At 43.6% G+C, this 72,089-nt stretch overlaps 1 protein-coding gene and 2 long non-coding RNA genes across 3 annotated transcripts; 2 read left to right on the forward strand and 1 right to left on the reverse strand.

The window, feature by feature from the left end:
* Positions 1–19,646: 19,646 nt before the first annotated feature.
* Positions 19,647–20,609, reverse strand: LOC136529898 (uncharacterized). Its single transcript, XR_010777464.1, has 4 exons — positions 20,426–20,609; positions 20,154–20,311; positions 19,927–20,008; positions 19,647–19,749 (listed from the first exon to the last, which is right to left on the reverse strand). It is a non-coding gene; the product is annotated as an uncharacterized lncRNA (long non-coding RNA).
* Positions 20,610–24,036: 3,427 nt separating this feature from the next.
* LOC136527004 (rhamnogalacturonan I rhamnosyltransferase 1-like) lies at positions 24,037–28,699 on the forward strand. Its single transcript, XM_066519597.1, has 8 exons — positions 24,037–24,983; positions 25,960–26,027; positions 26,163–26,251; positions 26,348–26,513; positions 26,599–26,888; positions 26,994–27,198; positions 27,304–27,461; positions 27,970–28,699. Exons 1-8 carry the CDS (start codon positions 24,683–24,685, stop codon positions 28,211–28,213), a joined length of 1,521 nt encoding a protein of 506 aa, XP_066375694.1. The 5' UTR covers positions 24,037–24,682; the 3' UTR covers positions 28,214–28,699.
* A 2,980-nt stretch (positions 28,700–31,679) lies between these two features.
* LOC136525277 (uncharacterized) lies at positions 31,680–51,068 on the forward strand. Its single transcript, XR_010776473.1, has 4 exons — positions 31,680–31,878; positions 31,973–32,093; positions 49,590–49,764; positions 50,881–51,068. It is a non-coding gene; the product is annotated as an uncharacterized lncRNA (long non-coding RNA).
* The last annotated feature ends 21,021 nt before the right edge of the window (positions 51,069–72,089 follow it).

Consider the following 72,089-nt stretch of genomic DNA (forward strand, 5'->3'; position numbering starts at 1 on the left):
TTGAATGCAAAGTGTATGAAGTTATGATGTGGGTCAATGTAGAGCGAAGCATAGAACTGCCGAATCCAAGATGGTACATACACTCCTGTTCGGCCAATCAAATCTGTCAGCCCCGGCAAATATGATAAGTAGGGGCGGATATGCTCTCCGGCTACTGCCACAATAGCCTCAATACTGTAGACTCTCTGAGATCGGAAGACTGCCCCACTGTTCAGATATGCGTTGTAGAAGTCTTCCTGGAGCAGTGTATAGAAACCCTCTGCTGCTCTCTTATCCCTCCTCGAAGGAAACCACACCTCAAACTCTATAAATCTCAGCTGCCGAACCTGCCTAGCCGTGGCGGCCCTCAAGTCAAGATGTACCACTAGAGGCAGACCCTGTGGTCTAGGCGGTGGGCGTGAACCCCTGCACTGTGTAGCTGGCCTCGGTGGAACTGTAACACTGGTACGACCAGAGCGGCGTAGCTGGGGTGCCTGCTCAATCTCCTCGGCCTGTTGGCCCTCCTGAGTCTCCTGAGCTGGCTGAGTCTCTGCTGGTGGGGGCTGCTGCTGTGGCTCCTGCTGGGACTCCCCCTGAGGCTGAGGCTCCTCAATAGCTAGACGACGTCCTACCATCATGACAGTCCTAGGTGGACCACCATGACGACGCTTAGCCTCCTCAACTGCTGCCCTCTGTGCTGATGTAAGCTGTTGATCTACAATGACCACACCACTGCTGCTGCTCTCTTAGATGTAACCTGCTTTGTCGCCTTGCCTTTGGTTCCTGCGGGCAAGTGAGGCGGGGGCCTCCGATCGTCATCTCCTGGACCACCCCCAATATTCTTCGTGCGAGCCATCTGATCTAACAAGAAAAACTACCGCTGACAAGATCAACTGTCCACTGACACTCTTGAGGCTTGGCCTCGATCCGTACTCGCGAGCTTGGCTCCGAGTTGACTGTCACCTGTCACAGACACCTCAACGGCACTGACTCGCTGCATGATAGAATAGATGGATATACAGATAAATATGATATATCTAGTAGATGTGAAACCCTTGGAAGCAAGCAATGTAGGTACGAAATTGAAGCGACGAGCATGCTACCTGACGATCGGTGATCTGAGAATAGAAGAGACGTCACGTGGGGAACCTCAGAACCGGCTAGGGTTAGGGTTTTGAGCGGTGAATGAATTGATAGCCCAAAAACACAGTCGACCAAAGGAGAGTAATGGCTCGGGGAGATGCTGATAGCCATCGGAGAGGACGGGAGCATGCACTAGCACTAGAAGAGGCAGTGGCACAGGAGCTCATGGAGGCACGGCGACACGGCAAGGTGGAGCGGATGCGGCTGCAAGGTCGAGCGCTCGACACAACGCGGGAGGAGGCGTGGGACACTGACGGTGGAGATGGCGGCGTGGGCAGAGGCGAGCACGGCAAGCTCTTCGACAATTTGGGACTTGCGGCGGCTAGGGTTAAGGAAGTCGACGGGATGGATCTAGAGCAACACGGTGATTCGGTTAAAAAGGTTCCCCAACGCAACAGATAAGGAAATGTGAGAAGAGATCTGATACCGCATGAGATCCACTGACTGGACGCTCCAGTGGTAGCGACCGGGCACAACCACCCAGCGTCCGGTCGATTCTAGAGAGGTCCAAATCCTCTAGAATCACGACCGGACACATCCGGTGGTCCATGACCAGATGCAGGCAGGGTCCGGTCAGTTGCCTTGAACTCCATGTAGATCGACCGGACGCTAGATCCCTTCCTGACCGGACGCACAAACACAGCGTCCGGTCACTCCTTCAGCTTCTGTTCACCTCCTGTGAACTGACCAGACGCTGACTGCAGTGTCTGGTGCAGCATTTGGTCACTCTTTTCCAGCAAATCTTCAATATTCCTCCGCGCTGCCTGTTCCCAATTAAGTCCCAACATGAATAAGATCCAAATAAACACCAATTGGGACTGATGTGAGTGACCTCTCTCAAATCCTCATATTTTTCAAAATATTTTGCCTTAGGCTATAATTCTTTTTAAGAAAATAGTCAATAAGAGGGCAAATGGAACAAAATGACAAAACAACATCCATGCATATGTAGTACTTTGTAAGTAAATCTAGTTGCTTGTCAAGTTTGATCCAAGGTTAAGCTTCTTCACACGCTTTTCGGCGGTTATCTTAACCATGTTAGACAAGCCCTATATGCATTACCATAAATTAAACATGTTGTATAATACAATGAATGCAATGGACAACACAAGCTTAATTTTTAGTGAAGTTACTAAAATCAAGTACATTGAGCTCATTCTGCAATCTACAAAATGTAGCCTCATCTAGCGGTTTAGTGAAGATATCCGCTAATTGATTTTCGGTTCTTACACCTTCTAGTAATATATCATTTTTAGCAACATGATCTCTTAGAAAGTGATGGCGGATATCTATGTGCTTGGTGCGAGAGTGTTGAACCAGATTATTTGTAAGTTTTACCACACTTTCATTGTCGCACAAAAGAGGTACCTTTTCTAGAACTACACCATAGTCTAGCAAGGTTTGTTTCATATATAATATTTGTGCACAACAAGCACCTGCGGCAATGTATTTCACTTCGGTGGTGGACAAAGCCACACTATTTTGTTTCTTGGAGGACCAAGACACAAGTGATCCACCAAGCAAATGGCACCCTCCGGATGTACTTTTTCTATCAACTTTGCAACCGGCATAATCTGAATCGGAATAGCCAACTAATTCAAATCTAGCTCTTTTGGGATACCAAAGGCCAATGCTTGGTGTGTGCTTAAGGTACCTAAGGATTCTTTTTACGGCAATTAAATGTGTTTCCTTAGGACTAGCTTGAAATCTAGCACACATACACATACTAAACATGATGTTGGGCCTAGATGCAGTCAAATATAACAAGCTACCAATCATGGAATGATAGAGAGTTTGATCAATTAGGTTACCTCCCTCATCTAGGTTGAGATGTCCATTGGTAGGCATTAGTGTCTTGATTGGCTTACATTCATTCATCTTGAATCTCTTGAGAAGATCTTTTGTGTATTTCTCTTGAGAGATGAAGATGCCTTCTTTCATTTGCTTGACTTGAAAACCAAGAAAGAATGTAAGCTCACCAATCATGGACATCTCAAACTCCTTCGACATCAATTCACCAAATTCTTTGCATGAGTCTTCATTTGATGATCCAAAGATGATATCATCAACATATACTTGACAAATGAAGATATGCCCATCAAGCTTCTTGGTGAATAGTGTGGTGTCAACCTTCCCAATGGTGAAACCCTTCTCAATGAGGAAGTCCTGAAGGCGCTCATACTAAGCTCTTAGGGCTTGCTTAAGCCCATATAGTGCCTTGGACAACCTATAGACATGATTAGGATATCTAGGGTCTTCAAACCCGGGAGGTTGATCAACATAGACTAGTTCATTAATAAAGCCATTTAAAAATGCACTTTTCACATCCATTTGATATAGTTTCATTTCATGATGTGATGCATATGCAAGAAGGATACGGATGGCTTCTAATCTTGCAACCGATGCAAAGGTCTCTCCAAAATCCAAACCTTCAACTTGAGAGAATCCCTTTGCAACTAGTATTGCCTTGTTCCTCACAACAACACCTTGATCATCTTGCTTGTTGCGGAACACCCACTTTGTTCCAATGACTCTTGCGCCTTTTGGTCGCTCTTCAAGAGTCCAAACTTCATTGCGAGTGAAGTTGTTCAACTCTTCATGCATGGCATTGATACAATCCGGATCTTTAAGAGCTTCTTCTACCTTGGTAGGCTCATAGCAAGAGACAAAAGAGTGATGAGCAATAAATGAAGTAAGTTTTTTGCGATCGAGTCATTACACCCTTTGATGGACTCCCTATGATGAGATCTTGTGGATGATCTTGTAGGAGAGGTGTATTTCTTCTATTGACCACTTGAGGAGGAGGTTGTGGAGCATCAACATCTTGTGCTTGTACCACCATGTGCTCATGGGAGATATGAGTATCTTCATTTTCTACTCTCCCATCTTTTTCACCATCTTGTGGCACACTTGATGAAGAAGGTTGATCAATGACTTGTACATCATCTTCATCATCTTTTGGCTTGATGTCTCCCACCAGAATATTTTTCATAGCCTCCTTCAATGGTTCATCACCTACATCATCAAGATTCTCATGTGCTCCTTGGGAGCCGTTAGATTCATCAAATTCCACATCATATGTTTCTTCAACTAAGCCAGTGGCATGATTAAATACTCTATATGCTTTGGACTTTGATGAGTAACCAATAAGAAAACCAATATCACAACGTCTTTGGAACTTCCCTAGGTGTTGCCGCTTCTTGTAGATGTAGCATTTGCAACCAAACACCCTAAAGAAGGAGACATCCAGCTTCTTTCCCTTGAGCAACTCATAAGGTGTCTTGCTAAGGAACTTTTGAAGGAATAGGCAGTTTGATGCATAGCATGCGGTGTTGATTGTTTCTGCCCATAGAGCTTCGGAGGTGTTGTACTCATCTAGCATTGTCCTTGCAAGAGTGATCAAAGTCCGGTTCTTCCTCTCAACTACACCATTTTGTTGAGGAGTATAAATTGCGGAGACTTCATGTTTGATTCCAACTTCATCACAATAGGCTTCAATGTTTGTGTTGTCAAATTCTTTCCCATTGTCACTTCTAATCTTTTTTAGCTTCACTTTAAATTCATTTTGAGCTCTCTTGGCAAACTTCTTGAAGCAAGATGCAACTTCGGATTTGTCATGAAGAAAGAATACCCATGTATACCTTGAATAGTCATCAACGATCACAAGACAATAAAGGTTCCTTCCCAAACTCTTGTATGTTGTTGGTCCAAATAAATCCATATGAAGGAGTTCTAGCACTCTTGTGGTTGACATGAAAGCTTTGGTTGGATGAGTATTTGCAACTTGCTTGCTGGCTTGACATGCACTACAAAGCTTGTCCTTTTCAAACTTCACATCCTTCAACCCTCTCACCAAATCATTCTTCATAAGCTTCTTGAGTAAGCTCATCCCAATATGAGCAAGTCTTCTATGCCATAGCCACCCAAGTGTTGTTTTGGTGAATAGGCAAGTCTTTAAATTTGCATCTTCGAAGGTGAAATCCACTAGATATAAGTTGTTGTATCTAAATCCATTGAATATCACTTGATTATCATCTACCTTGGATACAACAACCTCCTTCTCGGTGAACAAGCATTGGAAGCCAAGATCACACAATTGTCCAACGGATAACAAGTTGAAGCTCAATAAAGCAACATATAGCACATTTGAGATGGAATGATCATTTGATATTGCCACTTTGCCCAATCCTTTAACCTTGCCCTTTGAATTATCTCCAAATGTTATTTTCTCTTGTCCATCTACCTCTTCATCTAGTGAGGTGAACATACGAGGATCACCGGTCATATGTTGAGTGCAACCACTATCAATAACCCAATGACTTCCACCGGTCTTGTAGTTCACCTACACACAAGAGATTCAAGCTTTAGGAATCCAAACTTGTTGAGGGCCCTTCACCTTCTCAACAAGTGACTTAGCCACCTAAATCTTCTTAGGCCTATTCTTGTTAGGGGGTCCTAAGAACATGACTTTCATCTTTCCACTAGAATCTTTCCTAAGCATGTAGTGAGCATTGAAAGCAAATGGTCTAGCATGCTTGGGCAAGGGTAGTGGCGGTGGAGTTTGGCACTCATGAGCAAAGTGGCCTTCATGTCCATACTCAAAACATCTCTTTGGCTTTGGCTTTGGCTTTGATTGTTGTTGTTGAACTTGAGCCTTCTTCTTCTCTATACTTGCCACATATCCAATGCCACTTCTATCCATCTTCATAACGGTGTTCATGAGTAGCTCACTTTAAAGGTGCTTGCCTCTAGCAAACTTGCTCAACCCAATCTTGAGATGCTCTTTCTCCAACTTGAGCTTCTTATTTTCTTACTTTAGAGCATCATCTTTCTTCTCTTCCTTGAGCTTCTTGTTTTCTTCTTTGAGCTTCTCATTCTCAAGGATCAACTCTTCATCATGATCAAGAGTTTCTAGCACAATGGCGTTGTGGCTTTTGATCTCTTCAAGATCTTTCTTAAGCTTCTCATTGTCACTCTTGAGCTTGACATACTCATCATAGTCATTGCACTCAACCACTTGCTTGCCTTTGCTACTAGATCCTTGCTCAATGCTCTCATCAATTAAATCATCACATAAAGTAGCTATATCAATATTAACAATATGGTTAGTAGCATCATGTGGCTCATTTGGTAAAAATTCTTGAGCAATAATAAGAGTATCATGATTGATCTTAAGAGTAGTGTATTCATCTTTTAGCTTGTTGTGGCTAGTGATGAGCTCATTGTGCACCTACTCAAGTTTATCATGTTTATCTTTAAGCTCTTTCTTAGAAGATTTGAGCTCCTTGAGTTTGGATGATATAGCATCATTTGTTTCTTTAAGCTCATCATTAGTCTTTTCCAATGTATCACATTTTGCTAAGAGTGAATCATTTTTAGCATCAAGCTTTTCATTTTTAGCTCTACTCTTTCTAATGATCTTAGTGTATTTTCTTAGTATTTTGATAAGATCATCGTATGAAGGTGAATCATCACTATCGCTATCATTCTTGGTGAATAGTGTGGTGTCAACCTTCCCAATGGTGAAACCCTTCTCAATGAGGAAGTCCTGAAGGCGCTCATACTAAGCTCTTAGGGCTTGCTTAAGCCCATATAGTGCCTTGGACAACCTATAGACATGATTAGGATATCTAGGGTCTTCAAACCCGGGAGGTTGATCAACATAGACTAGTTCATTAATAAAGCCATTTAAAAATGCACTTTTCACATCCATTTGATATAGTTTCATTTCATGATGTGATGCATATGCAAGAAGGATACGGATGGCTTCTAATCTTGCAACCGATGCAAAGGTCTCTCCAAAATCCAAACCTTCAACTTGAGAGAATCCCTTTGCAACTAGTATTGCCTTGTTCCTCACAACAACACCTTGATCATCTTGCTTGTTGCGGAACACCCACTTTGTTCCAATGACTCTTGCGCCTTTTGGTCGCTCTTCAAGAGTCCAAACTTCATTGCGAGTGAAGTTGTTCAACTCTTCATGCATGGCATTGATACAATCCGGATCTTTAAGAGCTTCTTCTACCTTGGTAGGCTCATAGCAAGAGACAAAAGAGTGATGAGCAATAAATGAAGTAAGTTTTTTGCGATCGAGTCATTACACCCTTTGATGGACTCCCTATGATGAGATCTTGTGGATGATCTTGTAGGAGAGGTGTATTTCTTCTATTGACCACTTGAGGAGGAGGTTGTGGAGCATCAACATCTTGTGCTTGTACCACCATGTGCTCATGGGAGATATGAGTATCTTCATTTTCTACTCTCCCATCTTTTTCACCATCTTGTGGCACACTTGATGAAGAAGGTTGATCAATGACTTGTACATCATCTTCATCATCTTTTGGCTTGATGTCTCCCACCAGAATATTTTTCATAGCCTCCTTCAATGGTTCATCACCTACATCATCAAGATTCTCATGTGCTCCTTGGGAGCCGTTAGATTCATCAAATTCCACATCATATGTTTCTTCAACTAAGCCAGTGGCATGATTAAATACTCTATATGCTTTGGACTTTGATGAGTAACCAATAAGAAAACCAATATCACAACGTCTTTGGAACTTCCCTAGGTGTTGCCGCTTCTTGTAGATGTAGCATTTGCAACCAAACACCCTAAAGAAGGAGACATCCAGCTTCTTTCCCTTGAGCAACTCATAAGGTGTCTTGCTAAGGAACTTTTGAAGGAATAGGCAGTTTGATGCATAGCATGCGGTGTTGATTGTTTCTGCCCATAGAGCTTCGGAGGTGTTGTACTCATCTAGCATTGTCCTTGCAAGAGTGATCAAAGTCCGGTTCTTCCTCTCAACTACACCATTTTGTTGAGGAGTATAAATTGCGGAGACTTCATGTTTGATTCCAACTTCATCACAATAGGCTTCAATGTTTGTGTTGTCAAATTCTTTCCCATTGTCACTTCTAATCTTTTTTAGCTTCACTTTAAATTCATTTTGAGCTCTCTTGGCAAACTTCTTGAAGCAAGATGCAACTTCGGATTTGTCATGAAGAAAGAATACCCATGTATACCTTGAATAGTCATCAACGATCACAAGACAATAAAGGTTCCTTCCCAAACTCTTGTATGTTGTTGGTCCAAATAAATCCATATGAAGGAGTTCTAGCACTCTTGTGGTTGACATGAAAGCTTTGGTTGGATGAGTATTTGCAACTTGCTTGCTGGCTTGACATGCACTACAAAGCTTGTCCTTTTCAAACTTCACATCCTTCAACCCTCTCACCAAATCATTCTTCATAAGCTTCTTGAGTAAGCTCATCCCAATATGAGCAAGTCTTCTATGCCATAGCCACCCAAGTGTTGTTTTGGTGAATAGGCAAGTCTTTAAATTTGCATCTTCGAAGGTGAAATCCACTAGATATAAGTTGTTGTATCTAAATCCATTGAATATCACTTGATTATCATCTACCTTGGATACAACAACCTCCTTCTCGGTGAACAAGCATTGGAAGCCAAGATCACACAATTGTCCAACGGATAACAAGTTGAAGCTCAATAAAGCAACATATAGCACATTTGAGATGGAATGATCATTTGATATTGCCACTTTGCCCAATCCTTTAACCTTGCCCTTTGAATTATCTCCAAATGTTATTTTCTCTTGTCCATCTACCTCTTCATCTAGTGAGGTGAACATACGAGGATCACCGGTCATATGTTGAGTGCAACCACTATCAATAACCCAATGACTTCCACCGGTCTTGTAGTTCACCTACACACAAGAGATTCAAGCTTTAGGAATCCAAACTTGTTGAGGGCCCTTCACCTTCTCAACAAGTGACTTAGCCACCTAAATCTTCTTAGGCCTATTCTTGTTAGGGGGTCCTAAGAACATGACTTTCATCTTTCCACTAGAATCTTTCCTAAGCATGTAGTGAGCATTGAAAGCAAATGGTCTAGCATGCTTGGGCAAGGGTAGTGGCGGTGGAGTTTGGCACTCATGAGCAAAGTGGCCTTCATGTCCATACTCAAAACATCTCTTTGGCTTTGGCTTTGGCTTTGATTGTTGTTGTTGAACTTGAGCCTTCTTCTTCTCTATACTTGCCACATATCCAATGCCACTTCTATCCATCTTCATAACGGTGTTCATGAGTAGCTCACTTTAAAGGTGCTTGCCTCTAGCAAACTTGCTCAACCCAATCTTGAGATGCTCTTTCTCCAACTTGAGCTTCTTATTTTCTTACTTTAGAGCATCATCTTTCTTCTCTTCCTTGAGCTTCTTGTTTTCTTCTTTGAGCTTCTCATTCTCAAGGATCAACTCTTCATCATGATCAAGAGTTTCTAGCACAATGGCGTTGTGGCTTTTGATCTCTTCAAGATCTTTCTTAAGCTTCTCATTGTCACTCTTGAGCTTGACATACTCATCATAGTCATTGCACTCAACCACTTGCTTGCCTTTGCTACTAGATCCTTGCTCAATGCTCTCATCAATTAAATCATCACATAAAGTAGCTATATCAATATTAACAATATGGTTAGTAGCATCATGTGGCTCATTTGGTAAAAATTCTTGAGCAATAATAAGAGTATCATGATTGATCTTAAGAGTAGTGTATTCATCTTTTAGCTTGTTGTGGCTAGTGATGAGCTCATTGTGCACCTACTCAAGTTTATCATGTTTATCTTTAAGCTCTTTCTTAGAAGATTTGAGCTCCTTGAGTTTGGATGATATAGCATCATTTGTTTCTTTAAGCTCATCATTAGTCTTTTCCAATGTATCACATTTTGCTAAGAGTGAATCATTTTTAGCATCAAGCTTTTCATTTTTAGCTCTACTCTTTCTAATGATCTTAGTGTATTTTCTTAGTATTTTGATAAGATCATCGTATGAAGGTGAATCATCACTATCGCTATCACCATCACTAGCGTGCTCATCATCACTACTATCATCATTATTAGTTACCTTGCATTCACCCTTGGCCATAAGACATAGGTGTGTAGAGGATGATGGCGATGGTGGCGGTGAAGATGGAAGATCAATAGCAAGGGCGGCCACCTTCTCATTATCACTATCATTATCGGATGATCCACTAGATGAATCAATGTCCGTGAGCCAATCATCGACGATGTAGGCCATTCCACTCTTCTTCTTCTTATAGAAGTCCCTCTTTTTGCTATCTCTCTTCTTGTATGGCTTGTTCTTTTTTTTCTCATCTTCATCTTCATTGCTTGAGTCATCTTTCTTGCCCTTGTTCTTGTTCTTGAACTTGTCTTTCTTGGGCTTTGTACATTGATGAGCTAGATGGCCAAGTTCTCCACAATTGTAGCAATCCATCTCGGAGATTGGCTTTCTTCTTGAGCTTATGAAGAACTTCTTCTTCTTGCCATCGAACTTGATGCCACTCTTGTTGAGCTTCTTTAGCATCTTGGTAGTCTTCTTCACCACGAGAGCAAGACTTTTATCATCATCTTCTTCATCACTTGAGCTCTCATACTCAAGTCTTGCTTTGCCCTTATCTTGGCTAGCTTTGAATGCTAAGTCCTTCTCTTTCTTCTTTATAGAGGATGAGCCATCTTGTGGCGTGATGTGCATGTACATCTCATGAGCATTGATCTTTCCCAAGATTTGTGTTGGTGTAGCGGTGGAAAGATCACCTTGATGTAGCACGGTCACAATATGCCCATATTTATCAATGGGGAGGACACTCAAGATCTTTCTCACAACATCGGATGGTGACATTTGAGTAAGTCCAAGCCCATTGACTTTCTCTACAAGAACATTTAAACGTGAATACATCTCATTAGCATTTTCTTTGGGAAGCATCTCAAATGAGTTTAGCTTTTTAATTACAAGATGATAGTGTTCCTCACGCTCACTCTTGGTTCCCTCATGGAGCGCACAAACGTCTGACCATAGTGCATGGGCATCTTTGTGGTTCCTTACGCGGTTGAACACATCTTTGCAAAGGCCTCTAAAGATGGTGTTTCGAGCATTTGTATTCCATTTTTCATAATTAACCTCATCGCCTTGTAGGTTAGTAGCATCCTAAGGTTTTGGGAAGCCTTGTGAGGCGGCTCTAAGAATACCAACATCTAGAGCTTCCAAGTATGCCTCCATGTGGATTTTCCAATATGGAAAGTCATCTCCATCAAAGATAGGAGGAGGTCCATCCTCGTGAGACATCTTGCTCTAAGCGATTAAGCTTAAAACGTGAGCATGAGGCTCCAATACCAATTGAAAGGATCAAGATGCCCAAGAGGGGGGGTGAATTGGGCTAATTCTAAATTTTCTTGCAATAATCAAATCATATAGTTAGCCCAATTAACCCCTTGTGCCTAGAAAAGTGTTTCTCTTAAACTAACGCACAACGGACTTGCAACCTATGTTCCAAACTTACTCTAGCATGGCAATTCTATGAATGTAAAGACAAGTATTGAATTGCTCAAAGTAAATGCTCAAAGTAAATAGAGAGAGAGGAACGCGGCGATGTTTTGTCGAGGTATCGGAGAGTCGCCACTCCCCACTAGTCCTCATTGGAGCACCCATGCAAGGGTGTAGCTCCCCCTTGATCCGCGCAAGGATCAAGTGCTCTCTATGGGTTGATTCTTCGACACTCCATCGCGGCAAATCACCTAAAGCCGCTCACAACTTGAGTTGAGTCACCCACAAGCTCCGCTGAATGATCACCAAGCTCCCAATCACCACCAAGCTGTCTAGGTGATGGCAATCACCAAGAGTAACAAGCATGAACTCTCACTTGACCACGTGAAGCCTAATGAGAAGATGGATGCACACTTTGCTACTCTTGATTCACTAATGAGGCTACTCTCTTGGATTCTTAAATCTCAATCACCTCACTAGGACCTTGCTCTTCTTGGCACTCACAAACATGTTTCTCAGCTGTTGGAATGAGCAAAAGTAACTCCATACATGAGTGGAGCTTCTATTTATAAGGCAGCCTGAAAAACGAACCGTTATGAGCTTCTGCGGGGTGACTGGACGCTCCGGTCATGTTGACCGGACGCTCTAGTCAGTTCAACCCACAAACCAGTGAATACATGTTGACCGAACGCTGGCAGCATCTAATCACCACTGACCGGACATGTCCGGTCGCATTAAACCCTCACTAGATGCTTACTGTACTCGACCAGATGCTGAACCCCCAGGGTCTGGTCAGCACTGACCGGACACGTCCGGTCGCAGATTCCCTTCTTTGGAACCTTACTAGAGTCGACCGGACGCTACCTCTCAGCGTTCGGTCACTTGACCACTCCAGCGTCCGGTCACACCGAACGCAATCTGCTTGATCAAATGAACTGACCGGACCCTGCGGCCAGCGTCTGATCGCACCGGAGCCAACGTCCGGTTAGCATTTGACCCTCCATTCACTTCCAACTCTCGATCATATGTGAATGAAGTTTGCTCCAAAGGATCTTAGGCATATTGAGGAGCTACCTAGTGCTAGTTTTAACAAGTGTGCACCACACCTAACTCACTAGACTCACTAGGTCAAGCTACCCATCCATACCCCTCTTAATAGTATGACCAAAGGAAAAACAAAGTCCTAAACTACTCTAAGTGTCTCTCCAACTCCAATCGACACTTAGAACTAGTCATCCTTAACCTTGTCGTCTATCCTTTGAAAACCAAAATGATTTCCATCGTAGGGGCATGACCACCTCGATTGCCCAATCAATCTCCATTACCATGACCTAACATAATTGCCTCTGCAAAACACACGTTAGTCATAGTAATCTTGTATTGTCATTAATCACCGAAATCCAACTAGGGGCCTAGATGCTTTCACACATGTTGAAGACTCAAAGAAGCTATGGTGATAAGTGTGGTCTTGGCTCTAAGAAGAAGATGACAAAGGGTGAAAGAAAGAGAGAAAGAAAGATGAAGAAGCTACAACAAAGAAAGCTCTCTCACATCATGTGCTACCAGTGTCATGAAGTGGGACACCTTGCAAATAGTTGCCCTAACATTGAGAAGCTCAAGAAGATAAAAGAAGAAGAGAGGCTCAAGCATGTGAAGTGCTTCAAGTGCCGCACTTGGGGTCACCTTACCTCAATGTGCCCAACTAAGCAATTGGTGAAGCAACTAGAAGAGCCTCAACCAAAGCTACAAGTTGAGCAAGAGAAGACACCTCAAGAGCAAATCAAGATCAACCATGAAGATGGTGGTGATTTGATGATAAAGAAGAAGAAAACTAGAAGGGGTAGAAAAGCAAGAGAAAGAGCAATGCATCCAAGGATGAATCAAGATGCAAAGCAAGTGAGAAAGAATAAAGAAGAGAAAATGGAGAAGATTGCTCATATGAGATGCTATAGTTGTGACACATTGGGCCACCTAGCTGTGGGTTGTCCAAACAAGCTTGAGAAGAAGGCTCAAGCAAACAAGGAGAAGCAAGGCAATGAGAAGCACAACATGAGCAAGGAAGAAAAGGCTCAAGCAAAGAGACAGTGCTACTCATGCCAGGAAAGGGGACACATGGCACATTCATATCCCCTAGGTAACACTCCTAAACCTATTTCAATTGATGATGATTCTATGCTTAGGAAGGATGGCAATGGTACCTCATTGGTTGCAATTGCAAAACATTCCGCTATTTATACTAAGGCTATGCCTAAGTGTGTTGCTTCTAACTTGAGAGGACCTAAAATTATTTGGGTACCATCAAAAAGTGGATGATTGATTATAGGTACCATCAGCATTGGAGACTTGATTCAACTGATTTCATATTGATCATCATATGTTGACTTAAGATATGAAGTTTAGTTCACATCCAAACCCAATGCCATGATAATTGAGTAAACTCCAAATATGCTACATCATACAAGTGATATAATTCAAGTTGTTGATGATTCATTGGATATATTTGATGGTTTGCAAATAATTGAGTTGAAGCTTGCAAGTTAGATGATCATGAGCTAACCAAGGTATATCTCTTGTTGATCATTTCATTTGGGTGCATATGAGTTGATTGAATTGGACAAATATACAAAGTTGCTTGCTATAAGTTGATTGAATGGATAATTGATTAGTAATCAAGTTTGGATTGATTTGTGTTGGATAAATTCATGAGATGACTTTTAGTAAGTGGTTTGAATGGATATATGTCTTATGGAAGTATTCAAACAAGTTAGTTTCAAGTTTGATTCATATTTGATGAAGTATAGCTCAATTGTTGAAATCTGTCCTATATTACAAAATCTGAGCTAGCTGTGATCTTAGCCATGTTTGAGTGATCAAAATTTATTGGATTGGCATAAAAATTGGTGTACATGCTCTAGAATTTTATTATAAGATGTTGTACAAATTTTATGAGAATTGGATAAGAGATGCTTCGGTTTTGGAGTGGATCTTGTCAGCTATAGTGCAACAGTGATGGAAGAATTGAAATCTGGTAACAATCTATAAGTCAAATGAAGCTCAAATTTTTACAGCTGCTATATAACTTAGTGATGCACACCTACACTAAATTTAGTGGTATTTAGATTTGTACTTTGGGAGATATGCATTTTTCTTTGAAGAGTACAAATCTGCCAGAAAAGTGACAAATATTGGATTGATCTAGAGTCACTTTGATTGAAAGGTCCTTAAGTTGGAAATATGTTTATAAGTAATTAAGGCACCTAAGTTTGGTTTTGAGATGATCTAGAAGCATGACAAGCAAAGAGTACAAGGCCATTTGATTTTGGAGTGTACTCTGCACACTTTTGGTACTCAAGATGAAGATCAAGATCAAACTCAAGTTAAAGATGAAGTTTAAGTTCTAGATATGATTGGAGATCATTTGGTAGAAAGAAAAGTGACTTAAACAAGTAGAAAGAAAAGGACTTAAAGAAGGAATCAAGGTTACTCATCAAGTTAAGTCCATCATTTGGATCAATCAATCAAGTCATTTCAAGTGAGTGTCAAGAATGGTTCTTGGAGAGAGGTCACTTCTCTCTAGTATAGGGCTTGCCGCCTATGAGTAGGTAAACCAAGTGTGATACTTGGAAGGCTAACATGAAAGTGGTGATCCGAGAAACATTTGAGATGCTTAGTGGAAGCAATCAAAAAGGCTAACCAAGAAAAGCAAGCAACACCCAAAAGAGAGCTAGTCATGATATTTCAAGTAGTATTCTCAAATTGATACTCTCACGCAAGTAAAGATGAAAAGAAGAAGCAAGCCAACCACAACAAGAAAGTGCACTTGATCATAAGTGGTATTCATTTTATATGGGTGAAGAATGAAATTCAAAATAGTATCTATTGGTCTTCACCAAGCTTATAATTGGACTTCATATTGCTATTGGAGTAGTGAATTAGAATCTATATGACTATCCTCTACTCCAACATAGCAAAGGTATCATTGTAATATGTATGATCATTTCATCCCTTACTAGTATGCAATAAGTGCATATAGTACATACTTCATAGGATCATGCATAACAAATAAAATGTTTACATTCATAGCCTACCACTATTGCTTGAATGATTAGTTGATCTAGTGGTTAGTATATGAATTTGTTCATGAGCTAAGTAAACCCAAGTACTTGATTTAATTTGGATTGCCAACAAGTGACAAGTACAACATTAGCAAGATAACCCTTGCAAGAGGTGTGAAGAAGCTTGTCATTGGTTCAAACCGGACTTGAAAGCTTAGGCAAATCAATTTAGTTCAAGTCAACCATAGAAGCTTATGATAATGATAAGAGTACAAGCACAAGACAACAATACAAATAGATATCTAGATTGTTTGTTTCAAGTGGTATCTATACTCAAGTATTTCATCAAGAATTCATAAGGGATGTCTAGATCAACTCACAAGTGATATCCTATAAGTGGTACTCATAAAGATAACAAAGGTTCAAGAAATGGTTTTTATTGATAAATCCAACAAGTGGTTCCATATTAGAAGATTCTTTCAAGTGGTATCACATCTATACATGGTATCAATCATGCAAGACGATGGTTCCACAAATGATCCTTAATTTTAAGTGATCATCAAATGAAGAATGCATCCCTCATCTACAAGAGCTAAGTGTATCAAATGGATGACCCATGCTATCACATAGGGGGAGGTGTACCACAAATTGATATCAAGATCAAAGATCTTATGTGTGGTATCTCAAGAAGCCCTACATAAGATACAAATGGTATCTTCAAGTGGTGCCATTCTAACAATCAAGTGATGTCCATAAAAAATGCAAGATTCAAGCCTCAACCATCTACCCCAAATACATACCTTTTGTATCAATGAGAAGCACACCTTTTATGAAAATTGATGACAAAGGGGGAGAGATTGTACAAAGATATGAAAGCCTTGAGATTGAGATTGTACAAGGGAGAGAGATAAGATATGAAAGCTTTGAGAGAGGATTGAGACAAAGAAGTAGATGTTGAACATGGACATGGACATGGACATGGACAAAAAGGGAGCATCGTTGAAGAAAAGAGATGGATCAAAATTCTTGGACAAGAGAAGCACACAAGTAGGGTTCTTGGACAAGAGAAGCACATAATTAGGGGGAGCAAGCTCATAAACTTTGATTGATTGCATTTGATATGTGCATATTCATGTGCTTGCTTGTATTGCATAAGTTCTTAAATTCAATATGCATGCTTGTGTGATGTATGCTAGTTGTAAAATTTGATTGATAAAATGAAAACTAGCATGCATATGATGATAGTTAGACACTTGGCATGTTTTTCAAGTAATGCTAGTACCTTACTTTTAATGTTGATCTCACGAGGTATCTAAGTGCTTTTAATTTTTCCAAGTGTTATCTAGCTAACCATGGTGCTAAGGATAAACTTAAAGGTGCAACTTCGATTGGTATCACACTTCAAAGGTTTACTCTATACACCTTAGCATCATTCGATAGTAATTACTCTTCCACATTTCCAATCTATGTATATGTGCAAACTTCAAACTAAACACTCTAGCACATATGTAGGGGGAGCTAATACTATCATCTCGGGTTTGTGGTACTTGTCCAAAATCATTTTTCACATGTTAAATTGCTTAGGCAAGCAACATGAATCTAAAAGAGCTTAATTTCCATATCTTTGTAGAGTTGTCATCAATTACCAAAAAGGGGGAGATTGAAAGGTCCTTGTGTAGTTTTGGTAATTGAGTGACAACATAGGTGGACTAATTGTGTTTATGTGAGATACACAGGTGATTAGTCCACATGTATATGTGTGTGAGCAATATATGCCATGAAGGTGAAAATGGGCTTGGAGATATTGCAAAGCTCACACATGTGATGATGAAGGAGCTCATTGCAAATGAGACATGACATTGAGTCATAAGATCAAGGTGGAGAAGATCAAGACATGACTTGGCTTGATGGACCGGTTGCAAGCGTGAAGGACAAGTTGGAGGCTTTGGAGCGATGGACCGCGTGGCGATGAAGCTTAAGCAAGACATGGTGGTGTACACTTGGTGGTGTTGGCACATTTATAAAGGAGATGAAGTTGGAGTTGATGTGGATCAACTCGGCGATGAAACTGGAGGCGAGAAGGATTCGATACTTCACCGGCGCCCTATACAGAAAAGATAGGGTTTCACAGAGTGCACCGAATGCTTGTCACGCAGTGATCGGACGCTAGGGGTCCTACGTCTGATCAGTGGCAGCAGCAAGCGCATGGTCTCGGTCATGTGACCGGACGCTGGCGCGAAGAGTGACTGGACGCTCAGGGGCTACGTCCAGTCAGTGCTAATGTATGGTGACGTAGGCGGCGCTGGAGTTAGGCGCGTGGGCGCAGAACTGATCGGACGCTGGTCTACGTCTGGTCATGGTGGACCAGACGCGTCTGGTCACAAAATAGAGGCTCAGGGGAGCTCTCTGGAAACGACCGGACTCAGGCGCAGTAGCGTCCAGTCATTCACTATGCAACGTCCGGTCGCAACTTAGCCAGTTGAGATCGGGTAGCTTCGGTTGAACGTAGAGCGACATGTGGCATGCATCCGTTGATCGAACGCTAGGCAAGGTGCGTCCGATCGATCTGACCGGAGCGTCCGATCACCCTAAGTTTTACCCAGTGAAGGGGTAACGGCTAGTTTAGCCCAGTGGGGCTATAAATAGAATGTGGTCTCGTCCATGGCTGAGGTAGAGCACCTTAGGAGACTTTAGTGTCCATGCTTGAGAGTGCTTAGAAGCCCTCCATCTCACATATGCTTGATAGTGATCATCCGATTATGTGAGAGAACGATTCTAGTGCGATTGTATTGTGAGGTTGCATCGAGTGGCACTAGGTGATCGAGTTACAAGCCAGTGGTGCTTGTTACTCTTGGAGATTGCCACCTCCTAGACTGGCTTGGTGATGGTCTTCGTCGAAGCCCGAAAGAAGCTTATGCGGTGCCCCAGAGAAGAGCTTTGTGAGGGGCATTGTGCTCGCCCCGCGGGAGCTAGCGAAGAGCAACTCTAGTTAAGCGTGTCATTGAGCTACCCTCACTTTTGGGGTAGGTTCTTGCGGTGCCCGACGTGCGGGCTTGGCGAGTGATGCTAATTAGCCGTCGAACCATCAAGTGAGCGGTCGACACAACAGGGATGTAGCGTGTTGGCAAGCATGTGAACCTCGAGAGAAAATCACCGTGTCAGCCTTGTTCTTTCCGTTGGTTTACAATCCCCTTACACAAGCTTGTGATTACTTTTAAATATATTGTGCTTGTGCAGTTACTCTTGTAATTAGTTAGTTTGTGTAGCTCACCAGTTACCTTCTTGCTTGTGTAGCATAGAAGTAGCTCCCTTGCGTGGCTAATTTGGTTTGTGTAACCTTATTAGTCACATTATTTAGTTTGTGTAGCTAAGTATTTGCGCTCTCTAATTTGGCATTGGTTACCTTGTTATTGAGCATTGCTACTGAGATTAGTTGGCTTTGTGCTTTTACTAACTAGCATGTGTAGGAGCTTCCCGTTGGTTAAAGTACTAGTGGCTTAGGTTTATGTGACCTTACTTCTAGAATTGATTAGGTGAGCTCTAACTAGCCCGACACCTTTATTGCTTAATTAGGATCTTTGCAAGGTGCTAGAGAACATAGATAGAGTGGTGTATTCTTGGCTATACCGATAGTTTTAATTCCGCACTTGTTTCGGTTAGCCGACGCGACTAAGTTTTAGAAATGACTATTCACCCCCCTCTAGTCGCCATCTCAACCCTATAGCGGGCTGCTGGAAGAGGCGCCGCCGCTGGGGCGTGGGTTGTCGGAAGGGGCGCCGTCGTGGTTAGTCATAAACATACGCATCTCTCGATGTTCATAGTTTGGAACAGTAGTTAGCTAATGCATCCGATGTTAGTTTGGAATAGTCACAAACATTTTTGCAAAATCTAATGCTAGTTTTGAATAGTCATAAACATTTTTGCAAAATCCAAATGCTAGTTTAATTTTTCCAACGGTCGCCTTCTGGTTGTGACCGATAACAGTCGTAGCAATCTTCCACACATGCACATGCACATGCACAGATGCACTTCCAAGCTACATTATTAATGAAAAAACTGTCATGTTCCTTTGAGCTTATTCAACGCTACTTTTCAGTCATAGAAATAAACAATCGAAAGTGCATCATTAAACGCATAAGAAGAAGTAAAAGATACAATTTTTAGAACTAACCAACAAAAGATCGATAGATGATGACACATTCACGCTGTTGTATTCTTCATGAATCATTAGAAGCAATCTATACAAGAAAAAAATAAATTAGTGACACAAATTTTAAGTATTTAACTTCAAAGTTTTGAAGGTAGAAGAGAACATATATCATACCATTAAATTGTTTCGAGGCACTAACATATCATTAATCAAATTTTGAACGATTACAAAGTTTAAAAGGCAAATCTAAAGAAAAAGAGTATACCTGTTGGGTGCTGGCTGTTGCCCTGCTGGTGCTGCAGTGCTTGAAGTGGTACAGTATAAGAATGCTTCCAGCTAGCAGGGTCCTAGAGAAAATAAATAGAAAAATATTTTACCTCTAAGGCAAGATTCTGGCACCCGCACCATCAGACTGCGGTCACTGCACACCATAACACAGACACAGCGTATCTCTGAAACGTGAAGAACTGAAGATAGTGGAGAACTGGAGACCTGCCTGGGCGCCTGGCTGCCTGCCGCCTACTCGGCCGCCGCGTCGCCCCTCGTCGGAGACTCGGAGTCACTGCAGCGTCGGCGTCGGCGCGTCGCCCCTAGCCGACGGCCCTGCGCGGCGGCGTGCAACTATCGGTAGGACGCGACGCGACGCAGCTCTGCAAAGCAAAGCAGTACAGGCAGTACTGAGTGCAGGACGAGCTAGCAAGAAATCCACGGCGAAATTCAGTAGCAAACCGCTCGAATCATCGAGATTTCACCTAGAAACAAACCAAAACGAGGCTGCGCCCCCAGGGGACTGTGCGCTCCTGCTGGCTGCTGTGAGCCTGCGATGCGCCCGCACAGCCGCTGCTGCCTGCTGCCTCCGCCCGCCGGGATCCCCGGCGCCTCCGTCTCCGTGTCTCCATCGGCCGTTGGGTTGGAGGCTTTGGAGCCAACCCTAGCTGGAGCCGCCGCCGCTCGAACCGTGTTTTTCTCTCACAACATTTCACTATAAACTAAATTTCAGCATAAGTCAAATTTCAGCATAAGCGAACAGGACCCAATTCTAAAGAGTTTGGCGAAGGCGAGTACAAACACTATTCCTTCTAGTCTAGTTCTAGAAGAGCACAAGTACATGTATCTATATTAAACTAAGGCCCTATTTGCTTGAACTTATCAGCCTGGCTTATCAGTTATAGTATCGTGTTTTTCGTTCACAAGAAATCAACGAACAATACTTTTCAGCTCGGCTTATCAGCGAATTGAACCGTGCCTAATAAATAAAGATACTAGTATATATAAATATAGTTCGTATCTTGAAAAATGTTTAAAAGAGAGCAATCAACCAACAACAATATTCTCAAAGAACATTCGTTGCTCCATCAGGTAACATGCGCGTGACGCTATTTGAGCGGAAATGGTTAGCAACATCATGCATGATGAGGCGGGCCGGCCGGGCATCAGGCGCTAGTGCTAGCTCCTCGTCACATTTGTTAACAGAGGAGGAGGCTACTCTGGCCAGCCACTGGTTTGTTCGGTACGCACGATCTTTGGCACGCAATGACCTGTCACGTTGTGTTTTTTTGTTATCTTTTTTTTTTTAATTAGATTCTTTAGAATGTGGTGTGGTCTGGACTGACTGCCTTGTCCATGAAGCACCGCCGCGCCACCTGCCGCCCGACGCGGGGCGTGCATGTGAAGCGTGGAAAAGGCAAAAGGGCCGCGCCGGCCGTTGCATGCTGAAAGCAAGGGCTGGCAATATCGGAATCAACTGTGGGATTTATGTGCATCTGTAGTAAACTACTGGCAGCTAGATTCCGGTCGAATGTAAATAATTCCTTGCGTACATGAAATTTTATTGTAAATAAGATCTCTACGGAGAGATGAGATATAACATTTTACCGTATGTATGTGATGATGCACAATGTAATGAAGAGAAGACATGCCCTGTCAGCTTCCCAAAATGTCGTTAAATCAAATTTGAAGTTACAATTAAGCGCCTCTTTCTCTAAGTACTATATTGTAAGCTCGTGTCCCTGGCATCGGATCAGGGTGTTTGATACGCTTTCTAATAAACTGGATGTAAAAATAAGCACCTCTTGCTATTGACAAGTAAGTACATTGCTACGTACCACATGAACCTAACTAACTGTGCCATCTAACCAAGTATTGTAGGTTCCTGATGAGCTAAATTGTTCCCATGTCCAAATAATATATTCACGCATTTTATTCCAGATGAAGTTTACCGCCCAAGGAGCTAGGCTATCTGGCATGCTTTTTCAACCGGTGTGACTAAGGCCGCGTTTAGATCCAAATTTTTTTTTGGGTTTTTGGCTACCATAGCACTTTTGTTTGTATTTGATAATTAGTGTCTAATTATGGACTAATTAGGTTCGAAAGTTTCGTCTCACGATTTCTCATCCAACTGTGCAATTAGTTTTTTTTCGTCTACATTTAGTACTCCATGCATGTGCCGCAAGATTCGATGTGATGAGTACTGCGCAAAAGTTTTTGGGAACTAAACATGCCCTAAGAAACAGAGCGGATGAAAGAACATAAGAGAAAGTATCTATCACAAACGAACCTCTCTACCTAGCTTGGGTGGCAAGCCTTGCTCGGTTGGAGGCTGACGGCCGGAGTTCGATTCCCGCGGGAAGCGAATTTCCGGTCTCGCACCAAAAAAAAAACAATCCCCTGTGCACGTGAGCTTGGTGACTGCTGTCGGCAACGGTGCACCTTCTAGCAACGTCGGTCTGATGATCTGTCCCGGTTCAATCGGGCCCTTCGGGGTATGTTGTCCCGTCGGCAACAGTGCACCTTCTAGCAACGTCGGTCTGATGATCTGTCCTGGTTCACTCGGCCCTTCGGCGTATGTTGTCCCGGTTCACTCGGCCCTTCGGAGGTTTTCTCGACCGGGGACATACGGTCCCTTTCTATGATATTGCCGTGAGGATGGTTCTTCCCTCACTGGTCGAGTTTTTTTTTCAACAGTTCAACACGAGGGAAATTTCGATGAGAAAACAACACGGCCCTATGGCCCTATGCACGCGGTCAATTGTAGAATTTTCATGATGTCCTGCGCCAGCAGGCAACCCTAGAACCGAGAATATACAGTACGAAGATACCAACAGCGGCATGTGACCAATACAATACAGCGCCACCTTTGGCTCCCTGCCCCCTGCACCAGCCTCCAGCCACCAGGATCGCGTAATAATAACCCAACCCCAGGGCAAGTCGCAAGTGGACTGGGTCTGTGTCCCGTGTCGTCTCGCCGGTTAAAAAATGCCGCGCCGGCCGCCGGTAGCCACTGTCGTCGTCACGGGTGGCAGCGTCCCACTCCATCTCCAATTGTCCATCCCCCAAAACGTCTCGCCAACGTGCCTATGGATGGCAACGGGATTACCTATCGGTCGTTGGAACGTTCTCTTTCCCTGCTACGGAGAATTTATTCTGTTTCCCGTTCTCGTTAACTGTCTCGGGTATAGATTCTTACCAATCTTCGTACCCGTCGGGCATCGGTCAGGTAACAGATACCCAACAGGTATTGCATACTCGATAAACAAGGACACTTGGGGTCGTAGCTTTGCAATCGGAGACATTTCTTCTTCACCCGAGTATAAGTGTCGGAATCTCGGAGATGTCGAGGAGAAGGAGCGAGGTTGCGAGGAGGACGAGCAAATGTGGCAGAGAGACCGAACTAAAGAAGCGAGGGGCACGAGCGCTCGTGAGGCAGGTATGCTTGTGCTGCTGGCGGAGATGGTAAGAAAAAATTAAATTAGGATTCCTAGAACACACAAACTATATATATATATATATATATATGATTGTTCAGATTTGGACCAAAATACCTATGTTGAACTTCTTTGGGCCAAATACTCATATGATAGCTTAAATAGTCGGGTTCCCCAACGGGTAACGGGGAAGGGTAAACAGGGAACGTTTCTGTACCTGCTATACCCGTCGGGGATGGATTCTTGCCCATTTAGATGCCCGCGGGTAAAGATATGATCCCCAGCCTGTTCGGTTGGCTGGTTCGTATCGTTGCTGGTTCGTGAAGAAGTACTGCTAGCTAGTTTGTGTGAGAGAAAAATACTGTTACGGCTAAAAATTTACGATCATTTACGACAAGCCACAGCCAAACGAACAGACTGTTCATCTCCGTTTCTTAATGAATCAAATACCCGTCGGGTATCGAGTATCGGAGTCGTTGTCATCTTTAAACGTGCCATACTATACTACTGTCATACTCCACCTCCCCAACCACCCCGCCGGCGAATCCAAGCCGTCCGCACCCCCACGGCTTTCCACGCCCCCATCAATCCCGGCCCTCCACGTCCCCTCGCCACGTCCCACCGCGCCGATGCCGCCCGCCAATTACCCCCTCCTCCTCCGCTGCACGGACACACGCAACGGCGGGGCGCGCATTAACACCGCTACGCGCACACACGCACACGCACCACCACTGGCCAAGTCAACTACCACGGACCGAGGCTGGCAGGGCAGGCATTCGCAAGGCGAGGCGAGGCACCGACGCCCAAAAATAACTACGCGTCCCCACAAATCGCTCCACCTTCCTTCCCTCTCTCTCTCTCCCCTCCTCGCTCCGCTGCGCTTGCGCTGGCCCTGGCCCCGAGATCCACGCCGCCTCCTCTCCGGCGCCCTGCACTCGTCCTCCGGCGGCCCACGCTGCCTCCAGCCTCCTCGTGACCTCCGCGCCGCTACTGCGACCGACCGCCGGTTTTGCTGCCCGGTCCAGCCAGGGAACGGAGCACTGGGCAGGAGGAGGAGGCACGAGGAGGTGGATTCGATTCCGAAGAGGCGCGGTGCCAGCCTGAGCGAGAGGGCAGCCGGCCGGTTGGCTAGGCGCCGGTGACGTGCTCGGCTTCGTGCAAGCTCGCCAAGTTGGCGAGCGGTGCTGTTGGTGGCCTTGCTCGTAGCTGCATTGGCCGCGAGCGCCGAGGAGGCAGCCGATTTAATCCTCGGACGAGCCCTCCCATCTTGCTTCGGACGCTCCCGGCGCCGTCCGTAGGTGCCTCTGTCCATGGTCCATGGGGTGGAAGGTGGCGTCAGGGGGTAAGGCGGCAGCGGCGCCCGGCGGTGACAAGCTCAGGTTCCCTCCCTCCTCCGCCGCCGCCGCGCGGTCGCGGATGAAGCTCTGGCTGGTGCGCGCCACCACCACGGTGCTGCTCTGGACCTGCGTCGTGCAGCTCACCGCCGTCGGGGACACCTGGGGCCCAAGGGTGCTCAAGGGCTGGCCCTCCTGCCTCACGCCGCACAACGAGGAGGCGGCCGCCGCCGCCTCGCGCCCGCGGCCTCTCGTCGACAGGGCCGCCGCGCTGCCGCCCAAAAGTGAGTTCGCCTCCTCATCATTTCTCTGGTTGCTTCCTCGCTTTCGGCTTTCCTTTGCCCTGTTTCGACCTGCTGTCTGCGCTCTGGACAATCACAATGCGGTTCCCAGCTGGACATTGACAGCCCGCCTGCATCGTGCCGTGGTAGATCCCTCCAAAGCTCCCGCGTACATTTCCTCGGTCTCGCATGAAAGCGACCTGTGATTGGTGAAGATTTCGGTCGTTTTCATGTGCTCCGATTGGCAAAGCCCCGCGTAATGCAGGGCGTCACGCGGATTTCGTTCTGTGCTAATAATGTCACCTGTATGTGTGTGGTGCTTTCCGCAGCATTTGATGATGCAATCATGCTCACATCGTTTCCACGTTATTGGATCAGTATATTGGTATAAAACTCACGTCAGGTCGTGCATGCCGTCCACATTGCATTGGGGTAATATTGGGAATTGGGAATTGCATTACCTTCTTTTGGTCGGTAGGACAACAATTTTGCCGTTCTGGACCTTCTGGTTATTGTATTCTGACCATGATATTTGCGTTCCGCTGTATTTTCATGCATACTGTTTAGGTGGGCCACATTTTCGTAGGCTTCTCAGCAGCTCTTGGGTAGCTGCCTCATGGGTCTTTTTCTAGTAACCGTAATTGCATTTGGTGAAACAACACTTGATTTTGTCAATTAGGATGTAACTTAGATCTTAGAACACATTTCAGCTCAGACAGAGAGAGGACTATAGGAGCCAAGCTAATTGCACCTGTCAACAAAGACCTTGGTTGTTATATGACATTATATTGCACACTGCATTTCCATGAACTGAATGCCTTTCCTAATGAATGACTGCAAAAGTGTGGTCATAATTTTCTAGTTGCTATTCAAGTACTCAATGCGCACCAGTATTATAGCTATGGTTCCAATTAGTAAAATACGTTGTGCATGTTCTAGTGTTTCCTTTCGCTGATGTTTTGTTGTCAATGCCTTCCAGGAATATATAGGAACAATGGTTACTTGATGGTTTCGTGCAATGGTGGGCTTAACCAAATGCGAGCTGCAGTAAGCAATCGGAAAACCCTTATTTGTCCCTCCAAAAAAAAAAAAGGAAAACCCTTATTTGTATTGATTTGGCAGTTTCCTTTACAACGTCTGACTCTTAACATTGGCTTCTGGCCTTCCCTACTTTTTTATCAGATATGTGACATGGTTGTAATTGCAAGATATTTGAATGTCACTTTAGTTGTGCCAGAGTTGGATAAGACTTCGTTTTGGAATGATCCAAGGTGCTGTTTGGCGACTTCAAATTGCCTTTTAAACTATTACTGAGACTTGTGTTTATGTCAGGCAGCTTAACTGCAGCAGTCCATTTTATCCTGCAGTGAGTTCCAAGATATATTTGATGTCGAGCACTTTATAACCTCATTACGAGGTGAAGTTCGCATTCTGAGGGAGTTACCCCCAAGGGTAAAGAGAAGAGTTGAACTTGGAATGTTTCATTCGATGCCTCCAATTAGTTGGTCTGATATCTCCTACTATCAAAATCAGGTAATCAGCATCATATTCAATGCCAAGACTAGTCTACATTGCAGAATTTATTGTATAAACTGACACTTGGTTAATTTTGAATCAGATTCTTCCTTTGATTCGTAAGTACAAGGTTCTCCATCTTAATAGAACTGATGCCAGGCTAGCAAACAATGGTCTACCAATGGAGATTCAGAAACTGCGATGCCGAGTAAATTATGCCTCTCTCAGATTTACCCCACAAATTGAAGAGTTGGGCAAGCGAGTAATTAGAATTCTTCGCCAAAATGGACCTTTCTTGGTACTTCATTTACGTTATGAAATCGATATGCTGGCTTTTTCTGGCTGTACACAAGGTTGCAGTACTGAGGAGGCAGAAGAACTCACAAGAATGAGGTGAAATTTGGGAATCGTACCTTTAACCTGCAGTGAAATTTCATCTATTTCTTATTTGTAGTTGTTCTGTTGATTGGACATGCTCCAAACTACTTTTGTCTTCAGGTATGCTTATCCATGGTGGAAAGAAAAAGTGATTGACTCAGACTTGAAAAGAAAAGATGGCCTTTGCCCATTGACGCCTGAGGAGACTGCTCTTGTCCTCAGAGCACTTGACATCGATAGAAGTATGCAAATATACATTGCTGCTGGGGAAATATACGGTGGAAAGCGCAGGATGGCTGTTCTAACTTCAGCGTACCCGAATGTGGTGCGTGCACAAATATATTATGCATCTATTGTGTCGTACTTGTTATACAGTACTCCATCTCTTCTTTTCTCATTGCTGATGTCTTGCTACAACCATTATCTGTAGGTGAGGAAGGAGACACTTTTGGAACCTTCTGATCTGATGTTTTTCCAGAACCATTCATCACAAATGGCAGCACTGGATTACTTAGTATCTTTAGAAAGTGATATATTTGTTCCAACATATGATGGAAATATGGCTAAAGTCGTTGAGGGTCATCGGAGGTTTGCACTATTCCACTTTGTCATACAATTTATATTACAGCATATGTATGCAGTTTTGACATACCAGGCAGCATGCTAATTGTATTTTCATAATTGTTTCTTCTGAGTGTTGCATTAATGTTGTCCTGAGAAATATGAACTGTTAAAGTTTTAAATCACATTGATGATATTGTCTTCAACCACCATCAATTCCTCACTACTAACAGTGATGCCTTAAGATTTGTGCAATTGAGTTTTGAGACAGCATAGAAACAGTAGAACTTTTTATATTTCCCTATTTTCTGAAGCTGAAATCGGGAAATATGTTCAGGGAAGTTGATTATTAGTGACTACATATTAGATATCTTATTTTTTGCAATTTCTATGTAGCATGTTAGTTACTGGTAATTCCACACTGATAGCTATAGGGATATTTCATAATTTCATCATGCTTTCTACTATATGCTGCAAAGGTGTGCAGTTTATCATTTGTAGTAATTACTTGTATTATTTCATTTTCTGTTTCTAGATTCATGGGTTACAAGAAGACAGTCTTGTTAGACCGAAAACTCATTGTTGAGCTAGTGGACCGGTACACAAATGGTTCTCTGCGATGGGATGAGTTCTCTGCATTGATCAAGGTTGCCCACGCAAAGCTGATGGGATCAGCTTCAAAGAGGATTGTGATTCCTGACAGGCCCAAGGAAGAGGACTATTTCTATGCCAATCCCCAAGAATGCCTCCAGGATCGTGATCTTTTGCAAATCTTATAATATCCTTTCATGTCTATATACCATATTCACATTATACCATTCTTTCTCAAACACAACTGAACCCAAAAGCAAATATTTTGGAGCCAGAAAAGGCGACTCGGCTTCTGTCGAGTCATAGATGAGGCCAATCTGTAATCTTGAGGCAGGGAGGGAGAAAACGGGGGTGTTGGATGTAGTTGGTAAATACACATTATAGAATGGAGGGGTGGGGGAGATTTGTTCATTCCCAAATAAAAAAAAAAAGAGATGGACTTGTATAGATGATGGTGATAGAATTACTGCTAAGAAGAATGTAACTTAAGAGAACTAAGATGCAGCTGGGTTCCTGCATCCGGTCTTGCGTTGTGTAACATAGCAGTTGTTCTTGATAGCCGCCCCCATTGTCCCCACTGGCGAAATTTTGGCAATCATGTTGAAAGATGTATACACTTTTTGTATCGATACAACCTGTATTATATATGTAAATTTTGCAGAATGTTTCTAGCACTTGCAGTTTTTATAATGTGATTAGTACATTGAATTCCTGCATGGAGGGTGCTTGTTAACCTCTGAGTTCGTGGCCTGTTCGGGAGGCCGTATCGTATCGTGGATTATTTACTGCTGGCTGGTTTGGTGAGAGAAAAACACTGTTCTCGGCTGAAAATTTACAATCGTTTACGAGCAAGCAAACAGGCTGCAGGAGGACATTGGTAAATGTGTTACTGTAGGTGTTGATGGTCTCTCCATGTGGGCTGGGCAATAACAACGCCAGAGCTTTTTATCAGTTTGCTTGTGTCCGTTGGCATTGTGCCAATGCCAAGTACTGTACTTTCATTTGACCATTGGCAGCTTTGTCAGCTGTTCAGCTATCACTTGTCAATTGTCGTATCTAATATGCCCGCAGTAGTAGTTTAAGGGCGCGTTTAGTTGCTCAAACTGTGCACATCCAAAAAGCACTGGTGTACTGTAGCAGTATTGTAGCATTTTGTTTGCCTTTGGTAATACTTGTCCAACCGTAGACTAATTAGGCTTAAAACGTTCGTCTCGCAAAGTATAACCTGAACTGTGTAATTAGTTATTTTTTTACCTACATTTAATACTCTATGCATGGAGAATCTTGCACTGTGCAAACTTTGAAGGTGCAAAGGTTGATGGAACTAAACAAGGGCTAAGGTGAAACTGGAATGCAGGGCCTCAAAACGTGGAATCTTTTTCTTTTTAATTAATACTCTCGTACGGCAATACTTAGAGATTTAGAACTGTGACCTTTTAGGACTATGAAAATCAATTTTCGCCGTTTCAAAAGTGGGTAGCATTACATAATTTTAGTGGGTAAAGAAACTAAGCCATATTTTTTCGCTAATTCAGAAAAAAGTAGTTCATAAATTTTCCATTAGAAATGGCGAAACTACAAAATAAATCAATAATCTTCCACGCATTGCAATTCGCCTGCAAGATTTGCAAACGTACATGTGCAGTGTGTATTTTAGACACATGGTTATTCATTGTTGGCGTATAAAGCGCAGTGTGGGCTCCCCAAACGGCCAAACCATCTTGCTGGACCTTAGCCCAATTCTCTACATTTGCACCAAACAGCCAAGGCCCAAGTGGTTCCGCGGGGGTTCAGCCAAGGACCAAGCAGAGTGGCCAGAGTGACAGCTACTTTTCTGAGCCAATCTTCGCTCTCCGTGTTGGCCGTTGGGTGATTTCGTGGCTTGTATGGTTGTAGCTTTCGGCCAAAGCTTACTCCCTCGGTTCCAACACAAATATATATCTCATACTTGGAGAAATCAATCAATCTTAAATTTAACTAAACATATATAAAAGAAGTATCAATAAGATACCTAAAATAAGCAATACTAGATTAGTCATGTTGTATATTTTTTATAATAAACCTATTTAGATAGATATGTAAATATTGATATTATTTCTTATAAATCTAATCAAACTTAAAATTGGCTAACTAATTAAATGAGATTTACAATTATTTTGGAACAAAGTCAAGCTCGGTTGTCAGAAACAAGACATCAAATGTACCAACCAGTGGCAAAGTTCAGCTAAGGTTAAAAGGACCATGGCCACCAAAATTTACAATCTTTTTAGAGTTTTGTAGTTAATCTTACCATTTTATATTTTAGTTACGATTTAGGTTAGGGAGAAAATGAAATACAGGATTTGAAACCATGGCACTGTACCTGTATTGACTACTGGCCACTACTGTGCTGAGCAGTGGCGGATCCAGGATTTAAAACCAGGGTAGTCCTAGTAAAAAAATTTCATGTGCAACACGATAAAATTCAAAGAAAAAGTTCGGTAAAATGGCTATAAATTAACCAAATTGAGATAATACAATTGAATGGCTCAAAACTTATATAAATTAACCAAACTTATATAAGGTCTTACATAAATAAGAGATTACAATACAAGTTCTAGTTCAAGGCTTTTTGCTTTGCGCTTTTTCATTGTCATGAAAGCATGAACTTGGCGGAGATTGGACATAAAAGAAATTCGAAATTTATTTTATAGAAAAATAGTATCAAACAAAGTTTTGGAGTACACCATTGCGAAGAGCTCGTCGAGACAATTAAAACAGACATATTATTTGCTATATTGGGAGCTCGGATCCAAAATATATTAATTTTAAAAGAGAAGTCAACGTCCACTTAGCAAACTCCAGGAGAGCCCAACAGCACAGCGCCATGCAGCACATGCACTAGGCATCGATAATGGCCAGGCGCGTCCCCATCTGCTTCCCCAGTGGGAGAGAGCCGTCGAACGGCCCAACCACTCTGGTAAAGCCGCATGACTCAGGCAGGAGGCCCTGCCTGCTCCCCAGTTTCACCACGCAGGAGCACAACAGGCCTTGAATGCGCACACTCCGTGACGATAATGTGGGCTTCTTTCAGTTTTTTATTGGACCATACTTTCTATAGGCTAAAGGATTGAAAATGCTGAGTACTAAATAAACTTTAGGTCAGATTCTAGGATAGTCCTAGGCCTACCTGGACTACCCTTTGGGTCCGCCACTGGTGCTGAGTTCCTACGCTAGTGGAGCCGTCGGTCATGAATGATAAAAAGAGAGTAAAATACATGTTGGGTCCTCAAATTTTTAGGATATTTTCATTCAGGTCCTTGAACAAAAAAAACAACTATATAGGTCCTCAAACTTTCGTCGCCATGCACCAAAGTCCACAACCCATCATGCCAGTGCCAACAACCGACGCGACCTGGCCGACCTGGCCCCAGCCTAGGCTCCACGAGGGAGAGGCCGCATCGGGCCACTCACGGGAGTCCGTGTCGCACGAGTTGGCCGACGCTGCCACGCCGCTGCTTCACCGGTGGCCGCCGCCCTCAATTGCCGCTTTCGCGCGTGTGGGCACGCACCTGCTTGCGTCGCCGAGGTCAAGCAGGAGCTGGCAAGTGGAGAAGCTTCGCCCTCAGTGTTAAAACCCCGAGCCGCGGGCCTTCTCATTTTTTCCCGTTCCCACTCCGCTGGCGGCAAGATTCCACTTACCGGCAAAATTCGCCGTCGCCCGTGCACCCCCGTCCAAGTACTTTCACAGACGCCTCAGACTCGTTCTTGCGCTCCGTTTGGACCCAGTCTCAGAATCGACAGCACCGCAGCACGCGCCATTTGCACGGCCGCGGTCCGCCATCATCGCCGTGAAGCCCCTCGCCGTGGCCAGGTATTTCGGGTGCTTCCCTCTCTCTCTCTCTCTTCTTTCTTGATATAGCTTCACCTTGGTGCCGTGGACCTTATCAGCTCCTCTGTTTTGTCAGTGGAGCATCGAAGCCACTGAAACGGCATAGCGTCGCCGGTTCGCGCCACCGTGTTTGCCATCACCACCGGTAGTCGCGTCTGCGCCATCTCCGCTGCAACCAAGGAGCCGACTAAGCCGTGGTGAGCTTATCCACGCTGTCACGAGCCATAGATAGGTCGGCAAAACGCCGGAGTGGCAAACCCGCCGCTGCGCCGTCATGCCATGCGCCGTCTAGCCGCCATGGCCGCGGTCGAGCATGAGCGAAGCCCCAATCGCTGCAAGCCACCACGGTCGAGCGTGCGCGGCTGCCTTTGGTCCACGGAGGAGTAGCAGAGTCAGCGCCTTCTGTTGCTGCGCTGGCACCTGGTAGGCAAGGTCGTGGTAGTGGAGGAGGTGCAGTGTGGCCTCCCAGTCACGCAACGCCTTCCGACACTTTTGCAGTCCAGGAGCAGCGGCAACACGCCCTCATCACGGAATGCTGGGAGAAGGTCCTGGAACGCGACAAGGTTCCAGATCACCCCGTCTGCCGCAGCCTGTGCCCCTGGGGTGCTGCCGGCGCACGCGGCCAGGAGCATGGCCACCTCGCCGCGCGCCCTTCCTTGCTGTGCCCTGCTCGCTCTCGCTGTGGCCACCATTGCTGGCCGGCCCGAGCTCCAGCCGGCGTTCCGCCACCTCCAGACCTCCCCGCGCACAACAAACGGCGTCACCAGCTCCGCCTTCGCCCCCTTTTCCCGCGCTCGCTATGTCTGTGACCAAGGCGGCACTTCACCTCCTGACGGCGGCGGCGGTGTCCAGGGCGCACGCGGCGCTGTTCATGGAGCGCTTCAAGGCCGCCATGCTGGGGACACGGCGGCGGTGTAGGTTGCGACTCAACTATCCATATTCGAACAAAATAGTGAAGTGACGGGTGGACTGGCCCCATGCCGTGCATTCTAACTATTCTCTCTTGATATATTGGATTGGTGGATCATTAGGTGCCTTGCTATAAATGTTGCTACGTGATCCAATGATGTCTGTTTCACAAGGAAATCAAGAACTAAACAAAACCAAAACCCTAAGGAGAGCGACGGCTGCTATTTATAGAATTTTGGGCGTCACTCCCTGGACGCGCCCCCTAATGGGCCCAAACACGATATACGGTCCAACGGATCAAAAGACGGTGTCGCAGCACCCTGGTAGATTCTGGACGCCGACTTGTTTCGACGATTCCCGTTGATTCCGAAGGTCTTTTGACTTGAGACCACTTGGATTGGCTTTCTTATCAAATTAGCTTTCCAACCATACGTGGATCGTTAAAACGGAGTCCGGATGCGTCCTGGGTGACCAGTTTAAGGCAGACTGGTCTTGGAGGCCGAGACAGACTCGAACTTGAGTTGCTTTGGGCCTCCACCTCGGGGATTCAAACCGAATTAGTCTCGGACCTCCTTCTTGACTTGGACACCCTTGCTGGCCTCCTACCCCTCTATACCATGCGCCAAACATGGTCATATGCATGGGTGTCATGTCCTCATCATCCTCCCCTTCTAGACGAAAAGCCATCCTCGGCGTCGATTGTGCTTGAAACTGATCCTGCACAACATAAAGGAGAACGGGGTTGCGAAGACAAAGGGAAGTGAAATAATTGTGAGAAGGAACGTGACCATGTTTCCAAGTTTCTAGCATGTCATCTCGCATAAAAATTTCAACAAGCATGTAGACTCCATGATCCGAATGCACACGATGTATGTCAACACTATCCTGCAAAAGATTAGAACTAACCAAAGACAATGCAGGAATAGGTGGTTTAGTAGATATAGGTGGCAACCAACAGTGCTCCCCTTCTTGGAAGTGAACTTGTTTCTTTGAGGAACATGAGAAAATATTTGTATTATTATCGCTGCCCTCTAAACGATCATAATCTTGTACAACAAAAGGAGAATTCATATTACTACGAATGTATACTCGATGTATCATATATTGTCCCTTGTTGTTATATTTGCCAATAACATGATATGTGTGTTTAGAAAACCAAGGCAAATCAACATATTTAAAAAGACTCTCCTCCAAACAATCTTGGTTATACAAAATATCAAATTCAATGTAACCCAAAGTATGTAAAGAAGACAACAGTTTGAACTCATAAGTTTTAGTAGCAATATGAATAATATGTTTATTTTTAGCACAAGTGACTAGTTCCAAAACATGTAAAACTAAAGCATCGTCAACCAATTTATCTTTATCACAAGGAACTTCAAGCAAATTATCATGGGACAGAGATAAATCAAGAGATGGTTCCACTAACAATTGCTCTATGATAGCATGGTTTGTGGAAAAATTTAGTACATTAAAACAATTCTCACCTTCCGTGAGTGTAGCACCATGGGCATTACCTGTGTTCTCAGCAGTAGTAATAGGTGAATTGTGAAGTGATGGCTCTGAATTTGCATATGAGGTTGTAAGCTCCTCATTTTCTTCCATGTCATCCTCTCGCTTATGTACATTATCCTGCAGAAGGTTAGTCATAGCAAGAGGAATAACAACAGACTCTTCCTCTAAATGGTGCACCTCATCATATGAAGTCAAAACAGGAGGTGGATTAACAAACGTTTCTCGTATAAGAAGTTTCATATCATTTCAAGTTTGAGGTTTGTTAGAAGGATCTAAAGACTCCCACCAAGATAAAGCAGAATGTCGCAAAACACTAGCTGTATTTTTTACCTTCCTCCTTGGACACATAAAGCGAGTAGCAAATATGTTATCTATGGCAATTTCCCACTCCATGTACTCATCAGCACCTATACTATCATAAGTCGGTGGATACGAACAACCTATCATTGTTAGAAGATAGCAAAAGATAACACAAAAGTATTATCCCTACCAACTACTTAGGTTGTGGACAAGGAAAAACAACGCACTCAACTCTCAAACGTCTTACCACGGTCTTACAAGTGTTCTTACCAAAGCAATAGGCGGTGCAATCGGTCGATGACTACGATACCGTTGTAGCTTGAGTATAACAGTTGCAAGGTGAACCTATACTTGGTTAGAAGAAAGTAGAGCTTGGACAGACACAATATAGTAGCAAGGAATAGCAAAATTCGCAACTGAATAGCAAAGCTGAATAAGTATCCCAAGTACTTATCTTAGTTGCTGGCCTACTCACGTTCCAAGTACCAGATGTATCAAGTGATGTGAACAGCAAGAATAGGAACAAGACAGAAATCAGCACACGCAAATACAACTCAAATGGCGCTCTCTATGTGCTCCTCTAGATATTGTTCCACTTTTGCCCCTCTCTTTTTTCTCTATTTTTGGACCGTCGTTGTTTTTTAGGATTCTTTGACTTTTTCTTTTTATTTTTTTGATATTTTTTCTTCACTTAGGAGCATAAAAGAAGTAACTATAAAAAATATGAGCTTAAACAAGTGAAAGGCGTAGCCTGTGGAAATTTTAGAAGATGTGCTCAAAATCGATAAAAAGCTTGTGACCAGTTTTTGGCCAAAATAAAAATTTCCAAACCCAGCAAAGCAGGGGACAGACGGATCTGAAATTTTTTTCTAATCAATTTTGATTTATGAAACGTTGAAATCCGAGTTTCTATGCGAAAACTAGACCAGTTTTATGAACTGACTCCGAATTAGAGGACAAAACGGAAACAATACGCGCAAAATTAGTCACGACAGCAAGGATTTGATGAAAACAGTGAACACAAGTGTAAAAAATTAGATGGCGTGGACTAGGGTTTGATGGATATAAAAGAAACACATCAAGACTTGAATGTGTTCATGGATTATGATGAAAAATAAAGGGAAAAACACAAACTGGACTAAAAACGATCTAAAACTAGCAACCAGAACTTGTCCTAGGACACAAACTCAACAACGCGAACCAGAAACGAAATTGCACGGCACAACGAGGCTATAGGACAGGGAATAGGTGGCGGTGTATATTTTTTTGGCTTTTTGTGGACTATAGGTAATGCAAAAACAGTAACAATCTAAAGGGAAAAATAAAGTTATACCTAACGGGCAACAAGGTCTCTGATACCACTTGATGTAGACTAGGCCTGATCTTCCAAAAGGTATGATAGCGTCGATTGGTGGAGACTCAATGTTCACGATCTAGGCTTCGAACCAAGGCTGATTCGGACCCCTGCAACCGTTACACCACTGCTCCGTTGGTTATCAATCACGGGAACACGGTTGACCTCACCAAGAAGGCTTTCCTGCAAGCGAATCGAGAACACAAGCAAGAACGGGATGAACACAATCTAAAATTACAAATAAATATGAGGCTTATGATAACAAGGAGTTCAAGTCTTTATTCGAAAGGACTAATCGTCACAGGTGAACAAGATCAAGAACTAGGGCCCTGGTTCACAGTAAGCAGCCTTGGCGGCACAGTTGCAGCAAAATGATGTCTGTTTCATAAGGAAATCAAGAACTAAACAAAACCCAAACCCTAAGGAGAAAAATGGCTGCTATTTATAGAGTCTTGGGCGTCACCCCCCTAGACGCGCCCCCTAATGGGTCCAAACACGATACACGGTCCAACGGACTAAAAGACGGTATCGCAGCACCCTGGTAGATTCTGGATACTGACTTGCTTTGATGATTCCTATTGATTCCGAAGGTCTTTTGATGTGAGACCACTTGGATTGGCTTCGTTATCAAATTAGCTTTCCAACCATATGTGGATCGTAAAAAATGGAGTCCAGATGCATCCTGGGTGACTAGTTTAAGGCAGACTGGTTCTAGAGGCCGAGGTAGACTCGAACTTGAGTTGCTTTGGGCCTCCACCTCGGGGATTCAAACCGAATTAGCCTTGGACCTCCTTCTTGACTTGGAAACCATTGCTGGCCTCCTACCCCTCCATACCATGTGCCAAACATGGTCATATGCATGGGTGTCATGTCCTCATCAGTATGATAGCTCCTAGTATCCAATCATGAGAACTTGTGTTTTGAAATCTTTTGGGTGAAGTGTTTGTTTGAAGGCATGCAAGCTTTAATGTTCTATGGAAAGACTATTTGTTATAAGTTTTCTTAAAGTCTATGGCTTGGTTTTGAGTAGGTTAAACCGAGTGGAGTAATATATTGGCATTAGAAGTAAACTTTGTGTTTTAAGCTTGCCCATCAGTTCTATGGTAATGGTGGTTTCTTTTGCTAAAGTTATGTTGATTATCTATGTTGTGACAATAAAGTCATGTTGATTATGGTGTTGTAGGCTAATGCATAAATAGCGAAGTTGGAGGAGACTGATTGATTTAAGCCTTGTTTTTTATTTGTTTTGGTGAGTCTGCCATGCCTGGACTGATGTGTACATTCTTTACAGGGGTGTTGTTATCTGCCCCTGACCCCTTAGGTGTGGGTTTTGTCTAGTTGCTCACTTAATTGATTTTAGTCTTTAAATGTGTGATATATCATTTCCAACCTATGTGCTTTCTTTGGGCAAATAAGTCTACTTAGGCAGTATTGGTCTTTTTGCTTAATGCACTTACAGGTAATTTTGACTTGAGTCATACCTTTGTCAATCTAGCTTTGGAAAGTTCTAGGTGATCTGCTTTGCTAGTATATTAGTTTTCCATACGATTCAATTTAGAGGAATTCGAGGAAGAATTCTTTTAAGGGGGTAGAATGTAATACCTAGGAAATTTTGAACTTATAGCCTTTGTGTTTATCTATAAAATATGTGATTTCATATTTTAACTTGATTCATCATGTGGTTTAAGGGAATGAATTTCATAGCAAAAATGTTTTGATTGTTGTGAAGTGCAAATAGTTGACTGAGGGTCTTCCAATCCATGACCTCTTGCACTTTAGATGGGTCTATAGAGATTCCATCTTCAGATAATATATGACCTAAGAAAGTTACTTTCTTCAGCCAGAATTCACACTTGCTAAACTTTGCATATAATTTATGCTCTCAGCCTAGACAAGACAACTCTTAGATGCTCTAGCCCATTCTCAGAGTAAATCAGGACATCATTGATAAATACGACCACAAACTTGTCAAGCTCGGGCATGAACACCGAATTCATCAAGTATATGTAATAGGTAGGAGCATTTGTCAGCCCAAAAGACATGACCAAATACTCATACAAGCCATACCTAGTAGAGAAAGTTGTCTTAGGTATATCTTCTAGCCTGATCTTGATCTGATGATAGCTTGATCTCAAGTTAATCTTAGAGAATAGTTTTGCTCTTGCCAATTGATCAAACAAAATATCAATACAAGGCAAAGGTTACTTGTTCTTAATGGTGACGGCATTTAGCGGCCTATAGTCCACACACATCCACAAGGATTTATCCTTCTTCTTCATAAATAAAGCTAGACAACCCTAGGAAGACGAACTAGGTCGAATGAGACCTTTGTCCAAAAGTTCTTGTAGCTGAATTTTAAGTTCTGCTAACTCATTGGGTGGCATCCTATAGGATCTTCTTGAGATAGGTGCTGTATCTGGCACTAACTCAATCCTAAATTCCACATCCCTATCTAGTGACAAACTAGACAATTCATTTAGGAATACATTAGGGAACTCATAAACTACTGGAATAGTCACAAAGAGTAGTGGTTTGGATGGCACAAGACAAGTTTTGAAGATCAAAACTTTTGGGAAGTGGTACTAGAAAAGCACTACCCCCCTTTGGTTCTCTCAACATAATTGTTCTAGTGGTAGTGTCAATAAGAACTCCGTGACCACTCATCCAACTCATGCCCAAAATCACATCTATGGCTAACCCAGGCAATACTATGAGATCCACAGTATGTTCTCTCTCTTGTATAGAGATAACCACATCTCTAACTATTTGGTTTGTAGAGATAGTAGCTCCAGCTGAACTTATACTATAAGCCATCCTTATCTACCTCAATTATATTCGAATCATGCTTAGATGCAAATGTTTGGCTCATAAATGAATGAGAAGCTCCAGAATCAAATAAAACAATTGCGGGGTGTTTGTTTACCAGGAACATACCATCAGTAACAACTTCCCCTACGAGAATTTCCTCCATAGCTATATAGTGCATGTACCCAAGACATGCCTTAGGATTGGCCTGCTTCTGATTACCCTAGTTTTGATTTCCATTCTTCTTGGGATAGGGGCACTCCTTGGCCCAGTGGCCCGTCTGATTGCAGTTGAAGCATGACTGGTTGTTTCTTGGACCTACTGAGCTTCCTTGCCTTATGTTTCCCTTAGTCATGGCAATAGTGAAGGCTCTATGAAACACCTGCTGAGGATGACTAGCCTAGGCTTTCTGCTGGGGAGGCCTGAATTTAGGTGATGGGGGACGGAATTGTGGCCTAGCTGCCACTAGAGCCCTAGAATGAGAGGAACCTAAGGCACATGCTTCAGCTACCCTCTTATGACTTTTTGCTGCCGCATGTAGGTTGTTCTGGTTTTCCTGTGTTAGGGCATCACTAACGAATTCATTATATGTAGCACATCTAGAGTTGGCCATGGTTTTCATCAACCTGGTGCCAAGGCATCTGTTGAAGCTTTCTATCTTTTTCTCTTCTGTATCCACGAATGATGGTGCATATCTGGCCAAGTTGTTTAATGCATGCATATACTCGGTGAGAGTCTTTGTCCCCTGTGTCAGCTTCATGAACTCAGTGACCTTCATCCACATCAGCCCTAGGGGTATATGATGTCCCTTAAAGGCTGTCTTGAATTGCTCCCAAGTAACATTTGCTCCAGCAGGTAAGGTAGACAAATAATAAGTCCACCAAATACCTATAGGCCCCTGCAGTTGATGCGATGCATACTCGACCTTCATCATTTTAGTGACCCTCAATAGACAAAACTTCTATTCAATAGTGTTCAACCACTCATCAGCCTAGAGCTATTCTGCCTCTTTAAAGATAGGAGGCTTAGTCTCTAGAAAGTCCTTGAATGTACTGTATTGATTGGGTTTTGGCCCCTGATTTTGCTGGTGGGCATGGGTAGTATTCTGCGCAATGAGGCACAATGTTTCTTCCATTGCTCACTGATTCCCCAAGAAATGCATGAAAAACTCATTCGTGGAGGGTGGTGACGGTGGTGGTAGGTCACCATCATTGCCACCTTGGCTGGTACCTGCCCCAGTGTGAGTGCGAGTCATATGTAAAATTTGCAACAATAAGTGATTATTGTCTAATGTCAAGAAATTGTAGAAGAATTGCGTAATCATACCAAACTGAATTTACTGGAGAGAATCTAAATTCATATAATAAAATAGAGGCATAATAATTCATTCTCACAACATGACATCACCAATTTGATCACTTATCATACTCGCAACGCTGTTAACATGTATGTCACATTTCACCAGCAAAACATAACTATAATTTCATTAGAGTTTGACCCATAGTGGACCAACATGCAAGGGTCCAATGTTACATTAACTGATACATCTGAAGATCAAAACTTAAAGCACATGTCCATTACATAAAAGATAGCAGAGGATAACATCTAGCGCACCAAACTAGTCACTAAAGCTGCTCTACACATCAGCATGGTCACTATCGAGGTTAGATAGAGCCTCGCCCTCATCCATGGGCACCACTTCTTCCTTCTCCCAACCATCATCTTCAACAAACATTTCCAGATCTTCTTCTTCCTCATCAAGGATCGGGTGTAGTTGGCTATTTAGAAAATGCACCCCATGCTGAAGATCAACCACCATGTTTTGGGTATGAGCAAGCTAATGGCGCAAATCCCACTCAACCCATGCCTGCTGTGCAGCCTCAGCTTTGACTCTATCACATGCTGCTTCTGCCAAGGCTGCATGGTTGTTGGCTAAGATCTGCTGGCACGTAGCAGTGAAGGCCTTGGTGCGAGCGGCCTCTAGCTACTCCCATAGGTCCTGCTAGCACAGCCTGATCATCAGCTCTTGCCGCTTGAGTGGTAGCTCTCTGCTGATCGACCTATTCCATCTGAGTATGGAGGGATCCCAATGCGGTATAAGCTTCATCGATGTCCCAATGAGCCTCCCTAGCTACCTTCTTATGCTTGCGCACACGCTTCCTCAGCTTCTGTTGTGCAAGCTTTGGCTCTCATGAGCCTATCCATACAAGTGGTATAAGACTCCTACCAAAAGTCCTAGGTGTCCTAACAAGCATAAAACATCTTCATCATGGAGAACATAGCACTCATAGCAGGACTAGAACTCTCTGCCCGCTCATCCTGGTCTTGGATCAATGCATTGCGGTTATGTTGTGCCCAAACTACTATAGATGGATCTACTTGAGGAAAAGTATCAGCTGCACTGCCGATCAACTCATCCCCGTGCTGCTGATAAATCTGGCTCAGCACCTCAAAAGCAACTACTTGGGCACGTTCCCAAGGAGTTTTTCCCTCAGAATCCGCCTTCCACTCCTGCCATAGGGGTGCTTGGGTACGAGCAGGTATGGTTAGCTGCACATCATACCATGGCTGTCCTTCCAGATATCCCTCATTCCAAAAGTAGCGGGGCAGTTCGGTATACCCCACAAAGTGCAGTACCCTCCAAAGTAGGGCAGGGGTATCGAAGATCTCTAGGAAAGTCTCACTCCTAGTTGATGCTGCCATCTATGCCAACAAAATATGGTGCAACCCTTTGTGAGAACAATATTATAATAGAAAAGAGTTACTTAACGGAATAAGAAACTTATAAGGGGAGGAACAATGCAAGTATGTAATGAATGATTCATCATGATGCATGCACGTTCCATATATCCTCACAAACTTAGGAAAAATTGAAACTTCTAGCAAAATACACTGGTGGCATACATACGTTCTCTTATAATATAATGTAACTAGTCGGGCTACACATTTTGTTGTTAGCATACCTACACAAGAGTTTCATTCCAGCCCAACCCTATAATTATATAAATACAGAAATGAAAATCTAGGCTCTAGGTTGAATACTAAATACTTCTATATATATACCCATATATATACTTCCATATCAAAGCTACCTAAAAGTAAATATGTCCCATATATACATATAATTATGCATATACATTCGTATCAAAGCTAACCCATAATTAAATAGCCTTAGTGTATATATATGAGACATATATATACTTCATTATCAAAGCTACCTCTCCCCTTAGACCACATGCTCACATCTTGCGGTCATACCACTCATCATCTTACCTCGGGCGTAGAGGCATTTGATCCATACATTACCACTCAAGTGAATGGCATCCATACAATAGCACGCCGTATGGACGACGAAAATAAAACCCCCATGTTAGTACTTTTTTAGCCACCTGAGATCCTTAACTAGGCATAAGGGAAGTGATCACTGGCACACTTTAGATTCAAACCAAGGAAGGGGAAGGTCGGAGGAGCAACGATGATAGATGGCCATGGGTGAGCTCGGAGCTCGGTGGTGCTCCATGGCCATGGCGCCGACAATGACGTGAAATGCTGCTTTACCTTGGCTCGAACGGTGACAATGGTGGGTCGGGGAGGTAGAGGAGGTGGTGGTGAAGCTATGGGTGAGGTGGATTGGGTGGCAGTGCTATGTGGATGTCGTGCGAGCACAGCAGAGGTGTGGCGGCGATGGGGCGGTGCTTCGCTTTGCTTCGGCGAGCACGAGAGATGTAAAGTGAGGGTGAGAGAGTGAGAATGGGAGGGAAGCAGCAGCATTGCCTCCCTCTTCACTCCCCTTCGGTCTGACCGGCGGGCCCGATGCCAGTGTATGGCCACCAGCTTGTGGTCGTGGCCTGTGCGCGGTCGGCCACCGAGCCTGGCCAATTTGAACCGGGAAGCCGATTCAGTCGACTGAAACCGCCATCATCACTCTCCTCTATCTCCTAATCTATGGTGAATTTGTGAAAACTTCAGTAATACAAAGTGCAGAGCTACATGAGTACTACAAGATTTCTTAAAGGAGTTTTGTCTATTTAGCCATGGTTTGCAAACTACAGGGCTCCAAAGTAGAGCACATGGAAACTGAAATTTGGTTTAGACTTAGAAAATTTTTCTAAGTTTGAAAACAACATTTCATTGCTACTTGTGGGCTCTATTTGACCATGCTAGGCATTGAATTAGCTCATGACCCATAAATAAAATTTGTTACCCACATCAAGAACTACAACTTTTATTTAGGGTGCACTGCCATGCAAACACTCTATGCTATAGTTCAACTTTGGTCAAAGTAGTAACATGAAAATGGAAGTTTAGAGTAAACTAGGACGTAGAAGCAAAATTGGCCCATGTCATGAATACAAACATTGTTCCATTTACCATCCTAGACATGTCTAAAGTGTTTTTGTAACCTCACAACCATCTCTTACATTGGTCACACATGATCACAAGCATATGCATATATATAATCAACATCACATGTGATAATATGTAAAGAAGAAGTTGAAATTCCATATGCTCATGCTCATGAATGCTTGGATGATGCTTGTGCTCATGAAATGCAAGTGCCAAATGTAGTGTTTAACACTAGGGTGTTACAACTGTTCTATAGGTCCCTCCTGGCAGGCCCCTCACCCTCCGCTTCGGTGTGGTATCCTCTAGTGTCCTCTAGAACCTTCTAGAGTTGTTTATGCGATGATTAAGCATGATTAATTCTGACATCTAAGTCCACCTTGATGATTTTCTAGGATAAACCCTACAGAAAATATAGATTCACCAAAACTCATGGAATTTATTAGTTTAAACCTCTAAACCTATGTTGGTGATTATATTCATGCCCTTATACATGTAATATTGACGATTTATAATGTTCGTTAACTACCGTCAACATGCGTTTCATATGGAGATAAAGGCCGCTCACCACCATCATGTAGTGACTAGTACCGGTACATGCAGTTGCATGAGATGTTGGCATCGTCCAACACTAAACTCTGAAATGGAGTTGCATTATGACATACATACATATTATGTCACTTGGAGAGTATGCATTGCAAATTATGAATCTTCCGAGTGGTTGGTTGGTTAATGGTTGCTATATCAAGAGGTCGAGTACTTTAATTCACTACTATAGATTGATATACCACTGTCTCCACTTTCACTGCCATAGCGATAGAAGTGACTGTGTTATACTTTGATCGTCGGTTGGACCGATAGCGAGGCCTCCTATGGAAGAAAACTGGCAGTTGAAACTTCTACTGCCTATGGGTTAACAATAGATGCGGCAGTGGTATTATCTCCATCACATGAAGAGCCGAGCTGACTGGGATAGGTGTTATGGCCGCCTGGCCCTACACAACCGTTTGGTCTACCAACGGTAAATTCATTGTGAATGTTGAATGTCCCAACATCCAACACCGTCTCACCACTTCCATGGGGAACCATCATATGCCTCATCTACCCTTATGCGTATGCCTAGATCACATATGTTAACTGCTCCTCTCCGCTTCTCTATCTTCAAGGGTGGCCTATTTAAGCCAAGGCTAGATGTGCTTCTTGGCAATCCACACACTCCTTCATACTTAGATACAGATAGATACAGACAAAGCTCTTGAGCCAACCTTCTATATTTTCTTCATCGCCATGGCGCTCCTTCTCCAACTCCTCCAGTGGCAGCAGCAGCGTTGGGAGAAGGCCTTCAAGATTGGGTACTACCTGGTATCTAGAAGCAGCAGGGGCTGCTTAATCTTGGTGCTTGTGGAAGTTTTGCTGATTAAGGGGGTTCACTTAGAGAATGGCTGTAAGGATCTTTGCAGCCTTCTCTCAACCCACCCATATAGTAGTTAGCTCTTCACTATTAATACATGGCCCACTTATCTCTCTCACAAGTTTCTCAATTCTTGTGTCTAAGCCGGCTATAAGCTTATAGCCCGCTTCTCTTCTCTCTCATGTGGAGTAATCAACTGAGGAGAATAGGTGTCCTATGTAGTCAGGTATGGGTAAACCCCATACTTGAAAGGTCTTTGTTATTGTACATATGGAAGTATTCGATAGGTCTTTTTTATTATACACCTAGTCGAAAGTAATGGAGTTTATCAATAAAAAATTCATTTACCAACTTTATTGTTGTATGTTTCGACTCCAGTTAGATCAAATGACACTGGTTTTCTAAAGTAACTAACAGGTGATCAGTTTATATAAATAGCCATAGTCAAACTGGTGGACATGTGTGCTATTAGATCAAACAACACTGGTTCTCTTATAGTAACACTATTGCACTTGGACCTTTCACAGCCACGTCATAACCCCCATCGCTGCCTGCATTTTGGCCTTGGCGGTAAGCTATCGATAGTGATGGCCATAGCCTTCACCGTCAGCATCCAGGGCTGACTGTGGTGTACACTAATACCATTATATTGTCTTATGATCCATCCATGATTAGATCCTTACTTCCATCACATTGGAGCATGACCCAGGCTATGGATGTACACTAATACCACCGCATTGGCAAATGATCCGCCTATGTTGAGGCTATCAAAACCATCAGTGTGGGCACATCAACCGCCTATAGTGATCACTAGCACCATCGCCTTGTACTTTGACTCGACTCTTAGTGCTGTGGGTTCACTATCGCTTTGATGGCCTAAGACGCTTGTGTAGAGGTGAACACCACCATCGCTTCAACGTATGATCTGCTAGTACAATGGTTAGGGTCACCATCACCTTGCACCACGATCCACCTTTGATGATCATTTAGTCAGTGTTGGGTTACTAAAGGAATTAGCGGTGATATACTTTTGATCCCTACTGCATCATACGTATAGAGACAGTGTTGGACATTTGCACCACCATCGGTGGTGGTGATAAGAAAACAATTAACGGCGCTTACATCCAACAGTGACAAAATTTCATCTAGTTTCACAATAGTTACTATAACACCCCATGTGTTAGTCACAAGTTAAGCAATGAGTTTGGACTCAAGTAAGTTATGTCAAGTGATGATCAAGAGCTCTAGTCTAAATTTTTGAAGTGGTGATGAAGGTGTTGAGTTCAAATCTATGAAAATAAGCCCCAGCTTGAACTTGGGCAATACACCTTGCTCACATGTTGACCTGTTTTCAAATGTAGGCTTGAGTAGTGTTCAATGTGCCTCTTTTATGTGCATCACTTTAGTATCATGCCATCTTGACCATTGGAAAAGTTTCATGAAGTTTGGAGCCAAGAAGTCACATGAAATGATAAGTTATATCCTTGCTTGAATTGCGTTGTCAAGTGAATGGAAATATGTGAGTTCAACCAAACCTTGCAACCTTGCTCACACAACTCTAATTCAACTCATGAACAATAGTTATGAAAGGTTCATGTTGAGCAAATGTCAAGAAAATGCCTCAATTGGTCTAAAACTCTAATTTAGGGTTTATCGTGATACCGCTTTGACCAAGGTTAAATAATGGTTTGGAAGCAAGTTATGAAGTTTGACCTTTAAGAAAGTCAAAGTATAAGTGGAGTGCTGCAAACATTGTTCTTGGACCAAGAGCCAAATCAATTTGTAAGCAAGTCAAATAGGTGCTCGAATATCTAATCTGCGGCTGTTTTCAGACTTGGAAATATTCTAAGTCTGGGATTAGTAGCAATTCGGTTGGCATGTCACGTTCTCATGATTTCGTTAAGCGACTTGACTTGATCCCACAATAAAAGTTGGAGATAATTCACTAGAGAAGAGCTCAGAGAAGTTTGGCCCAAGTTTGGCTTTGTTTTGATCATCAAGTTTAAGTTTCCTTGATTGCTATCAATGGGTTAACGCTGTCACTTTGGAGCTTAATTACCTACTAATTCATAGCTCTAAAGGCCTTGCACCGTAAATACAAGTGATAGAGTAGCCTGAGTGGAGAAACTTTGCTTCAAGGCCCATAGCCTAGTTTGGCCCGTAGCTAGCCCAAAAACGGCCTCCAAGTCGGCACCTCCACGCCCACCAGGTGTTCGACGTATTGTCCACACGTCCTCCATGCACCAGCCGTGCCCCCACCATGCCAACGCGTGCCCTGCCTCCAACTCGCTCGAGGTGTGGACGCGGAACCGCTATCCCCACAACCTTGGCTCCTAGGCATTCGCCCTCGCCTCTTTGCTTGTCCCTGCGCTCGCTCTAGCACCCTAGAGCACGCATCCCCCATGACCGCATAGCCATGGCCAGCGAGTAGAGCTCCCGCAGCTGTGTCTCCTTGCCTCCACGCCTCCTTGTGCCTAGTAGCTACCACCACCATTGCCATGTCATGCTGCATGTGGAGAGACCCCTGCTCTGGTCCCGCTATGCCGTCGGGGCGCCCTATCGCCATCTCGTTATGCCACCGAGCCGTAGGCTTATGTGGCCAGGCTACAACCGGCTGCTTCCTGCTACTCTATGGCCACCCATGGGTGTGGGTGGGCATGTTGGTGCTTGCGCTGCCCCTCCCCGCCGCTGCCGGCTCCTGCTGGCCATGGCCGGCTGGCCCCAAGCCTGTCCCCTGCCTACTCTATACGAGGAGGAAGAAGAAGAAGGGTATAAAATGAAATAGAAACTCTTGTTAGGGTTTCTTATGCTTAATGATCCAGAGAGAAAGGTTTTGCAGATCTGAGCTTAGTTGATTTGTGAAATCTTTATGGTTCTAGATGCAAGTGTTTTTCATTTTCTTTTTTCTTATATGAATCTAAATGGGCTAAACTTTAGAAATTCGTAGTAAATTGCAGAAAAAATAGTAAAATAGCAAATGAATATGTTTTGGAATCCTTGTGAGTAGATCTATGCAGTAGTTCCATAATATCATATGTTTTAGTAGAAAGTTTTTACTGCACATATTTATCTTTATAAATTAGGGTTTTCTAGGAATAAATTCATATCTATAGTTGTGGTGCTCAAAATGAGGTGCAAATTTTTATGGTAGGCTACTGATGCTATATGTGTGTTGTGGTAAAAATTTCATGTTGATTGGATGCAGTATGACTGAGTTACTGATTTATCTTGTTTAGTGTTTGATAAATAGTTTTAAATGGTTTATAAATAAAATAAGTCTGTAAAAATAGAAAATATGATTCCTTCGCCTTTGTATGATATTATTGTGACTTGAGAATACTTAATGTGACCATGTGTTTACAGAAAATATTGATTTATAGATTTATCTTGCTCTCACTTGCTTAATTTCAATTAAAACTTGAATTGGTTATAATAATTAATTTATAAAACCTGAGCATGTAATCTTTCTACTGTAATCATGTTTTGTCATCACTTATCACCTAGTAAAAATCTCAGCTCCAAACTAGATGTTTGCCACATCACCTAAAAAAATCAATATATAGCTTTTATATATAAATAGGAGAGTGAAAGTTGCTAGTACATGCATGTAGTTAAGTCATATAATGCTCCCTTGCTTACACTAAGTTGAATGTTGCTGAGCTATGATAAATAATGATTTAAAGCTAGTTCAATGTCTTATGTGTTTGCTCTCTTGTTAATATAATAACTAGTGAGTATGTTGCTTATGTATATTTCTAGTCCTTGCTTTAGCTCTTATGTGAATGTGTGCTATGTGTATGCTAGTACATGTTTGGGTGTTGATGATACCAGCCCCTAAATCATGTAGAGGGCAGGTTGCTCTTATTTGCATGTTGCTCATGTTTATTACTTGGTAAACGAAGGTCCAATGAATTGTTTAAAAGATGAACATTGCTATGTGGTATCCATGTTAGAGAAGTGTTAATGTGTTTTTATGTGGCTATGACTAATGTTAATTTTCTATGTTAATAATCATTTATGATCTGTGTGACTAGTCATACATGTATAATCTTGTTAAAGAACTAGATGAAGAACCTTGTTGCATATGTGCTGAAATGGCTGCATGTGTAGTTTTTGTTGTGGTGATAATGATGTTTCCTATGGATATGGTGAATATAAAAGTTGTAGATAACTCCCTTACCTTCCTTGTCCTAAAATTGCATGATTTTAGGGCAACATATCTGAGAGTTATAGATCGGATAGTGCTGCAATGTTGTACCTTTTTGACTAAGATAACTTTTGAATCATGCTTGGGTGATAATTAAATAGTTTTAGCTCTTTTTATAAGCTTCCAAAATGTTAAAGAACACCCCTTTTGGTGGTCTAGAACTCTAATTATAAATGTCTAAAGCTTAATGCTAGAATCTGTCCAAGTCTGGACAGATTTACTTCTTCATGTTGTTTGGTCTTGTTAACTGTTGAATCACCTTGAGATGATAATAATAAAGTTATAGATATGCTTGTTGAAAATCATGTTTGTTGGATGACTAGAACTCCAGTTATGCATTTATGAAGTTCATATCAGTTTTCTATCCTAGTTTGTGCAGATATGCTTGTTAGTGTTTTTCAACCTTGTTAACCTTTGAATCAGCTCTAGGTGTAAATAACAAAGTCGTAGAAAATTTCCTAAGATTTCTAGAAAGTCTAGGATAACCTTTGTTTGATGCCTATAACCCCAGTTATGGTTGAAACAAGTGCCTTCTGTGTTGCTGTCCAGATTCTGGGCATGTGTTAAGTTAATTGCTTTAGCTTACTCTTGTTTGGCTAAACATGTTTCAGTTAGTTGTTGATTAATAAATTCTTGATGTAACTGAACTTGAGTTGACTAGCATGCCATGCTTGATGAGCTTGCTATCTCTATGGTAGACTGGATGTAAATAACTTGCTCTCTAGGTGCTCATGTCATGTGGTGAAACCTTGTGCTTATCTTAAAATGCTTGTGGTGTAACTCACTGCTCTCTAGGTGCTCATCTCATGTTACAATTCTTCGCATTCATGCACTTGCATCTCATTTAGGTACACTAGATGAACCACATGGAGAACCAAAGGATGTAATGTTGGAGTCGAACCCAAAGACGTTGTTGGCGGACCTATCCCGAAGATGGAAGGACCCCTAGGAGTGCATGCCTAGAGTGGAGATGTTACCCAAGATGGTGCAAGCTAACTGAACTAACTTTGTGTTGGATCTCAGGCAAGCCCCAGGAGCATTATGAGTCTCCTACCCTCTCTTTTTACAAATGCACATAAGTATAACTTTTGTATGCTGCATTATTTGATAGGAGTTAAATGAAACCTGTTGGTGCATAATTCCTACCTTGTCCACTATATATAAATACCCGAACCCTTACTAGATGAATATGATGACCTATGCTTAGCCATGCTTAGACCAGTAGAAGTGGGTGATTTCCTGTCACCTACAATATAGGTGAATACCTGATCATGGTTGGCTATATTTGCTATCGTGGAAAATAACCATGTGATGATGAATAAATGGAGACCAGACGAGATCTGGTGATTGAGAGGCAGCAAGACATGGAGGTCTTGTGTGCATGTTTTCTCCCATCTGTGTTGCTTAAGGACTGCATCATTGTTGGTCCTCGGTCATTTTGAACACAACCTCTAACTTAGCTGGACTAGATAACTCATTCCGATTGCGAAGCCAAGTAGCTCAACTTAGGCCGGGCCCCATTCTATAAAAGTGGGCACACTGAAGGTAGTAAGGATGTGTGGGGAGCCAGACATGAACCCAAGGGTAGGCTGGGCCTGACCGTCCTAGCAGCTAGTTGTCCCTTATTGTGCTGCACTGGTCGAACCCCGACATGTGTACTTGAGTTGTACCAAACAGTGACCTAAGACTATCTTGCCACAGGTATGTCTAGGGTTTGTGTTAGAAATACTGCCTAGCTGGTTATAGTCGATTTGAATCGCCGTCTCTCCCAGATAGTGAGAAACTTGACTGAGGTTCCTTCATTCGTAGTAACACTGGATGAAACATGATGGTTATGATGATTATATGATAACTTAGATATGGTTACTAATGTTTGCTTTAGCTTAATCAAGGTGATTGCTCTAGAATAGGCAGTAAAGTTAGCCATAATAAGCTTCACTAAACTTGATGCTAAAATAGTGACTAAAAGATTGAAAGTAAGGACTCATGATAGTAATGCTCTTTTTGCAAAGTTATGATATCCAACCAGCTCCATGAAATAAGCCTTGCATATCCTTGAGAGTCTTTTTGTTTCTCTCCTATTAGGTAAGTCTAGCTGAGTATATTCGAGTACTCAGGGTTTATCCCACCATGTTGCAGGTGAAGTTCTTGGCCTACTGAAGATGGTGGCTAACCGCCAGGTGGGCTCGATGACTCTATATTTATTTCTCGTCTATATGCTATTGTTGGAGGATGTTTCTTATGCTAGCAATGTATTTGAAACTTATGTTATTGTAATCATTTTAAAGCTATGTTGTTTTCGCCATCGTATTTGTAAACTTGGCAACATATTATTAATTATGAACTAAATTGTAATATTATTCCACTGCAACTCCATGTATGTGATGTGTATTTGCTTAATCGTGTGATCTTGGTTGTGATGTTGATTTACCGAGGTCCTACGTGATACTCGGCGGACTACCAGGATTTATATAAGTGTAAGTGTGTGCATGCCAACATGTTAAGTGGGGGCAGCCATGCTTGAGCTTGGATAAATTGGACAGTTCTATTGTAGCTACTAATTCAGCTGGGCCCTTAATAGCTTCATGAACATCAAGCATATAGATATGTAATCACTGTATCTAGAAATCATGTTCACAAACAAGAGTACTTTTTACAATAATAATAGACGCTACCATAACATCTTTCTCAACTAATGTCCTAACACAAACAGTACATAGAGCATACTAAAGGTACTGATCTATATAGACTAACATAACAAAATGATGTAGCTATGCTCCTTCTATGTGGCACTCCTGCTTGCAAGGCAAAATGAATATAATTAGTGCATCCTTCGGATTGGTAGCCAATGCACCATGGAACCCCTCTTCTTCATCTCTGATCCACAACCTGAACAAAACAATAGAATAAATAATATTGAACATACCATTCCTTTAGTTAAACAAGCCAAAATTGGCCTATACATACACAGAATGAAAACAACTCCCTACCTGAACAAAGACTGTCATGACGACGAATTATAGAAAATGCACCTTTACTGCCTCTGCTAATGACTCCATGAATAAGGGAACATAACTAAGATAGTAAGACCTATTCATATGGAAATACCCTCTTGATCTACAAAAGGGAATGAAATGGGCATGGATGACATGAACCTTTCTGCGGTCTATGTCATATGCAATCAATGTTCTATCCTTCCCAACAAGGAAAATGAAATTCCATTCTGGGTGAACTGTAATCACTTTGTACTCCTCATCACAAAGCTTAGAACCAACTTTAATAATCATGTGTCCAAATAGTTCCTCTGTGTCCACAACATGCTTCAAACTCTAGTTACCAGTACCATAGTCTTCAAGTATCCACACTAAAAGCCAAGGCCTATTGTGAAAATCAACACATCACACACATAGGTGACCCTGAGCTTGGTGGATGGACATTTTAGCACCACCTGGTTTACAAATTGTCCTCCATGTCTTTCCCTCTGTATCCACAACTATCGCAGAGTACTCAAGCATGTGCATAAAACCATTAAGAAAAACCCTTCTCGATTTTGAACGTAGAACAATACTACCGTCACCCCATTCAGATTCCTTAAAGATCCATGCTGCAGTTTTAGATGAGTAGATCTCCACACCTATGCATGCACCCTCCACCTCAACAAATTCAATCACATGGAAGTGTGAGGACGTTGGGTCAAAACCTAAGCGAGCCTGACCAACAGAACAGATGCTATTCTATAGTACATGCCATTTGTGGGTCATCGTATTGTAGACAACATAGCAACATAATCCATCAGGCCTAGCACACTAGCAAAGGACAAGGCCACTGCAACAATCTGAGACTAGGACTTTTTGAAGGGGGAAGGGCAAGAAGGACTAGGAGGGCCATTGATCGGTGATGCTGGTGAAGTGGCAATTGCCCTTCCACCAGTTGCCATAGAAGTAGCCAACAATAGTCTCTGAAAGCTTCTTACATTGATAGGAGTCGGAGATGATGCACTTCCAGAAGCGACAAACACACTTGCTGCAGCACAAGGACTGGGCAGGGAAGGTAGAGGAAGATGTTAGCAAGCACATCATCTAAGAGGCTATCCACTGTGTTCCTCATGTTGGGGGCCTCCTTCATCTAGAGGGACACCACTAGCCTAAAGAGATGATGCTGCCCTACCGTGGAATTGCATCAATAAACATTTGTAAGGTGATAAGTTTCGAGGAGAAGGGACGGTGATGCAAGTAAGGCCTTATTACACTTGCCTTTGGATCTGGCGGTGGTGAGCATGAGTTGTAATGCTGGTGATAGTAGCAGTTTGTTCGCTAGTGGATCTATGTAGGCAATCTAGTGATGTGCACTAGCATGGAGCAAGAGCTGAGCAATGCCGATTAGCAGGAGCTGCAATGACAAACAACAGCAATGAGGAAAAGAAAAGCTATGTCTATGTGGGGGAGGAAGGGCGGTGGTAGGGTGGGGGTGTGGGGCGGGTGTTAGTTGGGGATGTTGGAGTAGGGGTTGCTTGCTCTCTACATAACTTATATGGCACGCGGGAATTGAACTTTAATCAGTTCCGCGTGGGAGGGTTCAAATGCGAGATTGAAAATTTTGCAACTAAGCGGCGGTGAATGCACAGCACCACCAATGGTGGCTAGGTCCTATTACAACCTGGAGACCTCTGTATGATATGGTGATGAACACTAAGGCACACAATCTTAATGTTTGGCATTGAAACAAAGCAAAACTGTGCACTTAGAAAACTAAGAAAAGCACAATCACTACTACACTCGCACCTTTCACAGCTGCGTCGTAACCCACATCGCAATCCAATTTCGGCCTCAACAGTAAGCTATCGGCAATGATACTCATAGCCATCACCTTTGGTATCTAAGACTGACTGGGGTGTACACTACACCGCCGTATTGGCTTATCATCTTATCTGTGATAAGGTCCTTACTTTCGTCTCATTAGAACATGACCCGCATGTGTGGGTATGCACTAACACCACTGCATGGCTTATGATCTGTCCATGATTAGATCCTTATTCTATCACATTGGAGCATGACCTGATGTGTCAAGGCAAACATCACCGTTGCTTTAGCATATGAACCATCTGGCCATAGGGCATGGTAAACGTCGTGTTGTAGTATGATTAGCCTATGATGATCCTTTAGTTAGTGTCAGGTTACTAAATGATTTGGTGGTGATGCACTATTGACCCCTGTCACATTAAGCAAATAGCGGTGGTGACGGATGTCAACTTCCCCAAAGGTGAGTGGTACAGCGGTGATGACAGAACAACCAACGGCCCTTACAGCCGCCGGTGACTAGAATTGTATCTGGTTTCCACAATATATTTACTAGTTCAGCTAGGCCTTAATAACTTACTGAACACATACCATACAGATATAATTATTACACATCATTCATCATATCCACAATAAAGAGTACTTGTTATAATAACAATGCTCAACACTTGTAACAACCTGGTTTTTGTGCAACAAAAAATGTGAGCTTTTTTAAAATTTTTCTTGCAATGTGTGGATCATGTTGTCTCTAGGTCAAACCTAAGTCAAACCTAGCAGAGTTGCTAATAAATTGTTACACTCATATAGAATTGATTGTAGGTGTGTGCCTTGTCCTTAAGTTGGTTTCGGGTTGTGAGTTTTGTTCCGAGTTTGGAGTGCACAAATCCATAGCAATTCATCTCCAATCCTTTTGAATTCCATCTTAAAGTTCCTTAATCTTAAAAAGGAAAATTCCTTTTCCCTTTTCTTTTCCCATCTAGCCCAACCAGCACACCATCCCTCTCTCCCTTCTCCTCCACCCGCTAGGCCCATCTGGCCTTTTCCTCCTCCACTCGGCGTAGCTTGCGCTCTGGCCTGTCCCATGCGCGTGCAAGCCCGTAAGCCGCTGGCCTAGCTCACCTCCCTCCTCGCTATCCTAGCAGCACAGCACCGTGGCCTGCTAACCCATGCCACCCCCCATAGGCCCACTCCCATTAGCCCCCATAGGCCCAAGCCGCCATGCTCCCCTGCGTGCAAACCCTAGGCGTGTACGCGCTGATCCTCAGATGCGCTCTCGCTCCCTAAACGCCACCACGCCGTCGCTGCTTCTCACGCGCTTGCGCCGTGCCCACCTCGGCATCTATACCATGCACCGATGGATGACCGCCACACATCCCTGGGACACATTTCGAGGATTGCCGCTATCTACAAGAGCCATGTGGCCAACCCTAACCCTAGCCGCCTCCTATAAATGGAGCAGCCACCACTGCTCCTCTTCTCCATTCCCAATTCGCCACCGCCACTCCTTTATCCTCCTCCTTGCAGATGCGCTGAGGCCCCTCACTGCTCCATGCCACTGGGGCACCGCAGTAGCCAGGCGCTGTTGCATTGAGGCCACTCAGCCCTCCTCTACTCCACCATGCGGACACGCTCGTCGTTCCCGTGCAGCCGCCCACCGCACCAACCGCCACGCCACCAGGCCCACGCTGCCGTGCCACCAAGCTCGCCATGACTACCTTGCTCGCCTCCATGCCCTGCCATGCCATGACGTTGCACCACCACTACCTCAATGAGCTCCTCTTCTTTGCCTTGTCCAGCGCCTTCGCTTCAAGCTCACCTCGACCACCTCGCTAGCTTTCGCTCTTCACCAAGCTATAGCCTGCTAGAACCACGACCACGCTTTGCTGAACACCACCACCACAATGCCAGGTTCCACCCTACCTCTGCACTGTCCTCATCGTGTGCCTCACCTCAAACCCCTTCGCTAAGCCCTGCGACACCGCCTCCTCCTCTATCCGTGATTCGATGAGAGCCATGGATGCCGACCATGCCACACCCATACTCTGTCCTCATCGTGTCGGTGACCTCATCCTCGCTAAGCACCTAACACCGCGCCATTGCTCCTCGCCAAGCATGGAAGACCATAATGTGGGCCCCACTACATCCATGTCATGCTCTATGTCATCCTCATCGTGACTGTGGCAGGCCATCTCCACCATGTCGGGCTCCTACACCAGCCCATAACACCACCATGCTACCAATGAACTCCTCCTCTGCCACCGGTGAGCATCCACGCCCAAGCTCCCACTTTTCCCTTCCTCACCAGTGGTCAAAGCTTCCTCCTTTTCCTTTCCTATCACCGTTTATGGCTGACACCAACCCTCATGTTGTGGTTTTCACTGTCGTAGGGAGGCGACACCTCCACTCTTTGTCAACCATGGTGAGCCCTGCCCCGTCCTCACCATCTAGCAGTGCCCCGGTGACCTAGCACCACGTCGAAGCACGTTCCCCTTCGTCGCTCAACTTATGAGCTAGCTAGCAAGACCAGCAGCCACTATCGGAGGACTAGAGCAACATCCAGCATGTAGCAGCCACCTCTAGGATGATCATGGCCACAACCAGCAAGCCCCAGCCGCCTCTAGCTAGCCCTGGCCGCATCCAGCTAGCCGCAGGCTAGCCATAGCAAGCTGTAGCTAGCTTTAGTTCATTGGAACGTGCTGTTGTAGCCCTCCAACTCCAAGGTTGACCCTTTGAACCTAGTCGATGTTGTTCTCGACGTCGACAAAACTCCTAATTTACATTTCCTTACTCGTCCATACTTGATTCATGATCATCTATATGATATCAATATCTCTGAATGCCTGTGCTGTGCCATCGCACCGGTCTATCCACTTATCTATCTATCCCCCTATGCTATGGAATGTGTTACTCCACTTAGCATTTGTTGTGTTGGTTTAGTTCTTGTTCTCTTGTGTGTTTGTGCTGTTTTCCTATGGACCGTGCCTTCGATCTGGTCAAGGGAATTGTAGTTTGTTTGACCATTTTGGCCATGGGTTTGTCCCACCATAGCCATGATGCCAAGCATGGCTCGTTCTTTCATGTTTTAGTTGTCTCCATTGAACTACGAGCATTAGCTCCTATCTTCGGCCCTAAGATGAGGCTATTGGGGACTCGATTCCAATATCGACACGGTTCTTACCCACACCCTCTCGAGCCCCCCATAACCTAGTCTAGCGTGAGGATTAGGGGACGACGACCATAGAACTACGAAAGCCAACTCGTTAGGTATAGCCCATGGCCACAGGTTCGCCTTGCCATGACCATCGAGCTCTACTTCTCTTTTGCTCTTTTGTTCCTTCCTATCCACCTCGTATGCTTGTGCCACCTAGACCATGGCATTTCCTTGGTTCTTGCGGTGACAACCGCATCGCTATGGACCATGGGAATAGCCTTGTGCCAATTTAGTTGCACCTAGGTTGTGGAGCACTATGAGTTGGTGTGGATCAAGAGTCCGCAGGGTTTTGTGTCTCTATTCTTTCCACCCTCGCCTGTTTCCATGGTGTGTTGGTTGAGAGAATGCAGAGACCGTCCTTCTCTCTTCTCTCTCCCCCTATATCAATCCCCGTTGATCTAGTAAGATGTGGATTGATCTTCTTGTTCCAATTTCTTTGTTTCTTGTCTGTCACCATGGCATGTTGATCGAAGTGCCATAGAACCAAAAGTCCCTGGTTTGTTTGTTTGAGTCCCTAAGTGTTTGTTTGTTGCTCTTTTGATTCCTTTCCTTTAATTCCCATTGGCTTCTATGGTGAGTGGATCAAAGGAAGGTGAATCCCTACCCATTTCTTCTAGCTCTTCATGCCCAAACCCTTTTATGCTTGTACCTATTTTAGACCTTAGCACTCTCTAGGATCTTGTGGTGACAACCGCACTGCTAAGACCCTAGGGGTGTCTTGGTGCCATTTAGTGCACGTGGGTCAAGGTACCCTACGAGTGGATTTTGGCATTTGTGTTCCCTTATGTGTCACTCCTTTTTGATGCCCGTCTTTTGCCATGGCGTGGGGACTAGAAGAAGTAGACCACCTCTCCTTTCCTTTTTCCTCCCGTTCCACCATCTCCTCGGTTCCTGACAATTGCAATGGTGTATAGATTGAGAGAGACTAGAACTATTTCCTTTTCCCCATTAGCCCTCTCTGTTTGGTCCCGTCCTAGCCATGATGATCATATCAAAGACTAGACTATCACTTTTAGTTAGCGAAGCTATGGTCTATGTCGTATTCTCAGAACCATACGAGTTGACTCGATCAACCTTTAGAGTGTCATCTCTATCAAGGATGTAACATGGACATGCCTAGCCAACTTTCTCCTTTCAAGCCTAAGGATATGGACTCCTTCATGAGGGCTACTCTTGTTTTCTTTGGTGTTTGCTTATGATGAGTAGGGGTCTAGGCCATTTTTCTTGAAGCCATATAGGTCGACACAATTGACCCGGGAAGTATTGGCTAGGCTATGACTTAAGCTTGTGCTTAGGAAATAACCACTTCTGCCTCTTTTTGTCCCAAGGGTTGGAAATGCTCCGCTAGGGCTAAGTCCTTTTTCCTTGGTGTTCTTTTGGTGTTGTTCAATCTTTCTTAGCCTTGTAGCCTTTTTAGAGTATTATTTGCTTATTGCCTTGTTTGTCGCTCTATTAAGGTAGTTGCATCAAGGATAACGTGATCAGACCAAGACCTGTTGGAAGAAGGAAAGCATGGATGATAGTAGGACTTTGAGGAGAACAACTATGAGTACACTAAGGATTTGAGAGATGACCAGTCAACGGGTGCCACATCCCACCCAACCTTGTAGAATCCTATTAGACATGCAATAATGTAGCTGCTAGTGCTTTACTTTCATGCAAATGATCTATGATAGGTTGCATTGTAGAATTGCTTGAAAGCCATTACCTTGATGCAACCTTTACCCCTGCACACCAGCTATTAGGATAGACACTCGCATACTATTTACTACTTGCTTCTACTATGCATTATATCTATGATGTGATGCATGGTGGAGCATTGTTTGCTAGTGGCTAAGGCACATGGTGCCGCTAAAACTAGTAACAACTTGGGGAGATCTTGGTATGCGTCTTGGGTGTGTGGTGAGGGTTGAGTGGATCGGGTAGGATCTTATGATGAGTCATTGGACTAGTCTTGTTGAGGGCGTGTGACCTAGGCATGCCCTATGAGAGGTACCTATGGCGGGTGCACATGAGATGATGAGATCCTAGGGTGGAGTGTCTTTGTGGGATGAAGCCCTAGGATGGAGGTGTCGTCGAGGCACAGGGTGTTGGTTATCCCCTTTGAGAAGATATCCTATTCGGTCCCCTGAAGGACTGGTATGTAGAGAGAACCGGATCATAGGACCCAACATGCATGCCACTCGTTCCTTAATGGGCGGGGACACATGCTGACCAGCTAGGACGGTGCCACTACTACTAGGTTGGAAGTGGATAGTGTAGGGAGGTATGGGCATATGGCCCACACCCTATTAGGACAGCGTAGTGACCTCTGGGGTCTGGTAGTATGTCTCACAGTCTCAGCATTTTGGTGGACTTCGGGGTGGCCTAGGGCTGAGTGGTAGGGTGGAATCACACCGGTTGGAAGGTAGCCTAGTATCGGCCTAGGTGGGGTGCACCACCGATGATGGTGATCTTGTGGTTCTAGGTGTACACGCTCTGTAGAGTTGATCGATCTATATGTATAGCCGCATCCTCGGATATGGACATTCCTATGACCTATGCTTCCCTTGATTTGTGAGAGGTGTCCTTTCTTCTTCTCCCCCTAGGTTTGGTGTTGGTTTTTGGCTTGGGCCATTGAGGCAAGGTACAAGTGGGAGTCATCCTTGCCGCCTAGAGAGTGAGAGTATGGTGAGATGTGTGTGATGGGATGGGTGAACATGTGGATGAGATGGGTTAAAACTTGATGAACTATTATAAAATATGGATGAACATGCATAGGAAACCTACAACCATATATAGGCCTTTTGCTCTACCCTTTCATTCCACTTACCACAAAGCATACGCAAAGCATAGGATGGGAGCCAGTGACTCATACAAATTGTACTAAAAGATATTTGGCAGGTTTTGGATGTAATCTACAACGACGACAATGGAGATTAGAAGGATTAGATGGTCTTGTGCCTGCGCTCTAGTTTGGTTGAGGAGATGAAGTTGAAGTCTATGCCCACTGTTGTTCTATGCCTACTCTGATGATTGCTCATGAAGGAGGTGCCTTCACCTATCGACGCTCCACGTTGACTCTAATGATGGTTTGTGAAGGAGGAGCCTTCACCCACCGACGCACCACGTCTACTCTGATGAAGCCATGTGTGCGTTTTTGCTAGAATAACGATGTATTTAGGTGTGTAACCAAGTGTTGTAATACCTTATAAACTTGTACTTCCACTATGTATGAACTGTGGTATCAACTATTATTTGATAATGTGATGGCTCGATCTCCTAGACTATCACATTATAATTCATATCTGTGGATTTTCCCTTCATGGAAAATCAAGATTGTTTCAGTTGGTATCAAAGCCATACTTGACCCTAGGATGAGACCTTTAGGACCAAACACTAGTATAGAAGCCAACCATCCTATCTGTTGTAGAACTTATAGGTGCTAACACTTGTTTTCCTCTCCACCTTGAGTTCTAATGCTAATTGAGCCCCTGTTGTGGAAAATTGACCTGTATAGAACCTTCCCCATTACCGCCCATGCTAGATTGGTAGATGTGTGAGACTTTGAAGGCCTAGCAGTCGTCTTAAGTCAACACTATGCATGTAGGAGTTGTATTGCTATATGATTGTCTAGATCTTGTGTTGTTGTGCTTCTTATTCTTCTTAATGTCTGAGTGTAGGCTATAGAAGCAGCTATCTTATGCGTGTAAGACTTTGGACCTTGGACAACCCAAGCCTACCTTGCCCTTTGTTGATCGGATGTTAGTCCTAAGAAGAGTATCAAGCCAGAAGACAAGAAGGGTTGAGCTAGACAAGCTAGACAATTTACCAGTAGCCTCAGCTTGGAGAGTCAGATTTACAATGAGCATGGTGCAATTCTAGACACCCATCGCCCCGGTGTGAATCTCAGATGCCGTGGACCATCGCCTAGGAGTGAAACTTGGATACACCCATAGAATGACCAGAGTCTTGGAATAGAGACCCTAGAGGCACTCGATCTGACAACAACTACAACTCATCAGACCTATATCTTGTAGGGAGTTTCCAATGCTGAAGCACCTGAGCCATCCCATGAAGTCTTTCAGCAAAAAGTTCAATAAGTTCTACAAGCTAAACCTTTTTTTACCACGTCGATAACCCAATCCAAGCATAGGACTAATTACGTGGAATTGGTGGAAGGCTTGACCTAGAGAAATGCACTGACAAGGAAAATCTGAACGTTGCCACCTCCTAACTTAGAGTCAGTGTGAACTCATAGTAGGATTGCTTTTGTACTAACCACCCTAACCCCACCAACATTGGATGGATAGAGTTTGCACAAGTAAGTACCACCTCATGGGAGAATGATGGAAGCAAAGACAGAAGGATTTAGGGAAATGCAAATTTATATCATGTCAGAATGAGAATACACCACCAAGTTAAGATATGTGCCTGAGTACACAGCAATTGCGAGGCAAAGGAAGCACTGCTATGTAAAGGTTCTTCCCAAAGCCTTACAAAGCATTCTTGTCGCTCATGATTGCCTGACTCCAAAGAAGCGAATCAATGTTGTTGCTCTCATGGAAATGGATCCTAAGCAGAATATGCTAAAGAAAGAAGCACCCCACAATGAGAAGAGACAGAGGCCTTAGAAGAATCTTGAAAATTCAAGCTCTTATAGGCTTCAGAGTTGTGGTAGCTTCGTATCTCCAACTCAAGTTACCTAGACCCCACCACAATGAGCCTCAAGAATAGCTATGTGCTAAGAAATTAGACAAGTGCAAATAAGAGTAAGAGGTCTAAACTTCACAAAATTGTTGATGATGATGAAGAAGATGGTGATTAAAGTTGCTACGCATGTCACCAGATTGGACATAAGGATGAAGTTTGCTCTCAACATCAAAACATCTATTCAGCTAGGGCTACCTAAGAACCGGTCGACATCAGCTCAAAGCATGCTAGTCATATCCCTCGAATATCACTAAAGACTTAACCACACCGTCATCAATAATGCAATGGAAGACTTCCCTAAAGTTGAGTTGGAAAGATAAACATGGAAGGAGTCACCTACCCCCATGTCTCTTCAAAGTTCTTGTAGCAATAGTCCCTTCTGACTAAATGATGAAGCAAATGAATCATCACTAGGTCACCCCTTAAAGATGTCATTTGCACCTTGGTATACAAATTAGCAAGACTCTAGAGAGCAGAATATATTACTAGTAGGCCTAATAGTTCTGGAGTTTGAGGGAGGTATTGATATGATTGTTGGAATGGAGACAAGAGATCAAACCCTAAACCCTCCTTCTCTTGATTTGGTAGACAAAGCACCCTCAAGTTTTTGAGTATAGAGTGATGATACACATCATTGGGTGATGTAGAGAAAGCTAAATCTCATGACTTGATAGAGAAGACTCTATAGGACATGCCTGTTGTTGGCGAGAATCCGAGTGTCTCTCTAGATGAGCTGCCAAGAAAGCCCTCTAATCGAGACAATGAGTTAACAGTTCTTCCTTCGGATTGACTAGTGCGTTCGCATACTTCATAAGTATGATGAACAAGACCTTCAAAGTGAAGAGCTCGACAAATTTGTCATAGTTTTGATAACATCTTGACCCATTCAAAAATAGATGAAGATCCTAAGAAGTATTTTAGAGTTGTGCTAGAGAAGCTAAGGTGGGTTCAGTTGTATGCCAAGTTCAAGAAGTGGGAATTCTAGTTTTAAAAAGCGCTCGTATGTGATGACCACAGATGGAATTTTCAATGGACCCATCTTGGATTGAAGCGGTCAGTAGAACGGAAGCAGACATAGAATATTACCAATATCAGAAGTCTTCTTGGAATAGCTGGATATTGTCGCCAACCTCACCCGATAGTTATTAGAATTTCATGGTATATCGCAATGCTTCCAAGCAAGATTTAGGAAGTCTGTTTATGCTGAATGATCAAGTGATTGCTTATGCTTCACAATAGTTGAGAAATCCTGAGAAGAACTACCCCATGCATGACCCTGAGTTAGTTGTAGTTGTTCATGCCCTTAAGATGTGGAGACACTACCTAATCATCAACAAGTGTGACATCCACAATGATCACAAGAGCCTTAAGTATTCCTTCACGCAAGATGAGCTGAACATAAGACACAACACCGATGGATAGAATTGATCAAGGACTAGGAACTAGGGATTCATTACCATCCAGGAAAAGCCCAAATTGAAGCAAATGGCCTAAATAGGAAGAACTATTGGAACACCTTGGTTGCCACAAGCGATCGCCTAAGTTACCTGAAGGGTTGGAGAAGCTGATGATAGTAGTCACATACACCTTAGAAGAGGAGATCAGAGAAGCACTTAAATTATACTGGAAGATCCGAGAAGGTCAAGACACTTATGCCAGGGGAAAAGCTCCAAAATTACCGGATCGATGCACGAGACACCTTGTGATTGAAGAATCAATTATGTACTCCACAAGATCAGCAAATTCGAGAAGCCATCTTGTTAGAAAACACGTTACTCCAACCTATGTGGCTAGATACAACATTTGCCAAAGAAGTAAAGGCTGAACACTAGAGAACCAATGGATTACCTCTAGCCCTTAGACATTCCTCTAAGGAAATAGGTAGATATCAGTATGAACAATATAGTTGTCATCTCTTATGAAAATTACAGTTGGTATGGACATTATAGTCAGCTTACCCCACTCTCGAAAAGGGAAAACGACTCGATATAAGTCATAGTCAATCATTGGACCAAGTGACTTATTTTATTCTTGGGAAGAACTTAGAAACTGAGATCACATCTTCTTTTGTTGGTTCACACTGAAGAGTGAACCAGATTGTGGAATACCTACTTAGAGTGTGAATCTTAACCTATGGATCAGATTAGGAGAAAAGCCTATCCTTCGCTGAGTTCTCCTACAACAACAGCTATCAAGCACGACCCTACTTATGAGATAAGAAGCCAAAGAGCAAGTGACTAAGGTAAGAGAGAACCTAAAAATAGCCTAGAACCATCTGAACAGCTATACTAGCAGAAACAAGGTGAGATCTTGGTTTCAAGGTTAATGACTACGTGTATCTCGAGCTTGAAGTTAGCTACAATTGGTATCACCTTCCAGAGGCACTGTGAGATTTCACGTCAAAAGCAAGCCATCATCTCGCTTCGTAGCCCTACAAGATCATAAGCAGAATTGGATGGACATGGTAGCCATGCACCGGCACCCTTTTGCCAACATGCCTCGCTGTCCAGGGCAGTGACACCACCCACCGCGCCTGTGCCTCGGTTCTATGGCACCTGCTCGCCGGCGTCTGTGACCTTCACTGCCTCTGCTTCATCCTTGCCGCGCCATTGCAGGACCGGCATGGCTACGACGCCATCGTCTAGCGCATCCACGCCTCTCTTTAGTTCAAACCTTCACTGCCTCCAGCACGCCCGTGTTGCCACACCTTTGCCATGTCCGCGCTGTAGCAGTTCCACCACCCTCTACTCCTCCAAGCCCGTCTCACCTTCCACTTCCTTGCTGGGCAACAGAGCACCGTCACGGGCTCCTTCACCTCTGTCCTACAGTAACCACACTGCGCCGTCTTCACCACGCCGCTGGACCCTTTACCGGTGTCATTCCCAGCTCACCATCACCTCGCTGACCACAGCAGTAACTATCGGTGAGCCACCATAAACCAAAGCTACTGCCTTTCTTCCTTCCTGTCATGTTCCTACTTGAGACTGGCTATCGTGCTGAGTTCCATGTCTTGTAGCAGGGCTGCGCCTTGCTTCTCCCTTGGCATGGCTACCCCAGTCATGTCCTCGACATCCTATAGCGCCCCTATGCCTTCCAACTCGACCACCTGCCAGGAGCAGCAGCTGCTGGACCACGCCGACCTAACCCGAATGGCAGCAACCAGCTCTCGGCCAGCTGTAGCCACGCTGGGTAGGCCAGTAGCTGGGTAACAGCAGGCCACAGCCAGCCGAGGGTGGCTGCAGCAAGCCACAACCGGCCTGGTTAGCTGCAGCTAGCCGTAGATCATCCCGATGCTCCACTGATCACCCGCAGCGAGCCTCACCTTCCCCGCCATCGTCAAGGTCGAACCTTTCAACCCTGTCAACACCATCCTCAATGTCGACATAGCTCCTGTTTTTAATTTTATTCATGCTTGTCATCTATACTCATTCATACATGATCTATCTATCTATGTTTGTGCCATGCCTTCGTGTCGGTCTATCTCTTATGTTATGGTGTCTATCTCTTGTGCTATGGAAATGTGCTACTCCTCCAGCCGTCGTTTGTGTGTTGGTTTGTTGTGTGTTTGTGTTGTCTGTCTATGGACCAAGCCTTCGAGCCGGTCGAGGGATCATACCTTGTTTGAACATTTTGGTCATGGGTTCATCCTGCCATGGCCATGATGCTGAGCATAACTTGACCCCTTATTTTTAGTTGACGTTGTAGTGCTATGTTTGTTGCCCCCTCCTTTGGCTCTAGGACATGGCCACCATGGGCTCAATATCAGTGTGCATCCTACCTACACATGATGAGCCCATCTTGACCTAGTCTATTGAAGATGAACTATGGGACAACCGTCGTGGAACTTATAGAAGCCAATCCGTGTGGGTAAAACTCATGACCGCGAGTTGCCTCGCTATGATCATCGGGCTCTACCTCTTTTGCTCTTTTGCTCTCCTTTGCTCTTTTGTTCTTCCTAACCATCTCATATGCTTGTGCCACTTAGACCATCACATTTCTATGGTTCTCGTAGTGACAACCGCACCGGTATGAACCCAGGGAATTGCAAGTGTCGATCTAGTTGCACATAGGTCGTGGTGCCCTAAGAGATGGTGAGGATCGAGAGACCATGGGATTTGACTCCTTTCTTTCAACCCTCGCCCACTCCCATGGTGTGTTGGTTGAGAGAATACAGGTACCATTCTTCTGTCTTCTCTTGTTCTCTCTTTTTTGATCCTCATCGATCTAGTAAGATGTGGATTGAGCCCTGTTGTTCCAACTTCTTTGATTAATTTCTTTTGCCATGACATGTGGATGGAAGTACCATGGAACCAAAGTCCCTTTTCACTTGTTTGTGTCTCCTTTGGTGTTCCTTGTTGCTTCTTGATTCTATTCCTTTGATTCCCATCGACTGCTATGGCGAGTGGATCAAAGGAAGGCGAATCCCATGTCTTTCCCCTCTTTTGGCTCTTTTGTGCTCGAGCCCCTTGTATGCTTGTACCTATTTTAGACCATAGCATTCCTTAGGTTCTCATGGTGACAACCACACCGCTAAGATCCCTAGGGGTGTCTAGTGCCATTTAGCGCACCTATGTCGTGGTACCCTACAAGTGGAATTGGGCGTTTGTCTTCTCATTGGTGTTCTCTTGTGTGTCGCTCCTTTCGATGCCCCGTCTGTTGCCTTGATGTGTGAATTGGAAGAGGTTGACCACTACCCCTCCCTTTCTCCTCCTGTTCCACCCTCTCTTTGGTTCTCGCCAATTCAATGGCATATGGATTGAGAAAGGCTAGAACTGCTTCCTTTTCCCCTTAGCCCGCTCTGTTCGATCTCGTCTTTAACCATGACAATCAGAGCAAAGATCGGACTACCACTTCTAGTTAGTAAAGCTAACATTTGCGTCATGTTCTTAGAACCATGTGAGTTGACCTAATAGACCACTAGAGTGCCATCTCTATTGAGGATAAGACATGGGCGTGCCTAGCCAACTTTCTCCCTCGCCCCTTTTCAAGCCCAAGGAAAATGGACTAGCTTCATGAGGGCTAGTCTTGTTTTTCATGGTGTTTGCTTAGGTTGAGCTAGGGTCTAGGCCATTAATCTTGGAGCCATATAGGTTGACATGATCGGCCTAGGAAGTATTGGCTAGGCTATGACTCGAGCTTGTGCTTAGCAGACATCACTCCTGCCTCTTTCAAGCCCAAGGTTCGGACATCCTCAGCTAGGGCTAAGTCCTTTTTTCCTTCAGTGTCCTTTTGGTATTTTTCAATCTTCCCTTGTGTTGTTGCCTCTTTATTCAAAGTCTTTCTTGGTTTAGGGATTGATTGCTCTTTTGCCTTGTTTGTCGCTCTATTGCGATAGTTGCATCAAGGATAACGTTGATCGGATCAAAACCCATTGGAGGAAGGACATGCAGATGACAACAAGACTCTGAGGAGGATGACTACAAGTACACTGAGGATCTTGGAGATAATCAGTCAATAGGTGCCATGTCCCACCCAACCTCATAGAATCCTATTAGACATGATAATGTAGCTAATAGTGCTTTACTTTCATGCAAATGAACTATGATAGGTTGCATGGTAGAATTGTTTGAAGCCAATACCTTGATGCAACCTTTACTCCTACACACCCGCTATTAGGCTAGATGATCGCTTACTACTTACTGCTTACTTCTACTATGCGTTATATCTATGATGTGATGCTTGGTGGAGGATTGTTTGTGAGTGGCTAAGGCACATGGTGCCGCTAAAATTGGTGATAACTTGGGGAGATCTCAGTGTGTGTCTTGGGTGTGTGGTGAGGGTTGTGTCAAAGCAGAGCTACATGAGTACTACAAGATTTCTTAAAGGAGTTTTGTCTATTTAGCCATGGTTTGCAAACTACAGGGCTCCAAAGTAGAGCACATGGAAACTGAAATTTGGTTTAGACTTAGAAAATTTTTCTAAGTTTGAAAACAACATTTCATTGCTACTTGTGGGCTCTATTTGACCATGCTAGGCATTGAATTAGCTCATGACCCATAAATAAAATTTGTTACCCACATCAAGAACTACAACTTTTATTTAGGGTGCACTGCCATGCAAACACTCTATGCTATAGTTCAACTTTGGTCAAAGTAGTAACATGAAAATGGAAGTTTAGAGTAAACTAGGACGTAGAAGCAAAATTGGCCCATGTCATGAATACAAACATTGTTCCATTTACCATCCTAGACATGTCTAAAGTGTTTTTGTAACCTCACAACCATCTCTTACATTGGTCACACATGATCACAAGCATATGCATATATATAATCAACATCACATGTGATAATATGTAAAGAAGAAGTTGAAATTCCATATGCTCATGCTCATGAATGCTTGGATGATGCTTGTGCTCATGAAATGCAAGTGCCAAATGTAGTGTTTAACACTAGGGTGTTACAACTGTTCTATAGGTCCCTCCTGGCAGGCCCCTCACCCTCCGCTTCGGTGTGGTATCCTCTAGTGTCCTCTAGAACCTTCTAGAGTTGTTTATGCGATGATTAAGCATGATTAATTCTGACATCTAAGTCCACCTTGATGATTTTCTAGGATAAACCCTACAGAAAATATAGATTCACCAAAACTCATGGAATTTATTAGTTTAAACCTCTAAACCTATGTTGGTGATTATATTCATGCCCTTATACATGTAATATTGACGATTTATAATGTTCGTTAACTACCGTCAACATGCGTTTCATATGGAGATAAAGGCCGCTCACCACCATCATGTAGTGACTAGTACCGGTACATGCAGTTGCATGAGATGTTGGCATCGTCCAACACTAAACTCTGAAATGGAGTTGCATTATGACATACATACATATTATGTCACTTGGAGAGTATGCATTGCAAATTATGAATCTTCCGAGTGGTTGGTTGGTTAATGGTTGCTATATCAAGAGGTCGAGTACTTTAATTCACTACTATAGATTGATATACCACTGTCTCCACTTTCACTGCCATAGCGATAGAAGTGACTGTGTTATACTTTGATCGTCGGTTGGACCGATAGCGAGGCCTCCTATGGAAGAAAACTGGCAGTTGAAACTTCTACTGCCTATGGGTTAACAATAGATGCGGCAGTGGTATTATCTCCATCACATGAAGAGCCGAGCTGACTGGGATAGGTGTTATGGCCGCCTGGCCCTACACAACCGTTTGGTCTACCAACGGTAAATTCATTGTGAATGTTGAATGTCCCAACATCCAACACCGTCTCACCACTTCCATGGGGAACCATCATATGCCTCATCTACCCTTATGCGTATGCCTAGATCACATATGTTAACTGCTCCTCTCCGCTTCTCTATCTTCAAGGGTGGCCTATTTAAGCCAAGGCTAGATGTGCTTCTTGGCAATCCACACACTCCTTCATACTTAGATACAGATAGATACAGACAAAGCTCTTGAGCCAACCTTCTATATTTTCTTCATCGCCATGGCGCTCCTTCTCCAACTCCTCCAGTGGCAGCAGCAGCGTTGGGAGAAGGCCTTCAAGATTGGGTACTACCTGGTATCTAGAAGCAGCAGGGGCTGCTTAATCTTGGTGCTTGTGGAAGTTTTGCTGATTAAGGGGGTTCACTTAGAGAATGGCTGTAAGGATCTTTGCAGCCTTCTCTCAACCCACCCATATAGTAGTTAGCTCTTCACTATTAATACATGGCCCACTTATCTCTCTCACAAGTTTCTCAATTCTTGTGTCTAAGCCGGCTATAAGCTTATAGCCCGCTTCTCTTCTCTCTCATGTGGAGTAATCAACTGAGGAGAATAGGTGTCCTATGTAGTCAGGTATGGGTAAACCCCATACTTGAAAGGTCTTTGTTATTGTACATATGGAAGTATTCGATAGGTCTTTTTTATTATACACCTAGTCGAAAGTAATGGAGTTTATCAATAAAAAATTCATTTACCAACTTTATTGTTGTATGTTTCGACTCCAGTTAGATCAAATGACACTGGTTTTCTAAAGTAACTAACAGGTGATCAGTTTATATAAATAGCCATAGTCAAACTGGTGGACATGTGTGCTATTAGATCAAACAACACTGGTTCTCTTATAGTAACACTATTGCACTTGGACCTTTCACAGCCACGTCATAACCCCCATCGCTGCCTGCATTTTGGCCTTGGCGGTAAGCTATCGATAGTGATGGCCATAGCCTTCACCGTCAGCATCCAGGGCTGACTGTGGTGTACACTAATACCATTATATTGTCTTATGATCCATCCATGATTAGATCCTTACTTCCATCACATTGGAGCATGACCCAGGCTATGGATGTACACTAATACCACCGCATTGGCAAATGATCCGCCTATGTTGAGGCTATCAAAACCATCAGTGTGGGCACATCAACCGCCTATAGTGATCACTAGCACCATCGCCTTGTACTTTGACTCGACTCTTAGTGCTGTGGGTTCACTATCGCTTTGATGGCCTAAGACGCTTGTGTAGAGGTGAACACCACCATCGCTTCAACGTATGATCTGCTAGTACAATGGTTAGGGTCACCATCACCTTGCACCACGATCCACCTTTGATGATCATTTAGTCAGTGTTGGGTTACTAAAGGAATTAGCGGTGATATACTTTTGATCCCTACTGCATCATACGTATAGAGACAGTGTTGGACATTTGCACCACCATCGGTGGTGGTGATAAGAAAACAATTAACGGCGCTTACATCCAACAGTGACAAAATTTCATCTAGTTTCACAATAGTTACTATAACACCCCATGTGTTAGTCACAAGTTAAGCAATGAGTTTGGACTCAAGTAAGTTATGTCAAGTGATGATCAAGAGCTCTAGTCTAAATTTTTGAAGTGGTGATGAAGGTGTTGAGTTCAAATCTATGAAAATAAGCCCCAGCTTGAACTTGGGCAATACACCTTGCTCACATGTTGACCTGTTTTCAAATGTAGGCTTGAGTAGTGTTCAATGTGCCTCTTTTATGTGCATCACTTTAGTATCATGCCATCTTGACCATTGGAAAAGTTTCATGAAGTTTGGAGCCAAGAAGTCACATGAAATGATAAGTTATATCCTTGCTTGAATTGCGTTGTCAAGTGAATGGAAATATGTGAGTTCAACCAAACCTTGCAACCTTGCTCACACAACTCTAATTCAACTCATGAACAATAGTTATGAAAGGTTCATGTTGAGCAAATGTCAAGAAAATGCCTCAATTGGTCTAAAACTCTAATTTAGGGTTTATCGTGATACCGCTTTGACCAAGGTTAAATAATGGTTTGGAAGCAAGTTATGAAGTTTGACCTTTAAGAAAGTCAAAGTATAAGTGGAGTGCTGCAAACATTGTTCTTGGACCAAGAGCCAAATCAATTTGTAAGCAAGTCAAATAGGTGCTCGAATATCTAATCTGCGGCTGTTTTCAGACTTGGAAATATTCTAAGTCTGGGATTAGTAGCAATTCGGTTGGCATGTCACGTTCTCATGATTTCGTTAAGCGACTTGACTTGATCCCACAATAAAAGTTGGAGATAATTCACTAGAGAAGAGCTCAGAGAAGTTTGGCCCAAGTTTGGCTTTGTTTTGATCATCAAGTTTAAGTTTCCTTGATTGCTATCAATGGGTTAACGCTGTCACTTTGGAGCTTAATTACCTACTAATTCATAGCTCTAAAGGCCTTGCACCGTAAATACAAGTGATAGAGTAGCCTGAGTGGAGAAACTTTGCTTCAAGGCCCATAGCCTAGTTTGGCCCGTAGCTAGCCCAAAAACGGCCTCCAAGTCGGCACCTCCACGCCCACCAGGTGTTCGACGTATTGTCCACACGTCCTCCATGCACCAGCCGTGCCCCCACCATGCCAACGCGTGCCCTGCCTCCAACTCGCTCGAGGTGTGGACGCGGAACCGCTATCCCCACAACCTTGGCTCCTAGGCATTCGCCCTCGCCTCTTTGCTTGTCCCTGCGCTCGCTCTAGCACCCTAGAGCACGCATCCCCCATGACCGCATAGCCATGGCCAGCGAGTAGAGCTCCCGCAGCTGTGTCTCCTTGCCTCCACGCCTCCTTGTGCCTAGTAGCTACCACCACCATTGCCATGTCATGCTGCATGTGGAGAGACCCCTGCTCTGGTCCCGCTATGCCGTCGGGGCGCCCTATCGCCATCTCGTTATGCCACCGAGCCGTAGGCTTATGTGGCCAGGCTACAACCGGCTGCTTCCTGCTACTCTATGGCCACCCATGGGTGTGGGTGGGCATGTTGGTGCTTGCGCTGCCCCTCCCCGCCGCTGCCGGCTCCTGCTGGCCATGGCCGGCTGGCCCCAAGCCTGTCCCCTGCCTACTCTATACGAGGAGGAAGAAGAAGAAGGGTATAAAATGAAATAGAAACTCTTGTTAGGGTTTCTTATGCTTAATGATCCAGAGAGAAAGGTTTTGCAGATCTGAGCTTAGTTGATTTGTGAAATCTTTATGGTTCTAGATGCAAGTGTTTTTCATTTTCTTTTTTCTTATATGAATCTAAATGGGCTAAACTTTAGAAATTCGTAGTAAATTGCAGAAAAAATAGTAAAATAGCAAATGAATATGTTTTGGAATCCTTGTGAGTAGATCTATGCAGTAGTTCCATAATATCATATGTTTTAGTAGAAAGTTTTTACTGCACATATTTATCTTTATAAATTAGG

This window comes from Miscanthus floridulus, chromosome 19, assembly GCF_019320115.1.
Source record: "Miscanthus floridulus cultivar M001 chromosome 19, ASM1932011v1, whole genome shotgun sequence".
Lineage (NCBI taxonomy): Eukaryota > Viridiplantae > Streptophyta > Magnoliopsida > Poales > Poaceae > Miscanthus > Miscanthus floridulus.

Coding starts and splice junctions, on each gene's coding strand:
- LOC136527004 (XM_066519597.1), top strand. CDS start 24,683: ATGGGGTGGAAGGTGGCGTCAGGGGGTAAGGCGGCAGCGGCGCCCGGC. Junction 26,252..26,347: donor TCGTTTTGGAATGATCCAAG/GTGCTGTTTGGC, acceptor TTTATCCTGCAG/TGAGTTCCAAGATATATTTG. Junction 27,199..27,303: donor CTTCAGCGTACCCGAATGTG/GTGCGTGCACAA, acceptor CATTATCTGTAG/GTGAGGAAGGAGACACTTTT.